This window comes from Eleutherodactylus coqui, chromosome 4 (genome assembly GCF_035609145.1).
Source record: "Eleutherodactylus coqui strain aEleCoq1 chromosome 4, aEleCoq1.hap1, whole genome shotgun sequence".
Lineage (NCBI taxonomy): Eukaryota > Metazoa > Chordata > Amphibia > Anura > Eleutherodactylidae > Eleutherodactylus > Eleutherodactylus coqui.
In genome coordinates, this window is record NC_089840.1 from 215,604,079 (window position 1) to 215,676,167 (window position 72,089).

General features: G+C 46.5%; 1 protein-coding gene across 1 annotated transcript; it reads left to right on the forward strand.

Annotated features, from left to right (window-relative positions):
• The first annotated feature begins 9,912 nt into the window (after positions 1-9,912).
• LOC136626033 (actin, aortic smooth muscle) lies at positions 9,913-19,327 on the forward strand. The gene is made up of 9 exons (XM_066600739.1): positions 9,913-10,032; positions 13,087-13,257; positions 14,187-14,315; positions 14,491-14,601; positions 15,357-15,441; positions 15,690-15,851; positions 15,932-16,123; positions 17,425-17,606; positions 19,027-19,327. The coding sequence occupies exons 2-9, from the start codon at positions 13,129-13,131 to the stop codon at positions 19,168-19,170; spliced, it is 1,134 nt and encodes a 377-aa protein (XP_066456836.1). The 5' UTR covers positions 9,913-10,032; positions 13,087-13,128; the 3' UTR covers positions 19,171-19,327.
• Positions 19,328-72,089: the final 52,762 nt, after the last annotated feature.

Sequence of the window (72,089 nt, forward strand, 5' to 3'; positions counted from 1 at the left end):
CCTCAGCTGTGTTGGGCAATGCAATGGGATATTTTTATGTACCGCCGGTGGGTTCCAGGGAGCCACCCATGCTGTAGGTGCACACGGAGTTTTTAATACATCTGTACACTTCTAAAGAACCCGTCTGACTGGGGCATGCAGTGTGGGCCGAAGCCCACCTGTATTACGCACGACATTACTACCTCAGCTGTGTTGGGCAATGCAATGGGATATTTCTATGTACCGCCGGTGGCTTCCTGGCACCCACCCATGCTGTAGGTGCACACGGAGTTTTTACTACATCTGTACACTTATAAAGAACCCCAGTCTGACTGGGGCATGCAGTGTGGGCCGAAGCCCACCTGCATTAAGCACGCCATTACTACCTCAGCTGTGTTGGGCAATGCAATGGGATATTTCTGTGTACCGCCGGTGGGTTCCAGGGAGCCACCCATGCTGTGGGTCGACAGGGACTTCACAATAGGGAGTTGTACCTGCCTGTGTCTATGAATTAAAAAGCCCGGTCTGACTGGGGCATGCAGACACCTTGACAGAATGAATAGTGTGTGGCACATAGGTTCCCCATTGCTATGCCCACGTGTGCAGCTCCTGATGGCGGTGGCACAGGATTCTATTTCTCATTGCTTCTGTACAGCATTGTGGGCTATCGCTCCGCCACTTTTAAAGAGGGTCGCTGCCTAGCCGTGCCAACCTCTGCAGTGTGTGCCTGCGGTCCCTCATCATGGCAGACGCAATTCTAAATAGACATGAGCGTGGTGTGGCATGAGGGCAGCTGAAGGCTGCCCAGGGACACTTTGGTGTGCGCTATGGGGGGGGAGGGGGGGCGGTTGGGCAGCATGTAACCCAGGAGAAGTGGCAGTGGAGTGTCATCCAGGCAGTGATTGTGCTTTGTTGTAGCTAGTGTGGTGCTTAGCAAAGGTATGCCATGCTAATGAGGGCTTTTCAGAAGTAAAAGTTGTTGGGAGGGGGGGGGGGCCCACTCTTGCCGGTATTGTGGCTTAATAGTGGGACCTGTGAACTTGAGATGCAGCCCAACATGTAGCCCCTCGCCTGACCTATCCGTTGCTGTGTCATTCCCATCACTTTGTTGAATTGCCCAGATTTTCACACATGAAAACCTTAGCGAGCATCGGCGAAATACAAAAATGCTCTGGTCGCCCATTGACTTCAATGGGGTTCGTTGTTCGAAACGAACCCTCGAGCATCGCGGGAAGTTCGTTCCGAATAACGAACACCCGAACATTTTGGTGTTCGCTCATCTCTAATGGACACCAATTAAGTTTATAGAAACATTGACTTATTAGGATCTTAGAGGACACTGTGCAGTAGTAGGGGTGTTCTCACATAAGTGCCCATGCACATTAGACTAAAATTAATGAAAATGAATGACTTCGTCTGGTGAATTTCAACAATGAACAATCATTTTAGCCAGCTAATGGTAGATAGTCATAATCTGGAAGGAAGTCGGTCGTGTTTGAAATTTTCATCCAATATCTGTTGGACAACAGAGCTTTTGTGCATAAGGGTTCAGTCAGACGAGCGCTGTTTACACGCTGCTACAGCAGCGTGTAAACCATGCTTCTATAGCAACCAATAGGTTGCCATGGAAGTGCTCACACGAACCCCTTTTAGAAGCAGAGAATCTGCGCTTCTAAAGAAGAATGGACAGAGACTTGCCTGTCAACTCCGTGGTGCGCGCTGTCCTGGGTGCTTACCATAGGCTCCTATGGGACCTGTGGAATCAGTCTGCCCACACCACGGATGTGTGACTGGGCTACTCCTTGGAGCTACAGACAGCCTGGTCACGCAATCTTTTTCCGGATGACAGGAACGTGGTTTACACGTTGCTTAGCAGAATGTAAACCACGCTTGTCTGACCAAGCCCTAAAAGACATTTCTGTGAAAGAATGACCCTCAATAAAGATTTTTCGTTGTCCATCACACAGTGTCATTGAACATGTATGGATGTAGAAGAGAAGATGGAGTGGAGCAAAACTCGTATGGTACGAGTGTCTCAAAATAGGCAAGGGCCATATGGGCTTTTGAATGTGCAAGATATTATGGAAATGCTGCCAACCATATACTGCTCTATCTAAGTGGGCATGGGTGAATGGAGAGACACAACAAAAAACAACTGGTGGTTCGGCGCAACGCTCCAGGAGAAATCAAATGCTTAGAATGATTTGGTTAAAATTTCTCCTTTATTTGATATTTTAAGCAACCAGTATTGGAAAACGCATTTTGGACCCCGGTATTCTTCCCAACAGTTGGGACCTCAAGCTCCTCAAGTCTCTGACAGTATATAATCCAGCTGACCTGATGAAGTGGTTTTGCCCTGAAACACGTTTTCCGATGCAAGTTGCTTATATAATCAAATAAAGGAAAAGTTTTGACCTAATCTTTTTAAGTGTTTGATTGCTCCTGGAGCGTTGCGCCGAGCCACCAGTAGTTTTTTTCTGCTGTGTCTCTGCATTGAATATGTATGGCCAGTTTGAACAACTGTAACTGCCAATATGGATTAAAATGTGTATGGCTGACTCTCCAAAACAATTGTCTACCAGATGATTACTTGTTCAACCATCAACCTACTTCTATCTAATGTGTATGGCCACCCTTATGTATTTATGCTATTTGGATGCTCCTTTCACAATATTTGCTTTCATGCATTGTATTAAGATAGTTATCTTTTTGCTTTACTTACTTACTCTGTACTTCTTCATTTTACAGTTGAGCTAGAGAAAACCAATAAAGTAAAACTAGTATAAAGAAATGACCAGAGAGTTTATTACTTGTGGAGAACATTACTAGCATACCTACATGGTGAGAACAGAGCATCAGAGATGAGATCTTTTCAGTAAACAGCAGTAGATCCATCATGTCCTTCGTATTATCGTCATAGTTTAGAGAACAGAGCATATAATGCTGCAGCCAGATTTAACTTTTTGCCCAATCGCTGCACTAATGTCTCCGCCCTGAGCCAGTCACTGAACTGGTTGCCCGTCCATTATAGAATACTATTCAAACTCCTTGCTCTCATCCATAAAGGTCTCCACAATGCTGTCCCTCCCTATATCTCTTCCCTGATCGCTCGATCGAGCATTGTCCTTAGCGAGTACCTGCCTGCTCAGAAGAAAAGGTTCAGCTGTCAGCGTGGGTGAGCGGTGAGTTGCGGCAGTGAGCAGGGGGGAGGGGGGAGAGATCTCCCCTCCGTTCCTCCCCGCTCTCCCCCGCCGCTCCCTGCCCACCGCCGACACCCGAATTTTTTCTTCCGATGGGGCAGGTACTCGCTAAGGGCAATGCTCGATCGAGTAATTGCCCTTAGCGAGTATGCTCGCTCATCTCTACTGTCTATCACCTTATCTGTGCTCTGCACTTTGCTAATGACCTTAGTCTAAATTTCTCCTTAATCCTAACTTCACACTGTCCTGGGTGGTGGTGCAACGCAAGATTCAGGATACAATGCAGCAGATGGAGTAATCAAAGTTTACAATGTTTATTGATAAACACAGAAATAGTAATGAACAGTAATAGTATAGTAATAATGGTTGCACAATTAAAACATTTTACTTAGCATCACCTGTCACTAACTACGGCTAACTAGATCCTAAGAATTATCCTTTGTGCACAATAGAAAAATAATTCCAGAAGTACAATATTAATAGCACTCAACTATTATCAGCACCATGTTCAGTTATGGAATATATGGCACATTGACACGGCTTTCCCTTAGGAGTTAACACTCCAATACAGTCTCTTAAAAGAGATGCTTCCTGTATTCACATCTAATGTCCCTTTAACACAGTCCATAGCCCAGGTTTGAGCATCAGAAACTTGTACAATGTTAGTGTCCAACCGATCGCTTCATTCCACTGTATGTCTCACACCCCTTACACCATAATGCACTTTACATCTATACATATATACTATAGATACTAGCTTGATTAGCTCATACAGCTGTATGTATGGTACTTTGTTTATATAAAACATGGCTGGACCTTTAAACAGAACAAGCCCTTGTACTTCTTGTGTTACCCCTACTTTCTCATAGATTGTAAGCTCTTGTGAGCAGGATCCTCACTCCTATTAATCAAATTGTTCATTAGTCTAATAATGTCCGATCTTGTGTGTTCATGTTCCTTCTGATTTGTAAAGTGCTGCAGAATATCTTGGTGCTATAGAAATAAAGAATACTATTATATAATGTACTTACTTCAGCATTTTAGCAGATAATTGAGGCTTTTAGGGATGCATCACAGAAGGGGAAATATTAAAAAAAATTAAAAACAATCACAGAAAACGGCCATTACTTACTGAGTGAGGAGTGCATATAGATGCATCCTCTCACCATGCAGGTAGCAAACTACCAAATGGAGGAGCGAATTACACCTGTGCAGAACACCGATGAGACAGCCACTCACACTGCCTCCTGATAATGAGGGGGGTGGATGCTTGGCGTATACTCCCACACATAGTGGATACAGGGTGCCAGACCATTCTGATATATGTAGTTCACCATGCAGACCAGCAACTTATTAATGACGCCATGATAATTCGGCGGGTTGCCCTGCATATCCATTAGTGAACCACATTGTCCCAGGCCTCTCACTAGCAAAAGCCAGACTCCTACTGTACACTGATGATGGGCAATAACCCGGAAACAGCTGTATGTACATGGAGTCTGGCTTTGCTTTTGATTCCCAGTCATTGTAACAAGACTTGTATAAAAAGTCCCACTTTGACTCGAAGGAATGCTGCCTTTCAATAGGTGGCACTGTGGAGGATTTATTCCATCTCCCTTATTTGAACCACATTGGTACTGCCACCCTGGGCTCCCCCTGGAGTCTTAAAGCCACACTGCATGTGAATGATAGATAATAAATGCAAGGCATTGGTTGGATTTTGGCCAAGATACATGAGCCCACTAACCACTTCACGGTTCCTTGCGTTGTAGTAGGTCCCTACACTAATATAAATGCATCACAGAAGGGGAAATATTAAAAAAAAATAAAAAGAATCACAGAAAACGGCCATTACGTGCTGAATGAGGAGTGCATATAGATGCATCCTCTCACCATGCAGGTAGCTGACTACCAAGTGGAGGAGCGAATTACACCTGTGCAGGACACCGATGAGACAGCCACTCACACTGCCTCAGGCTTTTAGGGACGAGATGACATAGGCATCGCCAAGACTATAAAAATCAATTACTATATTAGAGTCCAGCAGTATAGGTATATCTGTAAAGGAGCCTGTCACCTACTACTTGCTACTTATAATACTGATTAACTACTTATGTAACAAAGGGCTCTTTTGTCCCCTACAGTTACCTGGTCTCAGGTGAGATGGTTACCTCTACACCCCCTATAGCTATACCCCGCTAATGTAGAAGCTGCTGTTATCTATCTGCAAGAAAAGCACTATGCAAAATAAAAGGGTTGCAGCCCTCCTGCTGTCCTTGGGGAGCGGATCTAGAGTGCTAACTATAATTTTATTAGGGTTATGTGTTACAGAGTTGACAAACTCCTTCCTCAGGCAACATGTTGACAAAGCAGTCTGTTCAACTCTGTAACACATAGCACTAATTAATTTAATTAACTTTACCATTCTGGATCCACCCCTCAAGGACAGCAGCACCATGCCTCCTTTTTCTTCACATATCCACTATATAGGACATATGGTACTGAGTTGCAAGAAGCTTTATGATAACTGGTGATCAGGGCCTTGTGAGGACAAGTCCCATGTAAGTGAAATGTTGTGCATGTACCTGAAGATGCCAGTAAATGCCCAACTGTCATATTGGGGACGCCATAAAAAGGTGAAAGAGGCAAAGATATGAGACAGACACTCTACGCTAAGTTTGTTGTGACCAACAAAAAGTACAACTACCTGAATAACCTTGTCAAGGAGATAGGAAGCTCTAAGAGGCAGAGGCGTAGCTTCAAGCTCCAAGGCAGGAAAAATTGTGTGGTCATTGGCCACCATGGATGGGTGCAGTTTTGACCTCATGCAGTGCCGGACTATATGTACTTACCCTTAGACCGCTTTCACATGGGCTACAATATCTCGCTACAAAATCATCGCTACAAAACGCCTGTATGTGAAGCTCATGGTTTCCAGTGAGTTCCTTCAGGCTACCAATCATCTCTCATGTGAAAGAACCCATTGGAAACCCAAGGCTTCACATACATGCACTTTGTAGCCATGATTTTGTAGCCAGTATGAAAGAGGCCTTAGGGAAAAATCAACCAACCACAAGTCCACCACGAAAGCTGCATGTCTTATATGCAGATTGATGTGCATTTGCTACAAATTTGCAGCAGATTTTCTCCTTTGCAAATCTACATCAAAATCCACATTTGCGACATGCAGATTTTGCGCTGAATTTGCCCATGGCAGATTATTGCTGCCGTGTGTGAGTTCACCCTTAAAATTTACAATAATACATATAAATTACAATGTATATACAATGTATATTATATGATATACATAAAGGTAAACACTGTCTTTTCAGTCCTATTACATGAGCACTAGCGGCCGCCGCTAGCATTTCCACTGCCTCCATGAATGCCGGGCTGAACCTGGAAGTCCAAGGACAGCTTGGCAATGGCGCTCATGTAATAGCACCCTTACTCTGAAATGTATATTAGCTGCAGGTGTTTGGGACCACAGGGCCCGTTCCATTAAGCCAGTCATGACCCCCTTTTCTCCTTTTGTGGACAGAGGGGTCAACAAGGCCTCATGGTTCTGGCCAGAACATTCCTAGGAAGGGTCATAGACTGAACTGGCCCATCTACTGGGAGAGCACCAGAGAGTATGCGGGTAACTTCCAACTCCAGAGGCGGTGCCATCTATGCAGAATTTGACGCCTTTTACATTTGAAACAGCAGAATAGCCAATTTATGTTGAAGTATCTTTGCCTGTAGCAACTGGACCGCTGGAAACAGGAAGGGGAATGAAGAAAGCGGTTTGTTATAGCAGAGTTTTATACTAGAGTCCATTTGCACCGGAACATCCACAACACTGTTCATGTGGTCAAACTGTCTAGGAACTTCTCGGGGGCCTTGCAGTCTGTAGGACTATTGCAGTTCACAGGCACCGCATTTTAGGAGACGCTCCTGCGCCACTCCCATCTACAGCTCACTGATTCTGAATCTACTTCCTGTAGCTTTCCCACTAATGGTTGGTTGCTTTGGTCTGCCCCAACTTAAAGGTACAGTAAAGGCTCCTTCACACATTGAGCATGTGCACATATTTGCAGAATGAACAATGCTTTTTAGTGCATTGGAGTATTTTACTGTACTTTTCCTGCCTATAAGGTATGATCATTTGCATGTGGAAAAAAAAGATGCACCAATTGAAATGGCTACGTCGTCCAATGTAGACCAGATGTGTTCCATTTGTGCACCTCAATTGACGTCTATGGGGACCTTTGGTGTACAAAATGTACAGAAAAGGGGAGTACGCTGCATTTTCTTTTGCACAACTGAAATACACATGTAAAATACAGAAATGTTAATGAACCCACTGAAATGAATGGGTTCTATATCTGTGTATTGCGCCAATTTTGCATGCGCAAATACACCCGTGTGAAGGAGCCCTAAAGAATTAAAAAAAAAAAAAAATGATATTTAACATAAAACCATAATAACCTTCTCCCCCTTACAGCTGCACACTATACGGTATATGAAGCTACCTTCTGTCCTACGTGTGTGTGTAATATGTGCAAAAAGCCAAATATCGGTTCAAAATGACCTTTCACACGGGACAGAGTGAGCTGCACAATGCTCTACAAGACTTGATAAATTCCACAGCAAAATCCGCTGGCTACCTGTGGATTTTGCTTTGGAATTGAAAAAGGCTTAAAACCTGCCTGCAATTCCGCATCAAAATGCGCAGTTAGACCTGTGGATCTTGGTGTGGAATTCCACAACTGCAGATTTTGTCATAAAGACCTGCACTCATAGGGTTCACCAGTTCATTGTAGATGTTTCTTTCCATAGACGTTTCTGCCAAACAAATGAAACTTACTTTGGAGGAGGGGGATATGATGTCCACAGAACCCCCTCCTATTCCAGATACCTCAAGTGATTTTCCAATCAGCCGGAATACTGTATAAACGTCCTCTTCTTTATTCAGCAATCATAAAATGTAAGGCAACGCGCTTCGGTGCTACATGCACCTTTTTCAAGTCATACAATGGTATATAACATATGTTATATACATATGTCATTTACCTATTTCTCTTGCCACGGCGTTCTCCGCTTGTCCCGATGGTACGGGGGGGGGGGGGGCGGCCCTGCGCGCGTTATTGTAATGTCATCATGCCTAAACGTGCCTCATCAGCTGACCGAGTCAGTCCTATCACCTGATCGAGTCAGCTCGTGTGTGCGTTCCACCTCCACTATACCAAAGGTGAGGCAGCTGGTACCTTAGGGTACTGAGCTGTCCACACCAGGTGAGACTACGCAAAGAACTTTTTACATTTATCTCTGGCGCTTTCTGGTTATAGAATATTATTGCAACTGCAGATTTAGCTGCATCCTGCGGCCTAATTCCGTCCTGTGTTAAAAGTCCCTTTAAAATTTGGGCGTTGCGATATCCCGCAATAGATCTATGCTGTGGGAGTCGCTGCCCGGGAGCAGGAGCCGGCAGATGGATCTCAGCAGTGAGATCCAGCAGTGAGCTATGATTCTCCGCTCTGGGACAGGGGGGCTGCGTTCCCCGCGGCCGGATTATCGCAGTAGGAAACGCAACGTAAAAACGTCCGTGGACAGGCAGCCTTATTTGTCTCATTATTGTGACGTTTTAACTATTTCCTTTTCAGAGCACACAGTTTAGATAGGACACTGTACCAATCCCCAAATGCTGATAAATGAGATAAAAACTGCATTCAACCTGCATCCTAAGGCGGGTCGCGCATGACCAGATTTCAATTGTGGAATCCACGATTGTCACCCATGCGGACGATCCGCTATATTCCACACCCATTGAAATAATAGAACATTCGCATGTCCACTCAGATGAGCGAATAGCAATTGCGATTTCTGCGAGTGGCTTTAAAATCGCAGAATGTTCTATGTTTGTGCAGAAGCCGCACAGATGGCTTCCATTGAAGTCAATGAAAGCTATCCTACCTGCAGCCCATCCGCAATTAACATTGTGGATAGGCCACAGGTACCCATGTCATTGGTGCATGACCAACGGCGATCATCCAAGGCGACGGTACGCAAAGTCGCCGTCTAAGGTCAGAACCGGATTCCGCTGCAGGCTTCCGCATGCGGAATCCAACTTGTTTGTGTGAGACTGGCCTAAGTCAAAAAGTAGGGAGAAGCTAACACAAAAATTAGCACTTGTGAATGGGTTAAAGGCCGCATTGACTATTGGGTGAGAGATCTCTAAATAATGTGCCCTACAGAGTTGGTGCTATTAGGTAGTTGCAACTGTCTTTAGCTGGATTATATGGAATTAAAGGCTTCCATAGGTAAAAGTGGAAATGTGCACAATAAGAGCCTCCAGAAGAGCTGTAGCTATGTATTGTTGGCATGCTTGATGCAACCACTGCTGGGATTTCTGTGTCACTCCCTTTTTGGAGATCGGATTCCTATATTAACTCCTACATTCACAGTGCATGCAATACCTTTCTGCCATCAGCCGTACACTATATCTGCCCTGTATGGAAGAAGGTTTCCTAGATGCCAGGGGTGGCCTGTCGGTAGTGCAATATTTTACCAGCTGTCCTGAATTGTTACATTTTGTTTATATTCCACAGCTGAAATCTCCTCCTGTTTCTTGAGTACTATAATGGAATGTAATGGAAGAGACCCAGGGTCCTCATCCACCCAGATTAGAGGTTTTTGTCTTGAGGTCCCTATATGGATGTGTTAGAGTGAGAGATGGAGTTGAAGTCTGTCTGTGCTCCTTCTTTGGGAAGCTGGTGGGAGGGGAACAGGCCAACAGACTATATAGTCAAACATGTTCCAGATTTCCACTGCACCATCCCGGAGCAGCTAACCCCAGCAAAGCACCGTCAGGGTAAGTGCTACCCAGTCCCTGATGTGCTGAGCCTTGATTACCTCTGCAATGGGTTTGGCTCTATAGTGTAGCTACAAGGCTGACTGCATTACTTCTTTAAACAGTAGTTTTACTTTGTTGCTTTTATAAACTTTTATATGCATTAAAAGTTATGGAATGGCTAAGAAAACGATGTAGCAGAGCTGAGTTTGTCACAAAGTGCTATTAATAATGACTTCACAAACTGATGAGATGGAAACAATTCACCCCAAATGACAATCTCAGCACTGCTACATCTGTCTGCTTAGTCAGTGCATGCATTTTGGAGGTATGGTTAAACTTTGGGAACTCATCTCCAAAGAGAACTGGAATCAGATGCTTAACTATTTGTTGCCTGGAAATGACTGACTGTGCAGCAAAGCAGATGTGTGTTAAGGTGTAACAACTGCTGTAAATAAGGGTTATGTGATATAAGGAGCACAGCTCTAAAAGCTGGTGGTTATGTTCTTGGTTATGGTCTGTTGATTGCTAGAAGAGAGGCCTGGACTTTAGATGAGTCTAACAGGAGGTGTAACTTTTTATTAGCAACATCATAAGTTTAGATGCAGCAGAGCTGAACTTGATTGTGCGGCTACTGTTGTGGATAGTCAAAGTTCTGGTAACGCAACAGGTTTTACCTGCATTCCTCTGCTGATATCTTGATTTATGTGAAACAGCAACTCAACTCATAGGTTTGGTGGTCTATGACTAAATATGGCTTGCGCTTGTAGTAGTTCTCTAAATTCTACAACATTTTTTTTTCTATGCTCCTCCCCTGTTGACTTTTTTTTTCATTTGGCTGGCAGCAAGTCTTGGATGTGAGTTTGAACGAGCAAAACCCCTGACCTGGAATTCTGCTCCCAAAACAGACGTTTGACAGACTATTTCCTAATTAGGAAATGGATGTTTTGCGCAGTCACTTCATTCATGTCGGGCATCTAGGAAAGCAATGCCTGCAGAGTGTCTTACAAGTTCTGCATTCTCATACTTTACTTTAAGCACTCTTTTTTTTTTCTTTTGGATTTTTTTTTTAACATCAAGTGGGAAAACAAGATAGAGTAACAGACGGTTTATAAGGGGTTTTCACATGACTCATTTCTACTGTGAAATACACGCTAACTTGTTGAAGCACTTCAGTATGTTACACATTAATTTTTTTTCTTGTTTCTAAATGTCCACATTGATTTTGTGCCTAAACACACAGGCTTCCTACATATTTCACGCAGATTTATGCATGCCCATTGATGTCAATGGGCTTCTATGGTCTGTAATATGCACCAAGATAGGAGTGCTGTTTGTTTATTTATTTCATGTGATTATACATAGTGTGAAAAGATATATGCTCAAGTGAACTTATTCAGATCAGTGGGTCCTAACTGTTGCATTACGCACGCAAAAGTTGTGCACTTCATGTGCTGCACAACTGTGCTCATGTAAATGAGCCCTTAAAGTGTTAAATTGCAATATAGCCATGTGATATCATTGTAGGGTGTGGTTAGTGCAGGTGATGGGAATTTCCCACAGGGAATTTCTTGCACAGTGTTGTGGGACTATAAAGTAAGTCACACCTTTTCGAGGAAATGTAAGGTTGTTATACTTGCTTTTCCCTGCACTGGAACAGTGGTATTAGCAAAGACCTGATATAGTTATAAAATAAAATGCATTGAGTTACCCCAAAATAAAAATATTAAAGTTTTGGCCTATATTTTACCTAACAGCTTAGAATGATCAAACCAAAAATTCCTTTATAGGCTTCCTCCATATACGGGGTTTTTGGGGCATTTTTCTGTAGCTTGAATTTCATGCACTTACTTGTAAATACTATAAATAAAGATGCCATGGATCAAAAAAAAGTTCAATATGAGGGAATGCTGCAAACGAATGCACTACTTGTTAGATGTAGGGAATTATTAAGCACACTTCATCTGGCAGCAATGTTTTCCGTGAAACCACCCTTTAAATAAAGGGGTAGTCCCAATCTCTGACCTCTATGGCATATCCAGAGAATATGCCATAAATGGCTAATAGGTGTAGGTCCACCTCCAGGAGCCGCACCCATTTCTGTAATTGCCCCTCCCCCCACTCCTGACCTCGCCTCCTCCTGCCTGGATTATGGAAACTGTTGAAGTGACTGTCTTATGATGTTTCCATAGAAGGGAATGGGAGTTGCATAAGCAGGAGGCAGCACAGCAAGCAATACTGTTTCCACCTCTCCGGAGCAGCACTTGCCACAGTTTCTAGAACTCCCATTCATTTCTATGGTAGTTATTGCCTATTTCCATAATCCCAGCCACCGGTGGCTGCATAGAGCACCTTTATATTAGCATCTCAGAAATGTTTGTCTGAGATAAGAATACCCTTTTAACTTTTGAATAAATTAGAATTGTTAGGAGTCTGCTTAGCTGAGAATAAGCCATTCCAGTTCATAGAAATGAATGGGAAGCCCAATTCTGCCCAAATAGTTGATGAGCCTTAGTACCTTTTTAGAAAACAGTCTACAATTGACTTGGTAGAACAAGTGAGGGTTCCAGTTGCTCAACCCAACTTGTATGACTTAGTGTTTGCCGTTTTCAAAGCGTAAATACGTAGTGTATTCATGGACTGAAATGTAACTGCATTTTTCCCTTGCGCAAAAAAACTGTAAGCAGGTCCCATTTGCCTTTATGTGCAAATACGAATGTCGCTTGTGTATTCACCACCTATTGCCTTTTCTCCACACAGGCCTGAATGCCCCAATGCAAATGGCTATTCAATGCTCCATATTACGCATGTGATAAATACACGCATAATATGGAGCATATCTACACCCCTGTGAATGAGGCCTTAAAGGTTTCTGGGACAACACCTTCAACTTAAGCTCATGGCTGATACCTCAGCATTATAGGTCAAAGACTGATAAGTGATATGGGATCTGCTGCATATATTTTTAGTATGTAGATAGTCGGCCATTAATGTCTAGATTTGCTTCCTTAGTATACAATACAATGTCCTGAGATGTTTCTAAATGTATTTATATCCTGTATTTTCCCTCCACAGGTTTCTTGTTTGAGAGTCTTGAGTAAGTTATAACAAAACAAAATGTGCGACGAAGAAGATACTACTGCATTGGTGTGCGACAATGGTTCTGGACTTTGTAAGGCTGGCTTCGCTGGGGATGATGCTCCGAGAGCTGTATTCCCTTCCATCGTGGGTCGCCCCAGGCATCAGGTATAAAGGAATCCTTTAATGATGGCATTCTGTTCCATTCCTCTGCAGAGTATTTAGTATAACCTTATTGCAGTACTCTTACTGCCCACCATCCAATTTCTAATAGCACTTATAAAACGTTGCATATGACTTTTTCCTATAGTATTTGCGATCCTTCTCTACACTTTCATTCTGAATCCCACTATTGATCTTATGACACTAGACTATTAAAAAGTGTACCGTACTCTTCCTAGGATCTCATCTTGACTAGCAGAGCAACAAACAGATGTAGATTGATGTTCATCTATGCACACAAATCATAGCAGTAAGTCAGTTCTACTGGCTGAAGTTGGGTACATTAGATCAGGGTTGCACAACTCCAGTCCTCCAAAGGACCCCAACAAGTCATGTTTTTAGGAGATCATACAGTAACACCACCTGAGGCACTGACAATAATTATAGCACCTGTGCAATACTGAGGAAATCCAGAAAACCTAACCTGTTGGGCTGCCTTGAGGATTGGAGTTGTGTATCACTGCATTAGATGAACTACAAGATATCCCTGGTCATGTTTTAAGGGTTTTTAATTGGTTAGATGGTGACCTACATTGTAGCTACCTGTAAGTGGCACTAGAGACCATTTTCATCCTTCTGAAAGAAAGCTAATCTGCATACTGTTTCCCAGGGAGCTTTGCCTGTAAAGGTTCCCTACACTTATTGGATATACACAAGAATACGTAGTGCCTTCTAAGAGATTATCCAAATTTCTTGCAGTCTATCTACAATGGGTATCATACGAAGAGTTCCATAAACACTAATAGCAGATCATAGTTTTATGCCCCTGGAATAGTGCAAATTTTTGGGACTAGACCACCAATTATTACTACCCTTTTAATGACTCTACTGCATTGTACAAACAGTTTGTCTGATCTGTTCTCCTCCTTACACAGGGTGTGATGGTAGGTATGGGTCAGAAGGACAGCTATGTTGGTGATGAAGCTCAGAGCAAGAGAGGTATCCTCACACTGAAGTACCCTATTGAACATGGCATCATCACAAACTGGGACGACATGGAGAAGGTACCTTTTACCAGCAATGATATCCTATAGTTTAATTACTATGTTTATTATAATAAGCCTATAATGTCTGGGCCTTTATAAATAGTATGTAGACTGCAGGCCTTAGGCAGTGTTGGATGGACAGGTTATTTCTAATACACTTTTATATTCAATGAATCTTTCATTTATTTTAAAGATCTGGCATCACAGTTTCTACAATGAATTGCGTGTGGCCCCAGAGGAACACCCAACCCTTCTCACAGAGGCTCCATTGAATCCCAAAGCTAACCGTGAAAAAATGACCCAGGTAAAATAACGATGTACAGTTTTCAAATATGCATTTTCTAAATCTATCACTGACCAGGTAATATCATATACATCCTCAATTTTCCATCTACAACTTGATTTGTACAATTAGATGAATATCAAAATAAGTACAAAAGTAGAAGCGTAGCTAGGCCATAGGTCACCTGGAGCAAAGATTTAGCCTTATCCCTGAATCTTTATATCATTGCCAAAACACAATGGCTTGTTAACGTGCCAACACCTAGGGTACGTGCCCTGCTGGCCCTCTATGGCTACACTCTGTGAGGACCAGTGACTCTAATAGAGTTGCTGTTGAGTCAGTGTATATGTAACTTATTTTGTAAGTTTAAGGTCCCCTGCACACGGGCGGAAATTCTGCAGCTGGATTTCCCACAGAATTTCCGCCCGTACCCGCTGCCAAAAGGATTGCATTAAAAAAACACAATCCTATGCACACAGCTGCGATTTGTCTGCATGAAAACACACGCGGGTAAAAAAAAACAAATTTAAAAAAAATCGCAGCATGCCACTTCAAAAACGTCAGTAGTGATGGGCCAGCTCTGCAGCCAGCGCATAGCAGAGATGGGATCAGGGGAGCCACCGGTCTCCGCATCCTGCGAGAATTCTCACAGCGGGATCTGATCCGGCCGTCTGCAGGCGGCCTATCTCTATGACTTTAGGGGTCTTCTAGGCATGTTTGGGTTTTCTTGCCAAGTTGTTGTAGGCATAATCTCACAAGATGTGCTCTCTTTGCAGATTATGTTTGAGACCTTCAACGTACCAGCAATGTATGTTGCTATCCAGGCGGTGCTATCCCTATATGCTTCTGGCCGTACAACTGGTAAGTAAAAGCCAGAACTGGAATCAAAGTTAATTCAATTGTAGACAAACTGCTTCTGACAACATCTATGTACCTCTTTTTTTTATCTGGAAGTGTCAGCTGAAGGGTCCAATCTAATCAGTAAAACTATTTTTTTGGGGTATCATTGATTCATGAATAGCTTGAAAGATGTGATGTATTATGAACATGACCATTAAACATATACAGCTTCTCCTAGACATCAGTTGACTAATATGCCCTCTTTCTAGGTATCGTACTTGACTCTGGTGATGGTGTCACCCACAATGTACCAATTTATGAAGGTTATGCCCTCCCTCATGCCATAATGCGTCTTGATCTGGCTGGTCGTGACCTAACAGACTACCTCATGAAGATCTTGACAGAACGCGGTTATTCTTTTGTAACTACTGGTAAGACTAACCTTTCATGACTGACCATTTGCAATTGGGAATTGAAACAAGAGAATAATCATTGCTTCTTCTGTGTATAGCTGAGCGTGAAATTGTTCGTGACATCAAGGAGAAATTGTGCTACGTGGCTCTTGACTTTGAAAATGAAATGGCCACTGCTGCCTCTTCTTCCTCCCTTGAAAAAAGTTATGAACTTCCGGACGGTCAGGTCATCACCATTGGCAATGAGAGGTTCCGCTGCCCTGAAACTCTCTTCCAGCCCTCTTTCATTGGTGAGCTCAAAGGATGTGTCTTCATTATGTAATGAGGAATTTGTGACTAGTGACAAGGGACAAATGACCCCCCCTACAGTTAGTATTCCTCAAAAAAAAACAAAAACCTTTCAAGAACCATCAAACTACCGCTGCATTAAGGTTTCAGAAGACATTTGTTTATCTACAGTTCAACATATTTAAGATGTATGAACATATCAGATGTCCTGGAAACTTTCCATTCCTGTGTTGCCAATGGACATAACTGGGGTTTAGCCAACAGTTCTTTCCCCAACTCTCCCATATAATGAATACTTTGATTGTGAGCACATATCTCCCTGTAGAACGGTGGAGAAACTTGCAGTCACACCTGTAGGGGTAGTCTAATACCTGGGACCTAAAGGATCGGACATCAAAATGCAACTTGCTCAATACAACAGGGTGAGTCAACACATGTGACCCAGACATTCAATGTAACTCATACCACATGTTATTGTTGACTGTGTTGCAAAACTCTCTCAAAAGGTCAAGAAGATGGGGATGCGTAATTTGCATTGGATGTGACCATTGAGTGTCTTGGTCATGTGACATGTTGACCACACATTCCTGCCAACAGTATTGCATTGCTCGTGGACCTACAAAACACAGCTGCATGGAGACTTTTGACTTGCCTTGTACTTTCCCTGACATTTCCCAACACATAGTATAGCCCTGCTAAAACTGGTGGGTTTGGAAAACAATTGTCTAATATGTAGGAGGCCTTCAAGGGGTTCCCTGGTAACTAGACCACATCCATTCAATAGCGCTCACTGTAATGAAAGAACAAACTGAGCAGTACTTGGTCTCCTCCACCGCCTGGATCCATCGCTGTGGTCCCAGTGTCTCTTGTGATGACACCATAAGTCAGGTGACCGCTGCAGCATCACCGCTCATTCTCCGGGCAGCAGCACTCACATCCTTGGCGCCAGGACAGCCTACAGATGACCATACAGTGGTCACCTGACTTCCGGTGACATCAGCTGTCACAACAGACATCGGGAGAACTGTAAGGCTGCAGTGCTAGATCCTGGTGGCTGAGAGGTAAGTACTGCTCAGTCTTACTACAGTGAGCATTATTTAAGGGATTTGTGGTAACAAGACAACCCCTTTAAAACTAAGACACTGGTTAAATGACTAGTATAAACAAAATGTGTAATATCCTGATAGTCGCACATCTGCAAATTCTCATACTTCTCATTTTATTACGGGGTTTTCAAAGTGTTAGGGCCACTTATATCTTGGTGATGTCATATGCTAACCTGTAAAACCTCTGTAATCCACAGGAATGGAATCTGCTGGTATCCATGAAACCACTTACAACAGCATCATGAAATGTGACATTGATATCAGGAAGGATCTGTATGCCAACAATGTACTTTCAGGAGGTACCACCATGTACCCTGGCATTGCCGACAGAATGCAAAAAGAAATCACTGCTTTGGCTCCCAGCACAATGAAAATCAAGGTAAAAGTTGCACATTACTGAACTTCTATAGTATTTGGCCACAGATGGCAAACTCCAAGCTAGATACCCTATATAGATATATGACACTAAGTAACGGCTTTATATAAACTGTGTAAATGTATAACCCACCACATGGTCATCTATAGACTATGAAGCAATGTGGAGGAGTCAATCTTTGTTGCAAGAGCCTTTTGCTTTTAAAGGGGCATTTTCTATCAAAGACCACTGGACCGCACCCTGATTTCCTCTTCTGAATGGAGAGGCATTATGCATGTGTGACCCAGCTTCATTCATGGTCTATGGAGATGCCATAGCGCACTGTTCTCCCTTAGAAGTGAATGGCTCGGTGGTCATTCATGCTCAATTCACAAGTATTGTTTAGGGTGTGCCATTCTAATGATCACTGCGGGTTCTAGCAATCTATCACCTATCCTGTGGATAAGTGCTAAATGTCTTTAGTCTAGAAAGCTCCTTTAATAAAAGTACCTATGAGCGGTTATGAACATGAAATTATAATATGGAAACAATCCTAATCTAATCACCTGGATGATGGACACTACTGTCTAATGCCGTGGCATCTCTATAGAGTGCAGTCATACCCAGGTCCTGAAACCTTAAAGGAGATGTCCCGCGCCGAAACGGGTTTTTTTTTTTTTAAACCCCCCCCCCCGTTCGGCGCGAGACAACCCCGATGCAGGGGTTAAAAAAACCACCCGCACAGCGCTTACCTGAATCCCGGCGCTCCGGTGACTTCTCTACTCACCGCTGAAGATGGCCTCTTCCTCCGTGGACCGCAGCTCTTCTGTGCGGTCCACTGCCGATTCCAGCCTCCTGATTGGCTGGAATCGGCACGTGACGGGGCGGAGCTACACGGAGCTACACGGAGCCCCATAGAGAACAGCAGAAGACCCGGACTGCGCAAGCGCGGCTAATTTGGCCATCGGAGGCCAAAAATTAGTCGGCACCATGGAGACCAGGACGCTAGCAACGGAGCAGGTAAGTAAAAAACTTTTTATAACTTCTGTATGGCTCATAATTAATGCACAATGTATATTACAAAGTGCATTATTATGGCCATACAGAAGTGTATAACCCCACTTGCTGCCTCGGGACATCTCCTTTAAGGGGTCATTAAGGTTCTGAACAATATAAAACTGTGCTATAAATAAAGCCGTATAGTAACATAGTATGTAAGTTTGAAAAGACATGTCCATCTAGCTCAGCCTATTATCCTGCAATGTTGATCCAGAGGAAGGCCAAAAAAACCAATGTGGTATAAGCCAACTTTCCTCATTTTAGGAAACTCCCTCAAGAAATGCCTCTATTCTTGGGTCTGGATTTTATTAAAATTTTTTTTACACTACTGAAATTCATGAAAACTGACAACCTTGAGTTACTGACATTGTTCTATTGTCTCCAGATCATAGCTCCTCCAGAACGCAAGTACTCTGTCTGGATTGGTGGATCCATCCTGGCTTCCCTGTCTACCTTCCAGCAGATGTGGATCAGCAAACCAGAATACGATGAAGCTGGACCCTCCATTGTGCACCGCAAATGCTTTTAAATGTTCTTTTCCTTTTTATACTGTCTTCAATTCAAAGATATATCTTCAAGTGTACTCCAAGTACATGGCCACCATTTCATTCCAAAATACGTCTTAGGCAAAAATTCGATAAAGTATTTTTTTTTGTTTATGAATAAAGCTTAATCTATTCTATAAATTCCTTGAGTGGCTTATATTACAGATGTGCGTATACTGTAAGGGTATAAATGCAGTCAGAGGGACACCTACTGGATCATCTACAAATTACAAACTGCCAAAGTATGAATGTGGAGTGATCAACGTAGTGCAGTTTTGATTTGGTTGCCCATTAAACACTGCCTAGACATTGTCCGTAGCTGAGGGCTGGAGACTCAAACGCTGAGATAAGATCTGATATTCTAAACCTAGAGGTTTTAGTAACCCAGCTGCTGCAGAACCTCTTAGAGTTGGGAGGGGGGTGGATGGGACATCTGTTTCTAAACTGTAAACACTGAATTTCTGTAGCAATTCAGCTAGTGTAAACTATACAGCATTTCTGCTATATAATATGTCCTCATGCTTCCAGAGTTTTGCAAGGGGGAGATTATCACTTAAGAGGGGGTGAATTATTACTTTATGGGGCTGCACAGAGGGTTTACTGAGAGGATTTGCTGAGGTTCATTTGGGAGTACCGTAGCAGGAGGACAGGAAAAGTGTGCAGAGACTATTCATGACTGCAGGACTTCATGGTGGTCTGGGCTGAGAGAGAAGAAAAATGAAAACTGACGACTCTTGAGAGAATGCCACATGTGATCAGTGGAGGTAGCTGTACTGTAATCACTATCAGTGTGTAGCGCGGGTATCTGACTGCATCATTTATAGGTATACTAGGGCTGAGCTGCTGGATTATAAAAGTTGTCTTTATGGGGGGTGGAATTTTATATTATAAAAACTTGGGTGAGGGGGTTAGTGCAATCGATCTAGGTGAAGGATAAAATTAAATGCGTTCAGCCACATCCCCCCAAACCATGCCCCCTTTTACGTTGGCTGGTATGTGAGAAAGATGGCAACGCGAACTGGTACTCTAAGAGACTACATGCTGCCCTCACGTTCCAATGCTGTGGCTCGCATGGGCAGCACTGATCAATCAAAGCAGCAAGTGATGTCTTGTGACTAATAATGCATTCTAGCATATAGTGCATCAGGCAGTCAGAAGCAGCTCGGCCATATTTGTTTGTCCAGGCTCGGAGAGTCGTCGTTTTTAAATTCATTGAAGTGTTTATATGCACGGCCCCCCACTTTATATAAGTTAAACTTATTACTTTGCGGGCCGCACTTGAGGGGTGCGGTTTAGTGTTACAGATATTAGCTCAGGACCTACAAGTTTTAGATTAACTAGTAGAAGCCATTTATAATCATGGTCTACTATGAGCTCCAGTCCGCCTACAGTTATGTCCCTACTAGTTCATATATTCCTCAGAAAACCAGTAATTGGTTGCTATGGGGAGTCTGTGCTTCCATTATGAGGCCCATGTGTTTGCTTTAAACTCGAAAGCATCGTACATTTTAATGTAGGCGTACGCACAGCTTGGAACATTCACATTTCATTGTCTGAGTTTTACTTAACAACTATAATTCAATGGGGGAGGGAGGATAAAACAAACATCCACTAATACAGAACAGGGCATCGTAGGGCAGTCAGTGTTGCCGGGCAGAAATTGTCCTATTCATCATACCATGTGTCTCTTGTGGTGACATGATGGATGAGGCAGTGCTCTTCACTGTAGTCATAGTGTTTAGGGAGTTTGAGATGATTCTTAATAAAATTAGCCCCCTAGTGACCAAGCCGATTTGCGCCTTAATGACCAGGCCCAATTTTGTAAATCTGACATGTGTCACTTTAACATGGATTAACACCGTAAAGGTTTTACATATCCAAGTGATTCTGACACAGTTTTTTCGCCACATGTTGTACTTCATTTAGACAGAAAAAATGTGTATATTTATTAAAAGTGACAAAAATGGGAAAACTTTGAAAAAAAATCGTCTTTTTTTAAACACATTTTCAACTGCAATATCTCAAATATGTGCAAAGGCTCATAGGTGTCAGAATGATAGATACCCCCACAAATGACCCCATTTTAAAAACGGCACCCCTTAGGCCTCATGTCCACGGGGAATATCAGGCCTGCCGCGGATTGTTCATGGAGAATCCCGCAGCGGGTCCCTCCTGCCCCGCGAATATGAGGCTAAAAATAAGAATAAACTCACCTGTTCGCACGCTGCGGATCTTCACTCCGCTGTGGCTGGATCTTCTTTCCTCGGCCCAGCGGATGTGCTCGGCCTGCCGGCAGCGTGCCGCGCGCATGCGCCGGGCACATCCGCTGGGCCAAGGAAAGAAGATCCGGCCGCGATGGAGGGAAGATCCGCAGCGTTCGGACAGGTGAGTTTTAATTCTGGTACAGGTGTTCCGCGGATCCAGATGGCCTTCATAGGCTTCAATAGAAGCCTGCGGGAGCCGTCCCTGCGGGAGACCCGCACGAAAATGGAGCATGTCGCTTTTTTTTCCCGCCTGCGGATCCGCGCCTGAAGGGAAAAATGACATCCGCAGGTATTTAACTACCTGTGGGTGTCCAATGCATTCCTATGGGGCGCGGATCCGCGTGCAGGAAAAACGCTGCGGATTTTAAATCATCTTTTCCCCGTGGACATGAGGCCTTAATGTATTCACTGAGGGGGGTCAGGAGTATTTTGACCCCACAGTTTCTTTTCAGGAATTAATGCAATTTAAAACTAGAAAAAAGAATTTCATATTTTTGCAAATATGTAATTTTAAACGCAGGATTTTTTTCTATAGTGAACATGAAGATGAGGATTTGCACACAAAAATGGATACCGCCATTTGTCCTGTATTCAGAAACATACCCATTGTGGCCCTAATCTCCTGTCCGTATGCACAACGGGACCCAAATCGAAAGGAGCAGCGGGTGGTTTTCAGAACAGGCGTTTTGCTTGAAGGCGTTTTAGGCCCCATTGCTCACTTGTAGAGCCCTCGAGCGGCCAAAACTATAGAGAACCCCCACAAATGACCCAATTTTGGAAATTAGACCACTTAACTAATTCATCTAGGGGTGTACGGCGCATTTTGACCTCATAGTTTTTGAATGAATCTAAGCAAAGCAGAAGGAAAAAAAATTACGATTTTTTTTTTTTTAGCAATTATGTATTTTTAAAAATAGTTTTTTTTGCACAGCACACACATGAATGAAGAATTTCACCCCAAACATCGATCCCCCTGTTTGTCCCGTGTTCAGAGACATACCCATTGTGGCCCTAATCTTATGTCTGGATGCACAACGGGGTCCTAACCGAAAGAAGAAGCCGGTGGTTTTCAGAACCGAGATTTTGGTTGAAGGTGTTTTAGCCCCCATTGCCCACTTGTAGAGCCTTTGAGAGGTCAAAACGACAGAGAACCCCCACAAATGACCCCATTTTGAAAACTAGACCCCTTAAAGGGGTGGTCTCGCGAAACCAAGTGGGGTTATACACTTCCGTATGGCCATATTAATGCACTTTGTAATGTACATTGTGCATTAAATATGAGCCATACAGAAGTTATTCCACTTACCTGCTCCGTTGCTAGCGTCCTCGTCTCCATGGTTCCGTCTAAATTCGCTGGCAGCTTGCTTTTTTAGACGCGCTTGCGCAGTCCGGTCTTCTCCATTCAGCACGAGCCGCTTCAGTGTGCTCCCCGCTACAGCTCTTCTGCGCATGCGCAGACGAGCTGTCACTGCTCGGGAGCGCGCTGAAGCGGCCATTCTGCACCATCCTCTGTTAGAGGAAGGTGCAGAAACTGGAGCTGCCCAGCGGAGAAGACCAGCCCAGCCCAGCCCAGCAGCCCCGAGAAGCGTCCCAGGTAAGTGATGGGTCGGGGGGGGCTGCCGCTGCGCCGGGGGGGCTGCCGCTGCGCCGGGGGGGCTGCCGCTGCGGCGGGGGAGCTAGCGCTAGGCCGGGGGGGCTGTCGCTAGGCCGGGGGGGCTGTCGCTGCGCCGGGGGAGCTAGCGCTAGGCCGGGGGGGCTGTCGCTGCGCCGGGGGAGCTAGCGCTAGGCCGGGGGGGCTGTCGCTGCGATGGGGGGGGCTGTCGCTAGGCCGGGGGGGCTGTCGCTAGGCCGGGGGGGCTGTCGCTAGGCCGGGGGGGCTGTCGCTAGGCCGGGGGAGCTAGCGCTAGGCCGGGGGGGCTGTCGCTGCGCCGGGGGAGCTGGCGCTAGGCCGGGGGGGCTGTCGCTGCGCCGGGGGAGCTGGCGCTAGGCCGGGGGGGCTGTCGCTGCGCCGGGGGAGCTGGCGCTAGGCCGGGGGGGCTGTCGCTGCGCCGGGGGAGCTAGCGCTAGGCCGGGGGGGCTGTCGCTGCGATGGGGGGGGCTGTCGCTAGGCCGGGGGGGCTGTCGCTAGGCCGGGGGGGCTGTCGCTAGGCCGGGGGAGCTAGCGCTAGGCCGGGGGGGCTGTCGCTGCGCCGGGGGAGCTAGCGCTGGGGAGCCGGGGGCTAGCGCCGGTTACCTGCTGTCTGGTCGGCGGCTGCGGGGCGTCTGGTCGGCGGCTGCGATGCGTCCGGTTGCCATGGAGACACAGCTGGCGGCGTCTCGGGAGCGCGCACGTCGGGCTGCAGCGAGCGACGGGGAAAGAGCCGGCGGCCATCTTGAGGAAACTTTTATAACTTGCTGAAACGCTGGAACGGTAAGTACGAACCAGCTAGAAATGTCATTTACAGGGGGGCTTAGTAATGTGTGTTTAATGGGGGGGACTGGGCAAAAAAAAAAATTAACTGCTTCCTCGAGACATCTCCTTTAAGGCATTCATCTAGGGGGCTACTTAGTATTTTGACCCCACTGTTTTTGAATGAATCAAAGCTAAGCAGAAGGAAAAAAATACGATTTTTGTTTTTTTGGCAATTGTGTCATTTTAAAAATACTTTTTTGTACAGCACACATAGGAATGAAGACTTTCACCCCAAAATGGATACCCCCGTTTGTCCCGTGTTCAGAGACATACCCATTGTGGCCCTAATCTTCTGTCTGGATGCACAACGGGGCCTAAACTGAAAGGCACTTCAAACTTTAACTCTCTTTTTACGTGATTGCCATTATCCATGGATAATGGCAATCAAGTGACCAAGGAACACTCACCACGGCCCCCCGTGACATCTCCAAGCTCTGGGCTACCTTTAGTAGCCAGGAGCAAGGAGATTTTAAATTTCCCCTTGCCCTCCCCAGCTTCTGCGCTTGCGTCCGCCATTCTGGCGACGGGCGCATGCGCCAAAGCTGGGTAGAGGTCCACGGATAAGGATCCTATCGGGGGACCTCGCCGGTGGCCTAAATTCAGTAATTTTACCTCGTCTCACGGATCGGAACCGTGACGGGGAGTGAAAATTTAGCTTTTTTTTTAACTTTTACGTGACTGGGAACCACATACTGTAGCCCCCCCATGAAATCTCCAGGCTCTTGGCTAAATTTAGTAGCCAGGGGCGGGAGATTTTAAATCACCCCGGCAATCTGCAGCTTTTGCGCCTGCGTCCACCGTTTTGGCGACTGATGCGTGCGCAGAAGCTGGGGTAAGGTCTGCAGATAAATCCGGGGCCCTTAGGTACCTAATTTCATCTCCCCTCACGGATCTGATCCATGAGGGGAGATGAAACAAACTTTTTTTTTTAACACTTTTTAAAAACTTTTTAAAGCTTTTACATGATCGCTGTTATCCATTGGAAAGCAGTGATCATGTGACCGGGAACCGCATACAGCGGCTCCCAGTGACAGCTCTTTGCTCTCGGCTACTCATACTAGCTGGGAGCAGGGAGTTTTTAAATTTGATGTAATGCGTCTGGCGCGCAGACGCCGCCGGCCGGTCCTGGGAGGAGAAGGAAGACGCCGGACGGCACGGAGGACGGGGGGTGAGTATTCTCAGCTCCCCTTACAGATCCGATCCGTAAGAGGAGCTGAAAGTTTGCTTTTTTTTTTTTTAAATGCCCATAGACTTTAACGCGATCGCGTGACTGGGAGTGGGACCCCGCAGCTCGGGATGACAGTTCCATGCTGTCGGCTACCTCCGGTAACCGGCAGCATGGAGCGGTCACGTCCTGAGCCTGCTGGGCTGTTATTCCCAGAAGATGCATGTTTTTACGTCCTCTGGGAATTAAGCCCAGCAGGCCAGGATGTAAAAAGGCAATGGGCACTAAGGGGTTAAGTTTGTGTTTTTTTGTTTTTTTTAAAGGAGATTTCTGGGCAAAAACTACTGACTTATTCTCAGGATAGGTTAATATGTGCCTCGATATGGTAATAGTCAACTTATGTGGACCTTGTCTAGTTTACACCCGTACTTTGCAGTTTTTTGGTTTTTTTTACATTGCCACTTTTTGGGTTCTGGTTTCCTGCTGTGTTGTGTATGAAGCAAGGAAACGGCATTGGGCACTGAGCAGACCTTACTGACTACAATGGGATCTGTTTGACTTCCGGCATTTTACGGGACAAAGTAACACGGCTTGCTGAACTACTTTTTTAGTTTGTTTTTTTAATGGAATTCAGTGATTGAGGTTTCTAATGAGCCCTTACTGATTTAGGGCCAATGTTTTCTCAGATTGATTATGAATCTCATCTTCCCTATTGCCATGGGTACATATGTTTCTCCAGTGAATGACTCTCCCACCTGGATAAATCCATTCATGTTGTGCGGAGGGCATAAAGGTTCTTGGAGACCCAAAACCAAGTGCATGGAAGGGGTCGTCTTATAGGTAAATGAACTGACGGGCCATTGGGGGTGCATTTACATGGACGTTTGTCATGAGATGAACAGTAATCACGTGGGAAAAGAACCCATTGATTTTATGATTGCATTTACATATACAATTTTTCTCTCAGCGCTGCAATGTGAGGAAAAATTGCTCAAATGGGCCACCTACACACAGGGAAGCGCGATATCAGGCCGTGAAACTTGGCATCAGAGGATCGACAAGTGTTTTAAATGGGAAACCTTAAACTGCATGCCATGCAATATTGTTTTCAGTGGAACAGAAAAACATGGGCAATTCAGTCCAAGGAGCGTGAAGAGACCATTCTGCGAGAAAAAAAAAAACGCTCATGTATAGGACTCCATTCAAAAGAATGGGGTTCGTATCCATGTGGGATTTGTGCGTCTCGCAACGCACAAGGCTCTTGCACGCTTTTCTCAGCTGTGTGAAAGTGGCAAGTGCAGTGAGTAAAAATTGCAGGAGTTTCTCAAGCAGATATTACACTCGCCTATATAAATGATCCCTGAAGTGAATGGGATCTTTGCCTGTAACACCAAATCTTACCACTGCAGTGGAAACGGAGTTGTCTGCTTCCTGCAGAAATAAGCTCAATGCAGGACCACATCGTCCCAGCAAACTGTTGATCAGTGGAGATCCTAGGCAGCAGACCCCAACCAATTTACTATTGATGGTCTATAACAGAGGCCATCAATAGTTAACAAGGGGAAGACCCCTTTAGGCTACTCTCACGCATGTGCTTTTTAAACAGCATTTTGAACGCTGCTGTAATTGCGGCACAGCACTTCCATTGATTTCAATGGGGCCTCGCAGACTTGCGCTCAAACGCTTTCCAAGCGCGGTCTGCTCTATATTGGCGCTTTTTAACGCATCTCATTACCCATCACAATAATGGGGTGTGTTAAAAAGCACTGTCGTAGGAAGCAACCTGCATTCCAAAATGGCGGTAAAAATTGCGGCAAAACGCTACGATTGCGACCAAAATCGCTGCATTTTACCGACACTGTGAGAGTGGCCTTACATCCAAGCCAGTATTAGAAAAAAAAAAAGATTTATTTCCTTATTTGACTTTTACCCTCATATTGCTAGCCCTTGCATGATAAATGCAGACTGCTTAGCTTTTGGTGGCTTGGAGAGTTTAGGACAGAATCCTCATTGCACCCGCATGGCCTGAATCTATGTATGCATGCTCCTGACGAGTAATATGTTTGCATCAGATCACTTCTGAGTACATATTGCTTGTTGCGGGAAGGATAGCAAAATCTAAGACAAAGGTTTGACAATATTAAATGATACAGCGTATTAAAGGGATTTTCTTTTTTAAATGAAGCCAGTTGACCAGGGGTGTCAAACTCATTTTCACCAAAGGCCACATTAGCCTTATGGTTGCCTTAAAAGGGTCAATTGTAAGACTGTATAGTAATATTGGTCCCAGTAGTAATACGATCCCCAACAGAGTCCCCCTGTAGTAATATTAACCCCCCCCCCGGTCCCCCTCAAAGTTTCTCCAGTAGCAATAGGGTCCTCCATAGTGAACCCATTAGTAATAACTGACCCCCGTAGTAGTTCCAGTAGTAATAGCGACTTCCCTATTGGCCTCTGTCCGGGCAGCATTCCACTCACCCAGCCCGCAGTTCTGGTCCAGTGCCGACCGCTTACCTTTCCCCTTCGGCGTGTGCGCTGCTTACAGGACGGCACATGTAGACACCGGGGAGGAGAAATCAGTGATAACAGACTCTGCACTGCTGCCAGGGCTGCAAGCTGGGGGAGTATAATGCCTGTTAGGTTGCTGCATGGCCGGTGGGACACCCAAACGAGATGGTGGGCCGTAAGTGTGACATGTGTGCAGTAGACAATTATCTATTATTTTCATGTATCAAAACATACATGATTAAAAGTAATGACAAGTAAAAGGGATTCCGCGCCAAGCATGTCGTTTTTCCTGCCGCAACCATATATATTATAGGCTGCTACCCTGGCTATAGATATCAGGTGACAAAAAAATCATAGAACAGAACAATATACAAAACACTGATCATAAAGCTCTACACAACAGAACAAATGGGGATTAATGTGAGGTTTCAACATCTCATCTAGTAATGCAGAAATATGAAATGTTATTTTATCATCTTTTCTAAATTGCATTAATTCTTGAAAATAAACTGTGGGGTCAAAATACTCCTGACACCCCTCAGTGAATACATTAAAATGTGTATTTTTTTTTTAAATGGGGTCATTTGTGAGGGCATCTATCATCCTGACACCTATGAGCCTCTGCAATCTAGGCTTGGTGTAGGAAAAGAAAGTGTTCCTCAAAATGTTAATAATTAATGTTAAATTTGTACGGCTCTTAAATGGTTAAAAATAAAAAAAACAACTAAAGAGGCACAAGATCTGATTTTCAGGGGTGTCTTATACTCAGCTAGCAGGTGTTGTCCGGGTCCCACCCGCTGGGCTTTGGCACTCCGAAAGGCTTCTGTGCAGTCCTCAATGCCGACAGAGCATCTCTTGCTGGTGACGGGGCTTGAATACTCCGCCTTCGAGGTTTTCCCAATGTGCATCCAAAATAAAGTAAGCAGATGAAAATATTTATCTTATCGAAAATCTGTACAGTATGTTTGCAGATATTTGAAATATTGCAGTTGAAAATGTAAATTTCTACCACCTAAATGAAGTACAATATGTGGCAAAAAAAAAATGTCAGAATCGCTTGGATTTGACTCCGTCACTAAGGCGCAAACAGGCTTCGTCACTAACGGGCTAAGATTTTTCATCCATTTTTTTTCTTAAATTTACACAATTCCTATCAGTCTACTGTAAGTACAAAGTCTGAATTACTTGATAACATTTAGGCTGGGTTCACACGGGCGTAATTGCCGTGGAATTTCTGCACGGAAATTCCGCCTGCGGCTTTAGTCCCGGGATTAGCCAACAAAGGGGACGAGATTTGCAAAAATCTCGTCCATACGCTGCGGCCGATCTGCTGCAGACAAGCCGCACTGAATTCAAATCCGCAGCATGTTAATTCTTTCCACAGCGGCCTCTCTATGGGGAGAGACGGATGCAGCGGAATACTGGCGGCGAAGCCACTCCAAAACTTGCGGCAAAAGGCCACGGGTTTTGAAGCTGCGTTTCTCCCGCGGGAATCTTGCGGAATTTCCGTGCAGTCATTCCACAAGACTTCCTTGGGATTTTAGTCCTGTGTGAACCCAGCCTTACAGGGTTATTCTCTAATAAAATGACACATGCCAGATTTCTGCATCACAATCTCATTCCTATGGGACAGCGGCATTTAAATCCCACGAACATTGTTCGGGAGTCCCGCGCGGGGAACCATGTGGGTGTCAAGGCCACACGGCTGTCTTAGCAGACTGCCTATCAAGTCATCCCCGTGGGGTGGCTTCATAGACTGCTTGCCTAATCGCAGTATGATGTAAGGCTATACCATTACATCATACTGCAGGAGTTATCAAAGCATTGCTAGTTGTTGTGCCCTGTGGGGACTTAAAAAAAAAAAGAAAAAGAAAAATCAGAGCAATAAAGTTTTACGAATTGTAAAAAAAAAAGTTAAAAGTTAAAAAAGTTAAAAAAAAAGTTTAAATCACCCCCCTTATGCCATATCTATAATAAAAGAATCTGAATCCTAAAACAAAAATACATATTTGATATAGCCGTATCCATAAAAGTCAGATCTATCAAAGTAATCCATTATTTAGCCCGCATGGTGAACGCCCTTCAGAAATAGAAAAAAATGCAATAAAAACCGATCAGAAAGTCATATGTATTCCAAAATGGTACCAGCGCAAATTACAGAAGGTCTCACAAAAATGAGCCCTTCGTCAACCATGCCGATGGAAAAATAAAAATATTGCGCGCACAAGATGGCGACAGAAACCCATAAAAAAATTAAATGTCATTGAAAAAAATAGTACAGCAAAAAAACCCCAAAACTATAAATTTGGTATCGTAGTAATCGTACCATGTAATCATTTTCATGCCATTTTTGTTGCAGTTTGTGCGCTGTAGAAATAAGACGCACCGAAAGATGAAGGAATGTCGGGTTTTTTTGCATTTCATTTTTTTCATTTTAAAAAACAACTAATTCCGCAAAAAACAAGCCCTCATACAGCGACGTCGATGGACAAATAAAAGGGGTTACTATTTTTTAAAAGGGAGGAAAAAACAAAAATGGGGGGGGGGGGGGGGAGGCGGCATAATAACGGGTTGAATTCCGCAAATGTTAAAATCCGCACATCTTTATTTCAAAACCACAGGATTAAACTTCACAGCAGAAAAGCTTTCTGTTGTGGAATATTGGATGTCTTGCGGATATGGTCGTTTAGGGTAACATACAGAAGATGTCATTTCAAAAAGTAGGCATAAAAGTCAGAAATTCCACAACACGTTCCACAGTAAAAGTGCAACAAACCCCACATTTGCGCTGCATCCTGCGGACAATCCTGTTCCGTGTAAAAGGTCCTTCTGTTTCCCTATACATCCCAATCAGTGAAGAAATCATTGTTAGACCGGCTTCACAGGGGCGTATTACTGACCCAACTTGGGCTTGTTCAAAGGACCGTATGCGATTTCACGTTGTCTTTGCAGCGATCAAGTCCTTGGGATGCCTTCTAATGCCTTAATAGAGGCACCTGTAACCTTTTCGCCGCGTTGGACACAGCAGAAACGCCTCCCCCTTCCTTCTTTTCCCTGTTCCCATAGGAGGCTATGGGAGCCGCTGTATCTCAGTCAAAAGATAGTTTTAGGCTGGGCTCACACACGCCGCGATCCCGGCGGAAATCCCGCGGTTTAGCCGCACCAAAAAAAAACCGTGAGATTTTCGCCGGGAAAAGCGCTGCTTCAAATCCCCTGGCACTTAGCTGCAGGTTTTGAAGTAGCCTGGCCGCATGAGGAGAGCGTGGCTGCGGAAGAAGAAAAATGAACATGCTGCAGCCGGCGAATCCACGCCGCAGCGCCGGCTTTGCCGCAGTGGATTCGCTGTCCCGTGTGGACGAGATTTCTGAGAAATCTCGTCCACATGGCTGGCTAATCTCGGGATTAGCGGCCGCAGGCAGATTTGCCGTGGCAAAATTCCGGACGGAACTTCTGCGGCAAATCCGCCTAGTGTAAAGCCAGCCTTAGAACTATCTTATTTACGTCGCATATATTCCTTTTCGCGGTGCGATGCTTTTATGTGCCGTATTATCGCCTGTGGGAACGAATGCCTTGGTAACCAAAGCCTTGGATGGTCGTGTATATCGGTCAGCTGTAATAACGCGGCGTATATACGCTCGTGTGAATAAAGCCTTAGGGCAGCTTCACACCACTGTAGTTGCGTTTGTTTTTGGATGCGTAAAATATACACGCAGAAAACAGAGAGAATAGAATCCACTGATATCAATGGGTTAATTCCCAAGAACGTGGTTTGTGCGTGCATTTTGCGCGTGAAAAAACGTAGGACCTGCTTTATTTTTTCTGCGTTTTGTGCAGCAAAGGCTCCCATAGACGTCTATGAGAGGTGCGCCAATCCTCAAGTCCTTAGCTGTATCATAGATGAGAACAGGACATGTGACGTGCGCTGTCCCCGCAGATTGTGCCCATGGGCTGTCCGATGTGAGCTGCACCAAGATTCTTGGGCACAACTTGCGTACCCATCCTTGCTGCTAGAGTATGCCTCCTTGTAAAGTCCATCAACTCAGCAGAGGGCAAGATTGTTGGGGGAGTGGCCTGGAAGATGAGTTTGGGCGTGGCCTGGACGAGTTGGGGGCGTGGCCTGGAAGAGCAGTTGAATGGCGGCAGTTTACCTCAGCTCCCTTCCTAACCGGTGAAGCCACTTTAGAAGGACAGTTTAGTCCAAACAAACAAACTTATTCCCCGTCCTAGGGGACACCTCTCTTCCCCAACATGCCAAAGCAGCAAAAAGGGCTTCCTGCAAGAAGCTTACAGACTGCTATGCTGCACGAGGGAGGGGGGAAGAAGTTACCAAAGATGGCCGCCCTGCGTCCCTCTGCTCCACATGTGAGAGGAGCAAGCAATGTGCCTGCCTTCTTACCTCATACTGCTCCCGAGGTGCTCACTGCCAGCAGCTCAGAGCAGACGCCTCAGCAGGCTCCTCACACGCCGGCTCCCCTGCTGGCATCCTGCCAAGCCTCTCTGCTCAGCCTGCTGTAGGCAGCCATAGCTGCAGAGATCAGAGGGCTCTCCCTGCAGCTCCTCCACCTGTAAGAGCCCCTAGGAAGCCAGAACCTGGGCTCCACAGGGATTAACTGCCCTACAACCAGCTCCCACATTATTGTACCTCCAGTTACTGAAATGCCTGCACCTAGGGGTGGAGGTATGTGCCACGCCCTGGCACTAATGTGCCTCCACTATCAGCACCCGCCATCTTTACCTCGGGTGAAACCTGCGCCAAAAACGCAGAAAGACCAATATTTCCAGCACCCATCTTTGGCTGCTCACACACAGGTGTAATTGCATTGTGGAGTCCACGGCGCGCGTCCATCTCCGGACCCCGCAGCGAATACAGCCCCATAGTATTCAATGGCAAAACACATTTCATCTCCACGAGCGGAAACTGATTGCGGCATTCTGTAATTTTTTTTGTGCGGGTTACGCACGGACGGTTTCCATTGAAGTCAATGGAAGCTGTCTGTCCCACGGCACTTCCCCAGTGAGCACTGTGGAAGTATCACAAGATACACGTCACACCGCAGCGCCGGCGGCTACTGCACATGTGTGACGGAGTGCCGGCAGGCACATCCGCAGCGTGCGCAGAAGTCGCCGTACAGATAAGGGGGGGGGGGGACAAGCCAGGTCGAACTCCGCTGTGGGATCCGACCCGCCGTGTGCAGGAGGCCTTACTGTGGAGAAAAGAAGGCTACAAGCAATAAAGAAACCAGATTGTTTGTCGGGGCTGTTTTGTGAATCCTTTATTGATAGAAGATAAATGTCCTACAACACTATAGTGCTGCAATCAAGCTTAGCAAAGAGATGAATTGCAGGTACATTACCATGAGATCACTAAAAAGGTTTTAGCTTTAATTCTAACTAAGGGGAGGGGGACGCTGAGGTTCTGGGGCTAGATTCCACACGGAGGGAATAGTGGCACACATATGTGCGTAACTATGTCACAAGTGGCAGCTGCTATAATCGCAGTAGAGAAAATCACATGTATTGATATTCACATGTATTAATGCGAAGGGACTCTAATCAAACCTATTATATAGTATCAGTGAGTCCAGAACAGGTCTGCCATGTCTAACACAAGGAGCTAAATTTTGGCCCGATATTGCGCTCACCAAAGTGCGTTTTCACTGCGATGCAAGGAGTTTTTCAGGCAAAACCGCCTCCCATCACTTCAGTAAAGCAGTAATCGCCAAGTGCTTCCCATTGTTTTCAGTGGGGAACATCGCATCCATACCGCACGCCATGCAATGTGTTCTAGTGTCCCATTGAAAACAATGTGCGGGCGACACGTTCCGAGGAATGCGAAAAGTCAAGACATGCAGTGATTGTTTCTTGCATCGCAAAACATCGCTCATGTGTATGGCTTCATTCAAAAGAATGGGGTATATATCCGTGTGCCTTGCAACGCACAAATCTCGTGCAAATTTTTTGGCCGTGTAAAAACTGCCTTAACCCATTAATGACATTGCCTAGTTTGGGCTTCAGGATGCAATGATTTTCGGGGGATTTTCATTAACACTTTTCAAGAGCCATAACTTTTTTATTTTTCCGTCGATATGGCCATATTAGGGCTTGTGTTTTACATGGTGAAATATAGTTTTTATTTGTACCATTTGTGGGTGCATATAATGTATTGTAAAACCTATTTTTATTTTGAGGGCAGGGACAGAAAACATCAATTCTGCCATTGATTTTTTTCTTGTTTTCTTTTTTTTTTTTTTTTTTAAATTCTTTATTTTTACAAATTATAATTGGAATACAGTTTACATAGTGAAGTCATTGCGCACCGTCATGCAAACAACATAAGCATTATCATATTAAAGAATTGGAACGGTTTTTCTTTGTTGTGGGAAAAAAAAAAAGACATAACCTATTACAACAGTCAAGACTCGTCTTTCTATTCGTCAACTGTACTACTTTTCTTTCTATACAGTATAAACTAACATAACCAGTTGTACAGACTTGACACAAGGGGGGTTGACCGGGGGGACACATTTGGGGGGGGTGAATATAACTCAGTCGTTACGTTGCGTCGCCTTAAGCTGTATGGTCAGGTTTCGCTACCATCTTTTAGTGCTCCATTAGCGTGCGATATTCCTCGGAATCCTGGAACACTATCCAATGATACCATATTTTCCTGAACCTTTCCTGTGTGCCCTTTAGTGCCGCAGTAAGGTCCTCCATCTCCATTATCCTACTTACTGTGTTGAGCCATATAGCCATTGTTGGTGAGGTTGTCTGCCTCCAAAGTTTAGGAATGCACGATCTTGCCGCACTCACTAGGAAACGTACTACCGATTTTTTTGTAGGTTGCCAGTGGTATGTTGCTGTGATGCAGGAGGAAGAACGCTGGGGATTTTGGTAGCGGATAGTGGGTAAATCTAGATGTTATCTGCCACACCTCCGTCCAGAAACTCGCCAGGGCCGGGCAGTCCCAAAAAATGTGTAGCATTGTTTCTTGCTCCGCCCCGCATCTCCAACATGCGGGGGGAACGGTCGGGAATATTCTATGCAAGTGGGAGGGCACCCTGTACCACCTGGTAAGAACCTTGTATCCGGATTCTTGTATTTTGCTAGATATTGAGACTGAGTGTGTGATGGTGAAAATTCTATCTCTATCTTCCGGTGTAAATGTGACACCCATCTCTTCTTCCCATCTATTTATGTACTTAGGTGGTGAGGCCTCCGATTGTGTGTTTAGTATGTTGTACATTTTAGATAATGTATGCCTGAGGGGTCCCTGTTCACTACAGATATTCTCAAATTGTGTTTTGGGGCGGGCGAAGGTGGCGGGGTGGGGCAGCGAGGATAAAAAATGTCTTAGTTGCAGTGCCTGCCATAGTGATAGTTGGGTAGAGTCCGTATTCCCTCTGAGCGTTTCCAGTGGGAGCTACTGGCCGTCTTTCAGAAAATGCTCTGCCCGAAATCTGCCTTCAGTGATCCTTGCACGGAGCACTTTGTTCTCATTGCCCGGGGGAAATCTCGGGTTACCCAGGACCGGGAACATAGGTGAGGGCCTGGGGGAGATGTCTTTCCTGGCTAGTACTTTGGTGGCGATCGCCAACGTGGGGCCGATTGTAGGATGGGATGTTAATTCTGTAGGGACTTGTCCCTCAGACCATGGGAGGGCTGCCAACGGCGCCGGGGCTGCTGCTTGTTCTGTTGCTATCCACTGTTTAAGGGCTGCGTGTCGATGCCAGTCCACAATGCGTACTAAATGTGCTGCCTGGTGGTATTTTATGTAATCTGGTAGTCCCATGCCTCCCTCACTTTTTGGCTGAGATAGTGTGTTTCTTGCTATCCGCGGGGCCTTTCCTGCCCATATGAATGTGGACGTGAGTGATTGTAAGTGTTGAAAGAAGTGTCTTGGTATTTGTATGGGAAGGGCCTGGAGTAAGTATAGTACTCTGGGGAATATATTCATTTTGATTATTGCTCCCCTGCCGAACCAAGAGAAAGTCCCTTTGGTCCAGGAGTTGAGGTCTTGTCGGATTTTGCTTAAGAGTGCTGGAAAGTTGGCAGGGTATAGGTCCTCGGTGTTTGGCGTTAGCTTGGTCCCCAAGTACTGAATATGATTCCTTTCCCATTGAAATGAGAACGAGTCCTTCAGCTCCTCCATTAATTGTTGTGGGGGAGAAATATTAAGGGCTGCTGACTTGTGGTAATTTATTTTGAAGTTTGATATTTTGGAGTAGCGGTTAATTTCTGCTAGTAGGTTTGGTAGGGTGACACGTGGGTTGGAGACAAAGAACAGGAGGTCGTCCGCATATGCGGCAATCTTATATTCTTCCTCCCCCACCATGATCCCTTTAATGTTTGGGTTGTTGCGTATTTGTGACAGCAGTGGCTCCAGGCATATTATGAAGATCAGTGGCGATTGGGGGCAGCCCTGCCTAGTACCGTTTGATATGGAGAACGATTTTGAGAGCTGGCCATTTACTCTCACATACGCGGATGGGCTGGAGTATAGACTTGTGATCCAGTGTATCATGTTAGGGCCCATACCCATGTGGGTGATGGTTGCAAATAGAAAGTCCCACTCCACCCTGTCAAAAGCCTTTTCCGCGTCTGTGGACAAAAGGCATATTGATTTGGAGAGTCTGTGCGCTAGGTGTACTAGATTGATAGCTTTGGTTATGTTGTCCCTTGCCTCTCTAGTTGGGACGAAGCCGACTTGATCTTTATGGATTATGTCATTTAAGTAAGGGGAGATCCTATTTGCCAGAATTTTAGAGAACAATTTCAAGTCTGCGTTAAGTAAAGAGATGGGACGGTAGCTCTGGCATTGCGCTGGGTCCTTCCCTTCTTTGGGGATGACCGCTATGTGTGCTGTTAGAGTGTCTCTGGGTATTTTTTTTCCTGATGTTATGGAATTGAAGGCCTGGATAAAGTGGGGTGTGAGCGTTTCTGCGAATTTCTTGTAATATGATAGGGTTAGCCCATCCGGTCCTGGTGCTTTCCCTGTCTGGGAGTCTGTCAGCGCTTCCGCTAGCTCAGTCGGGGATATTGGAGCCTCCATCAGATCGATGGCCTCCTGGGGGAATCTGCGAGTGTTTGATTGTTGCAAGTATTCGTGGATCGTAGCTTTCTTGTGTCCTCTGGCCTGTTCGGACTGTGATGGGGATAAGTTATATAAAGAATGGTAATATTCCCGAAACGCTTCTGAAATTTGTTCGGGGAGGTGTAGTATGCGGCCCTCGGAGTTGTTAATGTGTGGTACATAAGCCCTAGCTCTTGCTGCACGGAGGGCCCGGGCCAGTGTGCGGCTAGGTTTGTCTCCGAACTCAAAGAAATGACGTCTGCATTTCGTTAGGCTCGCTTTTGCCTTCCCCAGGCAATGGGAGCGGACCTGCTCCCTTAGCTGTAGCAATTTTGTTCCCTTCTCGCTATCTAGTGTCAATTTGTGGGAGGACTCTAGTGCCTGGATCTGGTCTAGGAGTCCCCTGAGGTGTGCACTACGTTCCTTCTTGATGCGTGAGCCCAGGCCTACACAGAAACCTCGTATCACGCACTTGTGAGCTTCCCAAACTGTTAGTGGGTCTACCTCTGGGGTGACATTATGTTGGAAGTATTCCCTTAGTGTTGTGTGGATTTCATCTGAGTACGCCGTGTCGTGGAGGAACGATTCATTGAATCTCCAATGCCATGTTCTATTGTGCAGGGTAGGTAGCCTCAGCGCTAATGTGATCATTGCGTGGTCTGAGAATGTGATGGTGTCTATTGTGGCTGCGACTAGATTCGCTAGGGATGAGTGTTGGAGGAGGAAAAAAAATCGATTCTGGAGTATGTGTTGTGTGGTCGGGAGAAGAATGTGTAGTCCTTTGTGGTGGGGTGTAGGGCTCTCCAGGCATCTACTAACTGGTACTTGTGGAGTGTGTTTTTGATCCTGCGATACGCTGACCCGGGGAGGTAACCGCTACCTTTAGATGTGTCTATTCTTGGGTCCAGCGGCACGTTAAAATCTCCTCCTAGGATCAGGGTACCCTCTTGGAATTCCTCCAGCTCCTCCAGGGTCTCTTCTAAGAAGGACACCTGATTGGAGTTGGGTGAATAGATGGCCGCAAGTGTGATTTGTGTGCCGGCGAGCTTCCCCTTGAGGAAAATATATCTACCTCCTGGATCACAGCGGACCTCTGCCTGTTCCCATGGGACGGAGTCGGCGACAAGGATGGAGACGCCCTTGGATTTGGATTCCGCGTTTGTGCTGTGGTAGGCGTTTGGAAATCTGTCATTTGCAAATCTGGGGCATTTGTTCGTGCGGAAGTGGATCTCCTGGATAAAAGCCACATGCACTCTTCTTTTCCAGAGGAGGTGGAGGATGGAGGACCTCTTCTCCGGCACGTTCTGGCCCTGCGCATTAATGGAAATTATGGAAAGATTAGCAGCGCCCGACATTACAAATGAAAGAAGATATGGCTGTCAGTAGATTAAACGATGGTAGCACCAAGATGAGAATGAAAAGAGAGCGAGGAGAGAGTAAGTGAGAGAGAAAAGAAGCAGAAGAGAAGAAAAAAAAAAAAGGGAGGGGGGGAGGGCACTTACACGACACACAAGGGGGACAAATCAGGAACAAACAAAACTAAGGCTAGCCCAGAGGCTACCTACTATATTTTAGTCAGGGTGCCCGTTTCCCCTCCAAACAAGAGGGGCAAAGCCGGGTCCCCTGATTCCCTACTGGGGGTAACGTAGAAGTGCACTTAGGCTGTTGAGGCCGCTGTCTAACTTGAAGATTGGAGAACGAGGAGAACAACCTCTGGTTCCTTATCTGCTCCTCTATAGCGTTCTTGCTCGGAGCTTCCGGGATGCCACTATCATGAGAAGTAGTGCTGTGGGAAAAAAGAAGAACAAGGAGAAGAAGAGAAACAAAACTAGATGACTTTTGGCCCGTCTGGTGGGTAGGAGGCTGGGGAACGTGCCGCCGCCCTTCGTGTCTGCTAGCAGGACACAAGTCTCGGTTCGTTTAATTGGCCATGAGTCTCGGTCTTTGCTGCCTTGTCAGTTGGTGAAGTTCCCTGGAACCTCCGCTGATCACGGGTTGGTCTGTGCCATGTCCATGGGCATGGTCCAGTCTGGGATGGGTACCGCCGGGACCTCTAGGAACCTGAATGCTCCGTCCAGGTCAGTGGGTGATCTGACGGTGTATAGACGGCCTCTCTTACGTAGTATTAAGTGAAAGGGATGGCCCCACTTGTAGGTCGCGTCCGCCTGGCGTGCTGCGTCCAGCAGTGGTCGTATCAATCGCCGACTGTTAAGGGTCAATCTGGAGACGTCTGGTAAGATAGTAATTTCAGCTCCGTTAAAGTTCACTGGGCCACTTTCCCATGCCATGCGCTAGATTTCCTCCTTTTGTTTATAAAAGTGCACTCGACAGATGACATCCCTTGGCAGATTGGGGTTCCGTGTTCTCCCGCCCATCATTCTGTGGACCCTGTCCAGTTCTATCGTCCTGTCTTCTGGACGACGTAGTAGCTTGTTAAAGATGTTTGTTGCGCACTTGTAGAGCGCATCTGGTGGTATGTCCTCTGGGAGACCTCTCAGCTTTAAGTTATTGCGCCGGCCTCTATTTTCGACATCGTCAAGGTGGAAAGTTAGCTCGCTGAGCTGTTTCTGCTGTTGTTCTATGATGCTTGTTAGTTGTTGAAAGTCCGTATAGGAGACCTCGGGGTTCTCTTCTAGCGCCGTCACCCGTTCTGAAAGGGCCTGTACAGAGTGGTTGACTGTCGCGATGGCCCTCTCGTGTTTCTCTTCTATTCGTCGTATTTGCATCTCTAAATCTGTTTTGGTGGGTAGGGCGCGTATCATCACCCAGAGGGCTTGTAGTGTTTGGGAATCATCCGCAGGAGGCGCTGTTTGCTTGCCAAGGGCTTCTGCTTCAGTAACTTGCTGGGAGTTGTGGTCCTGAAAGGTATTTATGTCTCTGTTGTCTCTCTGTGGGGGTTGGGCGTCAGGGGTTAAATTGTCTCCCTGCATTAACCCGTTCTGGCTTGGGTTGTCCTTCCAGGGAGGGGTGGGGTCTGCCTCCAGGTCCCTTCTGCTGCCCTTTGCGTTGGGGCTGTGTTCCTGGCTGGGGGTCTCATGGGGTTTATTGCCCATTTTGTAGAGTGTAGGGTCAGTGGGATAACTCATTGGTGACCCTGGGGCCACTGCCCTATTCCCCCTCCCGCCCAGATCAGGTTGTTGGGCTCTGCTTGGTGGTGGGGTACCTGTACTCCCGGTCCGCAGCTCCTTCCGTCCTGCTCGCTGCTCCATGTCAGTGTTGTGCTGCTCTGCTGCTCTGGTGTTTGTCGCTGGTGCTTCTGCACCTTGTGCCTGCTGCTCGCTCCTTTCTGCCTGCAGCCCCTGGATCTGATCGGGAGGAGGTTTTCCCGCTCCACCCAGGTATTTCTGCAGCGCTCCCGTTTCTCCAGCTGGTCGCACTGCTGTCTTCCCCCTCGGTCCCTGCGCTGTGTCTGGGAGGGACCTCACTGTACCAGCGGTGTCTGCCGGCAGAACCTCCGATGCTCTGTTCCGCTGCTGTGAGGGCTTTTCTCTCTGCCCTGGCGGTGTGCCAGCCTGGGGCTCTCCTGCTGTCTCCCGGCTTGTGGGTGAAGTTACTGTGCTGCTGCTCTGCTTCAGCGCGGGCTTCTTGCGCTGACCCGGCGCCATATTGGACAGCCGTCTTCCCTCTCCGGCGGCGTTTGTTCCGTGCAGGAACCGGCTCAAAGGGGAACCATGGGTCTGCGGCTGGTCTGCCTTCTTCTTCCCCACTCTGGTCATCATCGGGTTTGGGTTATTTTGGCGCTTTTCCGGCTATCTGGACGTCGGTGGCTGCGGAGCTCCGAGATGTGCGGCTTTACCCTCTCATGCCTAGCCACACCCCTTGTTTTCTTTTTTTTACAGCGCCAATCATATAGTATAAATGACAATACATTTTTTCTGCGATTCGGTACAATTACAATGATACCAAAAACATAGTTTTGTTGTTTTTTTTCCCACTTTTGCACAATAAAAACCCCTTTTTGGAAGCTATAATTATTTTGCATCATTCCTATATCACATACACAAATAGGCAGATGCATATATTAAACCTATATAGGGTATCACTCAATCTCATCAGTCAGTCCATACATTTTACTTTTGATATATTACATGACGCCATCCCTACAGATCTCAAGCCCAAAAGTACCTTTTACCCTACTGACAAGAAGGGCCCCTTTCTCTAAATCTTCTACAAGAAAGTCCTGGATGATTTTCATGAACTTTCCACAAGAGGAAGACTCGCCTCGGCAACCAACCTCACCCAATCCCAAAGATCCACCCTCCATTCATTATCCAAGAACAACGATATCATCATCAAAAGTGCCGATAAAGGGGGAGCCATAGTCATCCTGGACAGAGACTATTATGAAACAGAAGCCAACAATATATTGGGAGATTGCAATACTATACAAAATTGAGGGTGGACCCCACGAAGGAGATAAAGAGCACTCTGTTTAAGTTCGTGTAAGAAGCTTTTATCAATAATTATTTATCTAAAGAAGAAAAACAATATATCTGCATCAAGAATCCAGAGGTTCCATACTTTTTTTTTCTTCCCAAGGTTCATAAAAACATAACCCACCCGCCCGGCTGCCCAATAATTTCAGGCATCAACTCCATAATGAGTGGCCTTCCAGCATATATTGATCAACATCTGCGGAGATACGTGGCACACTTGCCAGCCTATCTGAAAGACACCAGCCATCTCCTGAACATCTTAGAGAACTTCATCTGGAAGGATTCATACCTTCTGGTCACCCTGGATGTCACTGCTTTATATACCAACATCCCCCACATGCAGGGAATAGAAGCTGTAAAATTCTTTTTGGACACAGATCTCTTAATGCCATTTCATCAGAAGCTCTATTAAATAACTTCTTCACCCACAATAAAGGATTTTTCCTGCAAACCCAGGGGACCACAATGGGGGCGAAGTTCACCCCTGCATATGCTAATCTGTATATGAGGGCCTTAGAGTCAGGCGTCTGCGATCCCTGCATAGTACTATATCGGTGCTTCATTGACTGTATCCTCATTATATGGGATGGTCTTGAAACAGAACTAAATCATGTTTACTGAAAATCTTAATAAAAATAACTGGGGATTACATTTCACTGCAAACCTCAGCAAAGATAAAATCGTCTTCCTAGACCTGGAACTATTCATTAAGAACACTGGAACATCCTGAAGGGAGATCATTTCCTTACAGAAGTAATTACCAACAGACCCACGATCATTTTTCATAGGGGGTTGAACCTGAAAAATATTCTAGCTCCTTTACGCCCCAGATTTCAAACCCCATCTATTCCAGCCACTCCTCACATATCCACCCTCAGGGGAGTCTATAAATGCGGGATTAATAAATGTAAGTGCTGCTTAAACATCCAATCCGGCAAAAGAGATATACCGTATATACCGGCGTATAAGACGACTTTTGAACCCCGAAAAATCTGCTCTGCAGTCGGGGGTCGTCTTATGCGCCGGGATTACAAAAAAAAAAAAGTGTAAAAAAAAAAATTCATTACTCACCTCCCACGGCGTTCTGTCGCGCTCCGGCAGGACGTCGCTCGCTCCGGCAGGCTGTCGCTCGCTCCTCGTCCCCGGCGCAGCATAGCTTTCTGAATGCGGGGCTTGAAATCCCCGCTTCCAGAAAGCTAATACACACGCCGGCAGCCATGACAGCATTGAATGGCTGTGATTGGCTGAAGGCGCACGTGTTAGCAATCACACCCATTCAATGATGTCGTTGAATAGTGTGATTGGCTGAAGCCACGTGTGCTTTAGCCAATCACAGCCATTCAATGATGTCATGGCTGCCGGCGTGTGTATTAGCTTTCTGGAAGCGGGGATTTCAAGCCCCGCATTCAGAAAGCTATGCTGCGCCGGGGACGAGGAGCGAGCGACAGCCTGCCGGAGCGAGCGACATCCTGCCGGAGCGCGACAGAACGCCGTGGGAGGTGAGTAATGAATTTTTTTTTTTCTCCACTGTATACCGGCGTATAAGGTGACAGTTGGGGGGTCGTCTTATACGCCGGTATATACGGTAGATCTAGGTAAAAGGAAAAAATTCAGCATCAACCAATTTCTAAACTGTGGCATTACATTTCTCATTTATCTTATAGATTGCCCATATGACCTCAAGCATATGGGCCGTACAACTAATGCCCTCTGCATTCAGGCAAATCAGCATAGATCAAATATCAAAAGAGGTTACTTACTACATAGTGTATCCAAACAATTCCTTCACCACCATGACAAAGACGCAACGGGTATGCGCATTACCCCACTGGAAAAAATTCCATCAGGCAATTTCTCTAAGCTAAAAATGAAAGAGATGTTTTGGATTTTTCGTTTGAATACCCTGAAACCAGGCGGCTTAAATGAAGTCTTAGAAAAAAATTAGACTAAATAACACGATTATAAAAGCAACATCCAAACATTATCTACACAGTAATTGTATCTTTCAATCCTCTCGTCATCCATCCACCTTAAACTAATTTTACAGCCTCTGCCTGGTTATTAACAGAAGATACATATAAAATATAAAATTAGGTTTATTGTATTTATTTTCCCTAATGCCTTATTAGGGTAACCAATATATAGTATGAGCAGCTGATTCAATCTATATGTACACATATATTGCCACTTTGTGCTTTTCGAACGCACGGCCATTACGTTTGGACCGCATGCTGACGTCACTTTCCGATATCGTAGAAACATGAATTTTGGCACGAGCATAGATTATCTCCAAAATAGGAAAAGTAATTGGGTCCCAACTCAATTATTCAATTCTAGCGCAAAAGAATTGGCGTCGAAATTTTACGTACATAATCTAAATCTGTCACTTCCCAATGTCATAGAAACGGGAAATTTGGCAAGGGCATTGATTATGACATAAATAGGAAAAGCTAATGGGTCCCAACTCGATTATTCAATAATATGCGCAAAAGAATTAGCGTCCAAATTTTACATGCGGAATGTAATTTTCTCACTTTCCCGGTGTCATAGAAACAGGAAATTTGGCACGAGCATTGATTATGTCATAAATAGGAAAAGCTAATGGGTCCCAACTCGATTATTCAATTCTAGCGCAAAAGAATTGGCGTCAAAATTTTACGTGCGGAATGTAATTTTTTCACTTTCCGGTGTCCTAGAAACAGGAAATTTGGCACAAGCATTGATTTTGTCATAAATAGGAAAAGCTAATGGGTCCCAACTCCATTATTCAATTCTATGCGCAAAAGAATTAGCGTCCAAATTTTACATACGGAATGTAATTTTTTCACTTTCCGGTGTCATAGAAACGTGAAATTTGGCACAAGCATTGATTATGTCATAAATAGGAAACGTTAATGGGTCCCAACTCGATTATTTAATTCTAGCGCAAAAGAATTGGCGTCAAGATTTTACGTGCGGAATGTAATTTTTTCACTTTCCGGTGTCATAGAAACGGGAATTTTGGCACGAGCATTGATTATGTCATAAATAGGAAACGCTAATGGGTCCCAACTCGATTATTCAATTCTAAGCGCAAAAGAATTAGTGTCCAAGTTTTACGTATGTAATCTAATTCTCTCACTTCCTGATGTCATTTTATATAAAGGAAACGTCGCATGGTTGCCTCCACGTGGTGTTTCCTGGGTAACGCAGAGAACCATGCAAAATGGTGAACATATTTTTTTTCCTCAGTATCTCTAACATAACCACGACTTCGTAAGATTTTCCGTGTGAACACCAGATAAACACCAGTACCAAATTAACTCGGGCGAAGCCGGGTATATCAGCTAGTAGCACATATAGAGGATCTGGCCAGTGTATATTTTACACTAGAGCGACACAGACCTCGGTGAGTAACTCAAGCATCTTAGCGCTGCTTCCATTTGCAGACAGGCATCATGTTTCTTCCTTTCTCTGTGTAATCCATCCCCATAGCATACCAGCACTCATGTCTATGCTAATACCTGCACTGTACATGATCTCAAAAGGACTTCAGTGCCGCATATATGCCTCTAACAGGAATATATCATTTCACCTTTTGAGAAGAGTCGTGTCTTGTATATATGTCTTTCACAGTAATAGCATTACTGAATATAACCCCTTTATGTTTGTTGCCCTTTCCCCCCCCCCCCTCTTTTTAGCCTACCAGGACATAATTTTATTTAATGATTGCAGTGATTGATTTTATTCTATATGAACTTTTATCCATGATTTTTTTTTCTCATTTTTTTCCCTTCAATATTTCTATTGTATATTCTTTACATGTTGACTATATTGTTATTACATCAGTCACTTTGTGCTTGAGAAAGGAGCGTGCCAGCTCCGAAATGCGTTGCATCAAACTGATGTCTGGAGCTCTGTATAAATAAAAATTCCTTTATTTTACTACAGAGAGCTCCTCCTTTTTTCTTTTATGCTCTATGGACTTCATTGGGTCACACCCTCACACGTTATATTCTTAAGCAGTCACAGACGATACTACACGGGTCACCCTGAGCGCAGGAGTTCATTTTTTTCTTACCTTCATTTAGCATGGTATAGTAAGTAAATACGCGATTATCAGTACAATCAGGAGAGGAAGACCAGAGGAAGAAGAACATTATGTATGTTGGACATCACGATGACAGGTGGCCGGAATGACAGGTGGCCGGAGCATTGGAGGACCAGTGAATGTGATCTCAGATGACATGGAGAGCAGACAGGGTAAATGTACATCTAGATTACATGCAGATGACCAGAACTAGAATAATGGTTTGCTTATACAGTGCAGCAAGCAGAGTGTGGAAAACCAGGGAGGAAACACAAATATCTGCAGTGTGAAAAGCAGCTGATGAATATTACGCTGTATTCATATGAGATATTTTTGATGAGGTAAAAACCACATTTGATAAACATGCACTTCAGTCGTACTATGCAGTAAAGGAAAAGCATGGCACAAAAGCACTAGTTTTTTACCGCATCAAAAACACCCTGCGTGAATCCAGCCTTGTAACGCCTTTGGGCTGTAGAGTGGAAGAGAATGAGGCGTCTGGTAAAAATTTGCCTGGGTGACAACCTGAAGCTAAATGCAAAGGAAGAAGAACCATGGTTGGTCGGCTGGTAAATGTGCTCTCAGATGGACTTGTAGTTGGACAGAGACAAGCGGACTTTAACCCCTTAGTGACCAAGCCTGTTTGCGACTTAATGACCAGGCCAAATTTTGGAAATCTAACGTGTCACTTTAACATGAAATAACACTGTAAGGGTTTTGCAAATCCAAGTGATTCTGACATTGCACTTCATTCAGGTGAAAAAAACCAGACTAGAGATGAGCGAACGTACTCATCCAAGCTTGATGCTCGCTCGAGTGTTAGGGTACTCGAGAGGCTCTTTACTCGAGAAGAGCACCACGCGGTACTCGAGTCAATTCCATTTCCTTCCCTGCATGTTTTGCGCCATTTTCTGGCCAATAGACATGCAGGGAAGGAATTACAACTTCCTCCTGTGACGTTCCAGCCCTATCCCACCCCCCTGCAGTGAGTGGCTCGCAAGATCAAGTGACCGCCGAGTATATAAAGCAGTCTTGCCCGCTGCTTGCCTCAGACACACGCTGGCAGAGATTAGGGAGACTGCCACTGGTGCTATAGGGAGAGTGTTAGCGTCTTCAGGAACCCTAACGGTCCTTCTTAGGGCCACATCTGACCGTGTGCATTACTGTTGTGGCTGGCTGGGAGCAGTTTTGCACAAATTTTTTTTTTCATCTTGGGCTCTGCAGGCCATTACAGCTATAGCGTTCTCAGTCTGCAGTCTATTATACAGAGTATAGGGAAGGTGCTGCTGAGATACGGAAAGTGGTAGTGTAGGATCCTGTCTACAAGAACCCAAACGGTCCTAATTTGGGCTACCTCTGACCGTGTGCATTACTGTTGTGGCAGCTGGGAGCAGTTTTGCACTTATTTTTTTTTTCCATCTTGGGCTCTGCAGACTATTGAGTTGTCAGTCTGCAGCCAATTATACAGAGTATAGGGGCAGTAGTGGTCAGGCAGGGACAGTGGTAGTGTAGAATCCGGTCAACAAGTACCCCAAAAAAGCTCCTCCTTATGGATACCTGTAAGCGTGTGCATTACTATTGTAGTGGCTCACTATTAGCCAGCTAGGCCTTTCTGCAGACCAGTTTATTTTTTTTTTTTCGGCCCACAGTGTGCGTTACATAACCGCTGCCAGCCTCCAAGTGCAGGCCAATAATTGCCTATTTTTTTACACCGCTCTGTGCGTCCCATCAACTTCACGCACAGCGTACGGCCACAGCCGCTGATAGAGGGAAAGACATATGCATGCTATCCAGGCTCCTGTTTTTTTCAAAAACATCTGAAAAAAAAAATCCTCCTTAGGGCTACCTGTGCAAGTTACTGCATAGCTGCTAGGAGTTGTAGTGGCTCACTATTAGCCAGCTAGGCCTTTCTGCAGACTAGCGTATAATTTTTTTGGTCTACAGTGTGTGTAACATAACCGCTGTCAGCCTCCAAGTGCAGGCAAATAATTGCCTAATTTTTTACAACGCTCTGTGTCTGCTGTATTCGAAATACACCATGCTGAGGAGTAGGGGTAGGCCTAGTGGACGTGGACGTGGACGGGGGCGAGGATGCGGAGGTCCAAGTGAGGGTGTGGGCACAGGCCGAGTTCCTGGTCCAGGTGAATCGCAGCCGGCTGCTGTGGGATTAGGAGAGAGGCAAGTTTCTGGGGTCCCCAGCTTCATATCACAATTTATGGGTCCACGTGGTAGACCTTTATTACAAAATGAGCAGTGTGAGCAGGTCCTGTTGTGGATAGCAGAAAATGCATCCAGCAATGTATCGACCACTCAGTCTTCTACGCCGTCCACTGCTGCAACTCTGAATCCTCTGGCTGCTGCTCCTCCTTCCTCCCAGCCTCCTCACTCCATGAAAATGACACATTCTCATGAGCAGGCAGACTCCCAGGAACTGTTCTCGGGCCCCTGCCTTGGTTGGGAAAAAATGGTTCCTCTCCCACCTGAGAAGTTTGTCGTGACCGATGCCCAACCTTTGGAAAGTTCCCGGGGGCCGGGTGATGAGGCTGGGGACTTCCGGCAACTGTCTCAAGAGCTTTCAGTGGGTGAGGTCGATGATGATGAGACACAGTTGTCTATCTGTGAGGTAGTGGTGAGGGCAGCAAGTCTGAGGGAGGAGCGCACAGAGGATTCAGAGGAAGAGCCGCTGAACGATGAGGTGACTGACCCCACCTGGTTCGCTAACCCAACTGAGGAGAGGTCTTCAGAGGAGGAGGCAAGAGCAGCAGCAGGACAGGTTGGAAGAGGCAGTGGGGTGGGCAGGGGTAGAGGCAGGGCCAGAGCGAAGACTCCCCCAACTGTTTCCCAAAGCACCCCCTCTCGCCAAGCCACCCTGCAGAGGCCTAGGTCTTCAAAGGTATGGATGTTTTTCAGTGAGAGCGCGGACGACCGACGAACAGTGGTATGCAACCTGTGTCGCGCCAAGATCAGCCGGGGATCAGTACCAGCCTCACCACCACCAGCATGCGCAGGCATATGATGGCCAAGCACGCCACGAGGTGGGACGAAGGCCGTTCACCGCCTCCGGGTCGCACCACTGCCTCTCCCCCTGTGCCCCAACCTGCCACTCAGATCCAACCCCCCTCTCAGGACACAGGCACGAGCGCCTCCCGGCCTGCACCCACACCCTCACCTCCGCTGTCTTCGGCCCCATTCAGCAGTGTCTCTCAGCGCAGCATCCAGCTGTCGCTAGCGCAAGCACAAATACGCCGCCACGCACCCGCACGCTCAAGCTTTAAACGTGTACATTGCCAAATTGATCAGCCTGGAGATGCTGCCGTACAGGCTTGCGGAAACGAAGGCTTTCAAAAACATGATGGCGGCAGCGGTCCCACGCTACTCGGTCCCCAGTCGCCACTATTTTCCCCAGTGTGGCGTCCCAGCCCTACACCAGCACGTCTCTCGCAACATCAATCGTGCCCTCACCAACGCGGTTACAGGGAAGGTCCACTTAACCACGGACACGTGACAAGTACTGGCGGTCAGGGCCACTATATCTCCCTGACGGCACATTGGGTGAATTTGGTGGAGGCTGGGACCGAGTCAGAGCCTGGCACCGCACACGTCCTACCCACACCCAGAATTGCGGGTACTTCCTCGGTTCTGGTATCTGCGGCGGTCTATGCCACCTCCTTTAAACCCTCCCCCTCCTCCTATGCAACCTGTACCTCTCAATTAAGAAATGTGAGCAGCACATCGCCAGCAGTCGGCAGCACAGCATCGGGCAAGCGTCAGCAGGCCGTGCTGAAAATACTCAGCCTAGGGGACAAGAGGCACACTGCCCCCAAGCTGTTGCAGGGTCTGACTGAGCAGACCGACATCTGGTTTTCGCCACTGAGCCTCCAACCGGGCATGGTCGTGTGTGACAACGGCCATAACCTGGTGGCGGCTCTGCAGCTCGGCAGCCTCACACACGTGCCATGCCTAGCCCACGTCTTCAATCTGGTGGTTCAGCGGTTTTTGAAAAACTACCCGCACTTGTCAGACCTGCTCGGCAAGGTGCGCCAGGTCTGCCACCCTGCGGACCCTGAAACATCGGTTTAATCTGCCAGAGCACCGTCTGCTGTGCGACATGTCCACACGGTGGAATTCTACGCTCCACATGTTGGACAGGCTCTATGAGCAGCGTAGAGCAATAGTGGAATACCAACTTCAACATGGGCGGCGTAGTGGGAGTCAGCCTCCCCAATTCTTTACCGAGGAGTGGGCCTGGATGGCAGACATCTGCCAGGTCCTCGGAAACTTTTAGGAGTCTACCCAGATGGTGAGCCGCGATGCTGCAATCATTAGCATCACCATTCCTCTGCTATGCCTGCTGAGAATTTCGCTGCAAAGCATAAAGGCTGACGCTTTGCGGTCGGAACAAGAGACTGGGGAAGAGAGTATGTCGCTTGATAGTCAGAGCACCCTCATGTCTATATCTCAGTGCGTTTTGGAGGAGGAGGGGGAGGAGCAGAAGTAGGAGGGGAAGAGACAGCTCAGCCCACTGCAGAGGGTACCCATGCCGCTTGCCTCCTATCTGTTCAGCGTGTATGGCCTGTGGACGAGGAGGAGGATCCTGAAAGTGATCTTCCTAGTGAGGACAGCCATGTCTTGCGTACTGGCACCCTGGCACACATGGCTGACTTCATGTTAGGCTGCCTTTCTCGTGACCCTCGCGTTAGACGCATTCTGGCCACTCCGGATTACTGGGTGTACACCCTTCTCGACCCCCGGTATAAGGAGAACCTTTCCACTCTCATACCCGAAGAGGAAAGGGGTTTGAGAGTGATGCAATACCACAGGGCCCTGGTGGACAAACTGATGGTAAACTTCCCATCTGACAGCGCTAGCGGCAGAAGGTGCAGTTCCGAGGGCCAAGTAGCAGGGGAGGCGCGGAGATCAGACAGGGGAACACTGTCGAAGGTCTTTGCCAGCTTTATGGCTCCCCAGCAAGACTTAGTCACCACTTCCCAGTCAAGGCTGAGTCGGAGGGAGTACTGTAAAAAGACGGTGAGGGAGTACGCAGCCGATCATACCACCGTTCTCCGTAATGCCTCTGCTCCATACAACTATTGGGTGTCAAAGCTGGACACATGGCACGAACTTGCGCTGTATGCCCTGGAGGTGCTGGCTTGTCCTGACGCTAGCGTCTTGTCAGAGAGGGTGTTTAGTGCAGCTGGAGGAATCATCATGGACAAGCGTACCAGCCTGTCAATTAACAGTGCCGACATGCTTACATTCATAAAGATGAACAAATCTTGGATTTCCCCAGACTTCTTTTCACTACCGGCGGAGAGCAGCGGAACCTAAAGATTCTTTTCGCTGCAACCGCAGATAAAAGCACTCCTCTGTCACCGGTAAAACGGGGCATTTAGCTTTGTCAATCTGTCTCTGACATTAGTCCTCCTCCTGCTGAGAAGGTACAGGTCCATAATAAATAAAGACTCTGTCTCAAAATGGCCACTAGATACAAAATGCAGCATTATTATATGTAAATAAGCTTGTGCGTAGTAAAATAATAATTCAACCAGAAATAACTTTAGAGCATGAGATACGGTACAGTGTTTCCTGACATCTGTTTCTATTCTTCCGAGAAACCAAGTCTGGGTGCCTGGTACAAATCGTTATCAAAAGAAACTCCCCCACGCCATGAGGTTTGGAAAAAGAACGAATCGTGCTAATAAGACGCTGCGACCATCCAAACACACAAGGGAGGACTAGATAACGTCGGGAGAAACAAACATTTGAAGGACATTTCATATATATTCTCACGCTATGCTGCTGCTAAACAATGCATAATTCTTAATGTTTGTCTAAGCCAATGAGATTAACATTGTGACTAATAACCCATTCCTTTCCTGTATTAGAACGATACCAACTGCCTTATGCAGAGTGAGCTGTATACTTGCCATGGCTCCACTCTACGTATCTGAGGAGAACTGAAAACTGACTCTTTGTATCTAGTTCTTGGCCTCCCTTGTGCACTCAGATACGAACTAATTTGGAACCCAAGACCTGAAAGGTTATGTGACCATGCAGCCGTCCTTAACACTGCTACTCCTCCTCCAGAAACAACATGTCATTGCGCTGAACGGCCAATTGTTCTCCGGCCCAAAAGGCTCATCTACATCTACCAATGTTTTTACAATTTTTCAAAAGTATTGAGACTGTAACATGAACCAATTTTTTCAACAGGGCTACCTACAGGCTCTGTTACAAATTAAGCAACAGTGAGCTGTATCTTTAAAAAAAATGTTTATGGGTTTCATCTGCCCTCTCGGTTGATAAATTCTTGGAACACTAATTTTTGGGGCCCACGCCTACACTCTTATCCAACTAATTTTTCCGACCTTCGCCTACGCTCATGGTATCCCAATGTTTCAGAGGTTGGCCTATACTATTACTACAGAAATTTTACTGGGGTCTGCCTGCCTATACGTCTGCTACAAGAAAGTTACAGGGGTCTTCCTATACTGCTGCCACAAGGATGTTACTGGGGTCTGCCTATACTGCTGCCACGTTAATTTTACAGGGGTTTGCCTATACTGCTGGCACGTAAATGTTACAGGGGTCTACCTATACTTCTCCTACAGAAATGTTACTGGGATCTGCCTATACTGTTACTACAGAAATGTTACTCGGCTCTGTCTATACCGTTACCAAAGAAATGTTAGTGGGGTCTGTCTATACTTCCGCCACGTTAATGTTACTGGGGTCTGCGTATACTTCTGCTTCAAAAATGGTACTGGGGTCTGCCTATGCTTCTGCTACATAAATGTTACAGGGGTCTGCTTTTACTTCTACAGAAATGGTACTGGGGTCTGCTTATACTGCTGCTACAAAAATGTTACAGGGGTCTGCCAATACTGCTGCTACATAAATGTTATAGGGGTCTGTCTATACTTCTGCTAATGAAATGTTACTGCGGTCTGTCTATACTGTTATTACAGAAATGTTACTGGGGTCTCCCTAGACTTCTGCCACATAACTGTTACTGGGTTCAGCTTACACCTTTACTACAGGAATATTACAGGGGTCTGTGTATACTATGATCTTCCCATTGCGGTGTTCTACCTATCTGGCCCGAAAAACAACCCAGACTGACTAGGGCATGGCGTGTGGGCCGCAGCCAACATGTATTTCCTCTCACGTAACCGCAGCTATCCGGGGCACTGCAATGGGATTTCTTTCTGTACCGTCTGTGTGTTCCTGCTTGCCACCCATGCTGCGGGTGCGCACAGACTTGCCATAGCGGAGTTGTACCTGCCTGGCACTTTTAAAAAAATCCAGAATGTCTAGGGCATGGCGCGTGGGCCACAGCCAACATGTATTTCCTCTCACGTAACCGCAGCTATCTAGGGCACTGCAATGGGATTTCTTTCTGTACCGCCTGTGTGTTCCTGCTAGCCACCCATGCTGCGGGTGCACACAGACTCCCCATTGAGGTGTTTTACCTGTCTGTCCCCAAAACACTGACAGACTTGGGTAGGGTTCAGAGTGCAGATGGTTTACCCCTTGCGTTGTTGAGGAGGTATCCAACACCCAAACAGAATGAGTAGTGTGTGGACACATGGAGTCCCCATTGCTATGTCACTCGCAGCACCTTGGGCCACTCAGGGTGTTTGCTGGGACAGAGGTTGACCCAGGGCCCGCTCACATACTTCCCACACAGAGTATTGCTGCATTTTCGAGATGTGTAGAAGTGCTGGGCTGACAGCAGAGTCCCCTTTATGCCCACGTTTGCAGCTCCTGACGGAGGTGGCAACGGATTGGAATGAAGATGGAACGTCAATCTATTAATTCTCAAGAGCATTGTGGGCTATCGCCCACACTTTCAAAGAGGGTCGCTGCCTGGCCCTGCCAACCCTCTGCAGTGTGTGCCTCCGGTTCCTCCTCATGGCAGACGCACTTATAAATAGACATGAGGGTGGTGTGGCTATGAGACCAGCGTGTGGCATGAGGGCAGCTGAGGGCTGCGCAGGGGCACTATTGTATGCGCTGCGGACGCAGGGTCATGCAGGGGCGTTGGGCAGCATGTAACCGAGGAGAAGAGGCAGCGGTATGTCCCGCAGGCAGTGATTGTGCTTGGTTGGAGGTAGTGTGGTGCTTGGCTAAGGTATGCCTTGCTAATGAGGGTTTGTCCGAAGTAAAAATTGTTGGGGGGGGGGGGGCAGTCTTGCCGCTATTGTGGCTTAATAGTGAGACCTGGGAACCTGAGATGCAAGCCCTGAATGTTGCCCCCTGCCTGACCTATCCGTTTCTGTGTCGTTTCCATCACTTTCGTAGGTTTTGCAGATTTGCACAAATGAAAACCTTAGTGAGCATCAGTCATATACAAAAATGCTCGAGTCGCCCATTGACTTCAGTGGGGTTCGTTACTCGAAACGAACCCTGGAGCATCGTGGAAAGCTCGACTCGAGCAACGAGCACCCAAGCATTTTGGTGCTCGCTCATCTCTAAACCAGACTGATAGAATTTGTCTATTTATTAAAAGCGCCAAAATTTAAAAAAAACGTAATTTTTTCACATTTCCAACTGCAATATCTCAAATATGTGCAAACATAATATAGAAATTTTTAATAAGATATATATTTCCATCTATTTATTTTGGGTGCACATTGGAAAAACTTTTTTCTTTTTTTTTTTTTTTAAACCATTTCGGAGACGAACGAATTTAACATTACTTATTAACATTTTGAGGAACACTATTTTTCTGTACCAAGCCAAGATTGCAAAGGCTTATAGGTGTCAAAATGATAGCCCCCACAAATGACCCCTTTTTAAAAACTACACCCTTAATGTATTAAATGAGGGGTGCCAGGAGTATTTTGACCCCACAATTTCTCTGCAGGAATTAATGCAATTTAGACCAAAAAAATTAAATTTCATATTTTTGCAAATATGTAATTTAAATACAGGATTTTTTTGTATAGTGCACATGAAAACGAGCATTTTCACCCCAAAATGTATACCCCCGTTTGTCCAGTGTTCAGAAATATACCCATTGTGGCCTCAATCTTCTGTCCGCATGCACAACAGGGTCCAGACGAAAGGAGCAGCTGGTTGCTTTCAGATCCGACATTTTATTTAAAGGCGTTTTACACCCCATTGCACACTCATAGACCCCTTGAGCAGCCAAAATGACAGAGGACCCCCACAAGTGACCCCGTTTTGGAAACGACCCCTGAACGAATTCATCGAGGGGTGTACTGTGTATTTTGATCCGACAGTTTTTGAATTAATCTGTAACCGTGCGGCTACGGGTCCTCCTGGGGCGGCGCTGGGTCCCGCGGTCGGGCAGCGTCCCCCCGGCTTGTTGTTTGGCTGCCGGGTGCGCGGTTGACTGGTCGGCTCAGTGCGCGCTCTCACGCGTCTGGGCGGTGCCATGCGCACCTGTAGTCAGCCCCGTGCATGAGCACCTTTTAAATTGGTGCTGTGGGAGTGTCTCCCTCTCTCCGCCCCTGGGCGGAAGCTTGTGTTTCCAAGGCTGGCAGTGACCTGCATTCACTGCCAGTTATTTGGTTTCCTTTAGCGTGCTAGCATCCTGCCCCTGTTGGTCTCCAGCGTTGTCAGCTTGTTCTGTCATATCTGCCAGGTTCTCCCATCTGCCTTGGACTGCTAGTATTTTTCTGTTGGTTGTATCATCTGCCCATCCTGTCTGTTTTCTACCTTGATACATCTTTGTACGCCAGTTTCCTCTCAGTCCCTAGTGAGAGTAGGGACCGCTGCCCAGTTGCCCGCCTGGGGTTAGCCAGGAGTGGAGGCAAGTAGGCAGGGACAGGGGGTTCCGGGTAAGTTCTAGGGCAACCTGGGCTGGTGCAACAGTGGGTAGGTGACCGTAACATAATAACTGGCCCTTAAATTACCCTGTGGGTTTTGTTTGGCAATCCAGTGGAGACTAGGAGTGCCCTTGCTAGTCAATCGCATGATATAGTGGGCGTGATCCAAGACCTGCTTGGTAGTGTGGTGGCCCAGGAGCAGCGAGCGTTGGCACAGGTTTCTGCCGCCCTGTCTATCCCTGAGCCCAAGTGTCCTCTCCCCGAGGTATTTTCAGGGGAGAGAAGCAAGTTTTTTGTTTTTCAGCAGGCATGTAGACTGTATTTTCGGATGCGGCCCTGTTCCTCTGGCTCAGTCTTCCAGAAAGTGGGATTAATTATGTCCTTACTGCGGGGTCCCCTCCAGACATGGGCCTACTCCTTAACCGAGAGTCTGGCTTGCCTGAAGTCAGTGGATTCGTTTTTTCGGAAACTAGGAGGTATTTTTGATGAACCAGATCGGCGGGGTTGGCAGTGTCACAGCTCATGTCTTTATGTCAGGGGCAGCAGTGAGTAGAGGACTATTGCTCTAAGTTTAGACAGTATGCAGGTGAAACCTCCTGGAACTATGTGTTTTTGTTGGGTCTTTATGATGATGTGAAGGATCTACTTATTTCTCATCCCGCTCCCGTAACGCTCAATGAGGCAATGCAATTGGCAGTAAAAGCTGACAGGAGGCTGAGATCTAGAACAGAGGAATGTCAGGCCTGTAAAACTAGGGAATCTTCCAGACCCGCTTCCACTTCTTCCAAGCCATCTCCTGCTACCGAGCCTATGAAAGTGGACCAGCTAAGGCCCGAGGAACGGCGACGGTTGCAGATGACTCACCGTCTTTGCTTCTGCTGTGGGAAAGCCGGACATCGTGTAGCGACCTGTCCTCAGAGACAACTGCAACAGCAGTCTGGACCGGCGGAAAACTACAGATCCTAGGCGATTGTCGGAGGATCGCCTAGGATCACAGGTACTCCCTAAGTTGTTGGTGCCTTGTCAAGTTGCCTTCCACAATTTTAGTCGATCTGGACAAAGCCTTCATTGATTCAGGCATTGCCCCCAATTTGATTAACTTAAATTTTGTCAGACCTCTAGTGACTGAATTCTTTTTGCTAAAGTGCGCCATACACTTCACTAGTATTGACTCTACCCCTCTGTCAGCAGGAGTTGTCCAATGGAGGATTCCCATTCTGCAGTTCACTGTGGATGTTCTCCACTCTGAGAATCTGTCCTTTCTGGGGATGGGAAAGGATGTCTGTAGATGTGGTGCTTGGTATGCCCTGGTTGGCACTGCACAACCCCCAAATTGATTGGTCCACCCGGGAATTGACACGTTGGGGGTTGTCCTGTCATAATCACGTAACTACTTCTCCATGTGTTCAGCAGATACCGTACTTATCCCAAAATATTTGTCTGATTTTCAGGACGTATTCTCCAAGAAACTGTCTGAGACTTTGCCTCCCCATAGGGAGTGGGACTGTGGTATTGATTTGATAGTCCTATCCCTAAGGGAGCCATTTTCGATTTGTCTGGGCGTGAGCACGAAGCCCTTAAGTCCTATATCTCAGAGTCTCAGGCCGTCCTGTGGAGAAGGATGGGGCATTGAGGCTTTGTGTGGATTATCGAGCTTTGAATAAAATTACAGTGAAGAACCTGATTCCTGACTTATTGAGTCAGGTAGTAGGGGCCCACTGGTTTTCCAAAGGGGCGCTTTCCAAAGGGACTTAAGGGGCGCTTACAATTTAATTCGCATTCAAGAGGGAGATGAGTGGAAGACCGCTTTCAACACCTGGTCATGCCCTTTGGACTTTTTAACGCCCCCATTGTGTTTCGGGTATTTATAAATCCAACTTATTCGGCAGCGCTTTCAAGTAATCTACATGGGTTTCCTGAGAACATTGTATCGGATTGCGGGGTTCAGTTTGTTGGCAGGTTTTGGCGAGCCTTCTGCAAAAACCTGGGAACGTCGCTGTCCTCATCAGCCTTCCACCCACAAACTAATGGTCAGACGGAGCGGTAGAACCAGGATTTAGTGCAATATTTACGGTTGTTTGCTAGTGAAAAAGCTCATCAGTGGGCAGAATTTTTGCTGTTGGCAGAGTTTGCGCTAAACAATCGCACTTGTTCTTCTATTGGGGTGTCTCCATTCTTTTGTGTATATGGGCAGCATCCTCGCTTCCTTACGGCTATTTCTTCTCCGTTGGCCTGTCCTGCAGCTGATGTTGCCACAGATGCGCTGCAGGGGGTATGGAAAGAAATACAGAAGAACCTGGAAGCAACGGGGGCTCGTATGCAGTTGCGTAGTGGGAGGAGTCTGTCAGTATCTGAACCTTACAGGATGGGACAGAAGGTATATTTGTCTTCTAGAAATCTCAAATTGAAGGTTCCACCTTTGAAATTGGCACCTCGTTACGTGGGTCCCTTTGTCATCATGCGGGTAGTAAATCCGCTTGCTTATGAACTTGATTTGCCAGCTACATGGAGGGTCCATAGGGTTTTTCATAAGTCATTATTGAAACCGTGTGTTCCTTCGGTTGTCTCCTTCTCTCTGACCCTGGGCGGGGGCTTTTGTTTTAAGGTCGGGCAGAGAGTTGAAATCACTGCCAGTTATTGGTTTCCCTCAGTGTGCTAGCTAGTCTGCCTCTGTTGGTCTCCTGCCTCTGTCATCTTGTCTGTTATTGTCCGTCAGGTTTTTCCATCTGCCTCGGTTCTGCTTACTATTATTCGTGTTGGTTATTTACATCTGCCTTTTCGGTTGGTATTCTACCCTTTCCATCCAGGTACGCCAGCGTCCCTTTTCGGACCCTAGTGAGAGTAGGGACCGCTGCCCAGTTGCCCGCCTGGTGTTAGCCAGAAGTGGAGGCAAGCAGGCAGGGACAGGGGTGGTGGGTGAGTTCTAGGGCACCCGGGCTGGCGTTTCAAGGATAGTATACCGTAACATTTCGACTTCACATCTTTGAGGAAGACTATTCAAAAACGGATTGTAGAATTTGTCTGGAAACGCCGCTATCCATTTGAGTAAAATCAGTTCCCATTCTTGAATTTTCTTTTGACTATGACTTCTTTATCCCAGATGAGGTCAATAATGCTGGTAAAATAGACGTAGATACCATTGTGTTCTCCAAGAAAAATAGTTTCTGGGAAATCTAAATGTCCTTCGGGTGAACCCTGAAGCTTGGATTTGGTACCTGGCTACGTGTGGATAAGGGTGACCCAACAAATATGGTGTTATATGCTCTGGTGTTATTGGGACCCGGAAGTGAAAGGTTATTCTTCACCCGCACTATTCCTCCATATCTGAAAAATGCCTTGGTAGCGCAGCCCAGCCCATAATTGCCCCTGGGGTTGAAATTTCCCCTTTTTTTGAAAGAACAATGTGATATCACACTGAGCCATGATGTGTATTGGAATATGTGAAATCTTTGTGAATGTGAATAAGCTTGGATGACGGCACTAAATACACTTTAGGGTGTCTTCTGACCAGATATACTACTATACTTCTATAACTGAATTAATAATAAGTATTTTACAAAAGAGTACGTTGGATACCTATGGATCACTTACAGTTATAGATTCACTGGAATGATTGATATCCAGCATGTCACATGACCAATACCACCAATGACAGAGGGTACATCAGGGCTGGATTGGCACATTCATGTGTGTCGCATTTAGATTGTCTTCTGACCATGGAATATTCCCATATGTCCATGACACAACCCATCACCCCACCTGAAGAAACTGCGTCCCTATATAATGGCGCGCCGGTATCCCCAAGCCTTACAATGGTTGCTATTTAATAGCAACATGGTTACCATGGCCTGGTGATTAAGGTCTATGCCATGCGGGGCTTCCTGCCAGTCTTAGAGAAGTGCGCTCATTAACCGGGACCGGGGTGTACTCGCGCATGCCTGTGTCCTATGGATCATGTATCGCAATTGCCCGGGTGATGCATCATGCTTGTGTCTCCTTGACAGACTGGGCGGGGGGGGGGGAGAGAGAGTGCTGAGCGCTGCAGACTGAGGTCGCCAGTGCGCATCTGCAATCTGGCCATCCATCCTGAGATTTGGCAAGAGGGGGTTGACGTGGCTGAACACTCATTGAAGCGGTGGGGGTGATCGGACAGGTGAGAGGGGCGGAGATATGGGTATTTAAGCCCCATTGTGGGCCGTACCTACCATCTCTGACAGTTCTATCATAGCCGCACAGGCTACTATCACAGTCGTGCAGGCTGCATGACATCTCTATGTTCTCCGAATCAGTTATTCCGGCCGCAAAGGCTTTCTCACATATGATTTGATCCTCCATCCTGATGAAACTGTCTTACCTAGTTAGACTGTGGAAACTCGTAGATGGGAGTAAGGGGCACCAGGGAATGAGACATCAAGTTCCTAGGCGACAGGCTTTAAACTCCTAAGTGAAGAGCTATTAGCATAGTTACTAATGATATCAAACTCCTAATTGTGAGCTACCATAAGAGCTACTATGAGATTCAATAGATGTTATCGTATGTGGTATGTCAATTACTGGCTCTGAGCATGAGAGATATGGTGATATACTGACTATATGACGGGGTTAGCTCGTTTAAGGGCAGATTGTGTTTAACTATAGCAAGCCATTTTGTATAATCCACTATTGGATTGTATATGTGGCGGTGCTTATGTGATCACAGGGTAACTCCAAGTGCGACGTAGGATCCCAGGGTTAATCATTTTCCCTGGCATAATACAATAAATCTTGATCCCTGATTTTGAGTAACTGGGATAATTCTCGATCAATAAATATAGGTGCCTTCAGAGACGTGGTGGTGTCACTTAGGGGATAACCATCATATCCACGGGGAAATGCCATCATTCCTTGTGGATTGGTCACAATATTGACCTCCTGAGATATATTTATCCTGTGGTCTTTATAGTTCACAGGTAGAAGGCATAAATATTTATATGTAGAAGGTGCTTTTTACCATCAGCAATATATTTTCAGTCGCACTTTAGTCAAAAGATTGCCTTTGAGAGACACAAGTGGTTTCATGTATCTATAAAGAAAAGAGCAATAGAGCTACCCGGGCAGTGATGAGATATTTATATGTCAGGGAGAAGAAATTGGGCATCTGTTGGTAGAGAGAGGTTAAACTGCAAGAGTGATGTCCCTTTGAATTACAATGTATGAACTGACTGATGAGATTGAGTGGTACCCTATACAGGTTTAATATATCCATCTGCCTTTTTGTCTATGTAATATAGGAATGATGCAAAATAATTATAGCTTCCAAAAATGGGTTTTTATTGTGCAAAAGTTAAAAATAACCCCCCCCCCCCAAAAAAAACCTGTTTTTGGTATAATTTTAATCGTACCGAATCGCAAAAAAATGTATTGTCATTTATACTATATGATTTACGCAGTGAAAAAAAAAAAAAATTTAAAAAACAATGGCAGAATTGATGTCTTCGGTAACTGCCCTCAAAATAAAAATAAAAGTTTTACAATACATTATATGCACCCACGAATGGTAACAATAAAAACTATATTTCACCATGCAAAAAAACAAGCCCTAATATGGCCATATGGACGGAAAAATAAAAAAGTTATGGCTCTTGAAAAGTGGAAATGAAATTCCCCCCAAATCATTGCATCCTTAAGCCCAATATAGGCCAAGCACTTAAGGGGTTAGGGCTGTTTCACACGGCCAAGAAATTTGCACGAGATTTGTGCGTTGCAAGGCGCACGAATATGAAGCCATACATATGAGCAATGTTTTGCAGTGCAGGAAAAAATTGTTGCGTGTCTTGTCTTTTCGCTTTCCTCAGAACGTGTCGCCCGCACATTGTTTTCAATGGGACACTAGAACACATTGCATGGTGTGCAATATAGATGCAAGGTTCCTCACTGAAAACAATGGGAAGCACTTGGCGATTACTACTTTACTGAAGTGATGGGAGGTGGTTTTGCCTGAAAAACTCCTTGCATCGCAGTGAAAACGCACTTTGGCGAGAGCGATATCGGGCCAAAATTTAGATCCTTGTGTTAGACATAGCAGACATGTTCTAGACTCATTGATACTAGATAATAAGTTTGATTAGAGTCCAGTTGTGGGAAGGAAGGGAGGGGATAGAGAGGGGGAAGGTGTGTCCGCCCAGACTCTCTTCTAATACCTCAGTTGATTCCAGGTACTCTCCTCACGGTCATATATCTCTCCTCCCCACTCGAGCTCGATCACCAACCCATTGCTAATTGAAACTGTGACGAGTCACGGTACGTATTCCACGTTACCCGAGCTTGGGTGCCCCGTTTCGGTTCCGGCTCCTTCACCTCTCATTTCTTCCATGTACATCAGTTGGTTTAATTCCTGGACAAATTCCAGGGTGGTGGTGGTGGTGGTGGGGTTAATGTAGCGTGCCAATGGCGTGGAATGACCACCCTCGCTACAGTAAGAAAGTGCCGTGGTAACCCTTTTTTAATAGGCGCGTAGGGATCGGGGATAACTGACAGCAGCGCCATCTGCGGGGTGGCCTCGACGGTGGAGTGCGATGCGCTCTCGTAGAGTTCGAAGACTTTATTCCAAAAGGGCTTGATGAGTGGGCACCACGTCCGGATCCGCATCTCCAACAATCCTCAGGGACCGAGGGGAATATGCGGTGAATCATGTCTGGGCATCTGTACCACCTCGAGAGGTGTTTGAAGTTTTTCTCCTGTGCTGCACAGGCTAAGGGTAGTTTATGTGCGAATGTGAAGGCCCTTTCCCAATCGGAGTCCCGCAGGCTCTCGGACAGATCCCTCTCCCAGCTCTCCGTGTACTTCGGCAGTCCTGGTGTGTGCCTATCCAATATAATTCTATACAGTCGGTATAGGGCCCGGGTCGGGGGCTCGGATCTCAGGAATAGCTCCTCAATGGGTTCAGGGGGGTCCCCGTATGTGCGTGAGTCTAGTTGGGTTCTCCAAAATGAGGCCAACTGTAGGTATTCCATCCAGAGTAATTTCTGGTTGGGACAAGCTGTTTGGAGGTCATTAAAGGACGGGAGGCCCCCTGCCCCCATTATTTGACAGCACCTGGTGTCTTCCTCCTCCCTCCACCCCAGAAATTGTTGTCTTTCACATCCTGGCGGGGATGCAGGGTTGTGGAATATCGGGGTCATGGCTCCTTTGCGGACTATTATTTCCCCTTTTGTTGTTTGTTTGTCCCACGTTTCTATGCAGTTTAATGTCATGGGAGTGTGTGGCGGGGTCATAGGCCTGGCTTCCTTTTTTATCCAGGGTAGTAGCCGCAAATGGGGCCATATCAGTGTTGCTTCCAAGTCGACCCACTGTTTTGAACCCGCATGGTGGTGCCAATCTATCAGTCTTGTGAGAACCGCGGCTGAGTGGTACACTTTAAGATCTGGGAGCCCCACCCCTCCCCTGAGCTTGGGACGCAACATAGTTCTGTGGCTGATACGGCTACATTTTTCACCCCACACGAATCTACGGAAAGTTTGGTGTATCTGTTTGAAGTATTGGGCCGGTATCTTAATTGGCAGTGTCTGGAATAGATATAGGAATTTTAGAGTCACGTCCATTTTCAAAACATTTATTCGTCCGAACCAACTTAGTTGTTTAGTGGCGTATCCCTTTAGGTCTTTTGTTACTTTTTCCAGTAGGGGAATGTAATTAAGGTTATATAGTTCCGAGGTGTCCGCTGCTAATTGTACCCCTAAGTAGCGGATGGAGGTTGAGCGTCACTTAAAGTTGAATTGGTCTGCTAGGTGGGCTACTTCGCTGGGGGAAAGTGTTATGTTCATGGCTTCGGATTTATGCAGATTGACCTTAAAATGGCTTATATGGCCGAATTGTGCAAATTCTTGCAAGATTGCTGGGAAAGTGGTACGTGGCTGTGATACGAATAGGAGGAGGTCATCTGCATATAAAACTGTCTTGCAGGTCTGGTTTCCGAACTGCAGTACACGCACGTTTGGGTTATTCCGCAGTGCCACTGCCAAATGTTCCATCACAATAGCATATAGGAGGGGGGGGCAGGGTGATCCCTGTTTTGTCCCGTTTGATATGTACTGGGTCGGACAGTAAGCCATTTACTCGGACCTGTGCTGATGGGTTATCATATAGTGCCAGGATCCAGTTTAAAAATTTCGGTCCTTGGTCCATGTGTGAGTGATGCACTTAAGAATTCCCAATTGACGCGATCGAAGGCCTTCTTTGCGTCTATTGAGAGAAGGCAGAATGGTTGTGGTATACGGTGGGCTTGGCTTATCAGGAGGAGGGTCATATTGGTATTATCCCTCGCCTCCCATCCTTTTATGAATCTCACCTGGTCGTTGTGAATTTGGGATGGTAGTAAGGGGGCCAATCTGCCTGCCAGTACTTTGGAGAATAGTTTGATGTCGATGTTGAGAAGTGATATTGGCCGATAGCTGGAGCATGCACCGATATCTTTACTGGGTTTGGGAAGCACTGTAATGTGTGCCATGAGTGCTTGGGGGGGAAAAGGGGCTGAGGTAGAAACCTGGTTGAACTTTTCCAGCAGCACAGGGGTGAGAATTTCCCTGAATTGCTTGAAGAATCAGGGGGTAAATCCGTCAGGACATGGGGCCTTCCCAGACGGAGAGGTTTTGATGGCTTCGCTAATTTCGTCTGGCGTGAATTCTGCGTCCAAGATTTCTTTTGTTTCCCCTGGGATGCCTGGTAGGGCCGTTTTTTGTACGTAGGCTTCTATTTTGGCTTTTCGGCCGGAAGGGGGACATATTTGCCAGCTGCCCCTGTATATTATAAAGGTCTTGGTAATAGGATCTGAAGGCTTTTGTGATCTCCCTGGGGTCGTGTTTCTTTGGACCTGTGCCCTCGGTTATATAGGGGACATGTGTGGAGTTCACTTGGCTACGGATGAAGCGCGCCAGCGATCGACCACTTTTATTAGCGTGTTCGTAAGAGTAGAGTTTTAGTCTATCTCTAAATCTCAGATATTTCTGGTCCAGAAGGTACTTCAACTCTTCTCTTGTATTTAATAGTTCGTTTTGAGTGGGTGCGTTTCTAGTGCGTCAGAATTCGCTCTCCAAGTTGGCTATTTTATCTAATAGGTGTATGACTTTTACTGCTTTTTCCCGTTATAAATGCGCCCCATGCTTAATGATGACCCCCCTCAGCACGCACTTAAGCGCTTCCCATTGTGTTGGTTTGGGGGTTGTATCGGCGGCGTGATCCAAGAGGAAGTTTTCGATTGATTTGCGTATGTCGTCGCAGCATAATGGGTCTTTCAGGAGGTTATCATTTAGCCTCCACGTCCAGGGTCTCTCCATGGCTCCTGGGACCGTCAGGGAGAGGAGAATCGGGGCATGGTCCAACCAAATTGCCGACCCGATGGAAGCCTCAGGGTTCCATGTCAGAGCGTGTTGGCTTACAATTATGAGGTCTATTCTGCTGTGTGATTGGTGGGCGGGAGAAAAGTATGAGTAGTCTCTGTCCGCGGGGTGTGTCACTCGCCATATGTCTACTAATTGGAGTTGTGTGAGTGATTTGTGGAATCTATGGAGTTGGGACGTCGGGACTGAGGCTCGCTTGGACGAGCAGTCGCGTTCAGGGTCTAGGGGGAAGTTAAAGTCACCTCCTAGTATTATCATTCCCTCTGCGAAGTTTGCTAGTCTTTAGTATATTTCTCCCTGCCTGAATGGGACTCCGATTGGGAAGGTACCATGTCGCTAAGGTGAAGAGCTTACCCCACATACGGACCTTTAAGATGGCGAAACGTCCCTCTGGGTCCAGGTCAGAGTCCAAGATTTCCTGAGGAACCGCTTTGTGTATTGCTATTGATACTCCTCTCGATTTGGTAGTGGGATTCGTGCTGTGGTACCATGCTACGTAGCGTCTGTCTTTTATCGTCGGGACATACCCAGCACGGAAATGCATTTCCTGTAGGAATAAAACGTGATTTTAGTTTGTGCAGCTAGTATAAGACTTGGCTTCCCTTTTGTGCCACATTAAGCCCCCTGACTTTTAGGGAACAAAAATTCAATTTGGTCATGATTGTTGGCGGTGTGCACCGTGTCCGGTACTAGGCCCTGGGAGCTCTCCGAGGCTGTAGAGTCTGGGGTTGACAGGCCCGTGGGGGCGGTGGAGGGGAGTAGGAAAGGGATAGGAGAGGTGAGGGGGGGGGGGTTACAGGGGAGGACGAAGAATGAGGGTAGGGGGTGGTACAGGTAAGTACTCAACAGGTTTGAGAGAAACTTACAACGTTGGGAGTTAAATCTCCCTAGGGCTAGGGGTGAGGTATTCTTTCTGAGGTGTGTGATCCACCTAGCTGTTGGGGCGCACCCGTCTCCCCCCACAAGTGGGGGAGGCGCCTGCGCTTTCGGGTTATTAGCAAGTGCTGAAAAGATAAAACGGAAAACAATATGATGCAATAACAATGGGGGAGGATGAGGTCAATAATCGCCCTTATGACAACCAACGGTTTGTCTAGGGCCCTTCAATCTGGGACGCGCTTTCCACCGGCAGAGAGACCGTTCCGGGGAGCGCCTCCAGCCCGCCACGCGGCAACATCAATCGCTATGCTACTTTTTCAAGAAGCCAGTACTTAAATTTGCAATGAAAATAAACTTGCTTGCAGCTTAGGAGTTCTACCAGTTGTGTATACGGCCAGAAGCCCCGAGATGTAATCAGTCACGTGGGGAGCCAGGTGGGGTGTGCTCTCTGTCTCGTCTGTCGCGGCGTCTTCTTCTTCTTCTGGGGCCCCTGTATGGCTGTTGGTGTTGCTCATTTCTGGGGAGTGTTGGGAGGACTGGCCACCCTATTATATCTGGTACTGGGATGTTAAGCGATTCACAGAAGGCTGGTATCTCTTCTATATCTGACCTGGAGGCGAAAGGGGAATCCCCAGCTGTATGTAATGTCCCGATTATGTAATTCTTCCAGTAGGGGGCGTAGGGCCCTTCTTTTAGCGAGCGTGAATCTGGACAGATCTGGGAGTATCTGAAGCCGGCCCCCTTCAAATTGTATGTCTCTTTTTTCCCGTGCCCCTCTCATTATGGCCTCTTTTAGTTGAAATTTATGTACTCTGCAGACCACATCACGCGGTTTGTCGGGATCTGTGGGGTGAGGGCCTAGAGCTCTGTGACATCTGTCTAGTTCCAAGGTGGCGTCAGGGGGGGCGTCCCTTAGGTTGTTAAAGATGAGGCGTATGGTCTTGTCCAGGTTGGCTGGTTCAATCTCCTCGGGGAGGCCTCTGACCCGTATATTATTTCTACGGCCTCTGTTCTCGATATCATCGAGTGAGTCCACGAGGAAGTGTAGTTAATGTGAGACCGTGGCTAGAGCGTCGTCATGGTTTTCCACTCTATCTGTGAGGGTCGCTACGTCACCTTCGGTTACAGAGGCGCTCTCTCCCAAGTGATGGACTTCTTGGCGAACAGCGCAAATTATAGTAGGAATAGATTGTAACTGCGCTCTCAGCTCACGGAATTCTGTTATCGTATAATCTTGTCCCACTTGTTGTGGATATGGTGAGTTGTTAGTGTGCATATTGTCTACGATGTTCTTTGCGCTTTGCCGTTTCCCGTAGTAATCGGGTGCTAACTGTTTGGAGTGGGCATGTCGTGTCTGCAGCTTGGTTCTGTGCCTGTGTTTAGGAATAGGTCTCTTGCATTGGAGGTCAGGGCATAAGTCGCAGTTTTGGCTCCGCTGTTTTGTGGGGTTGTTGGGGGCCATTCTCTGAGATTTGCACTGCAGTGTGTCTCCAGCTGGAGTGGCTGGCTGGATTTCGGGCTATTGCCCTTGTTATTTGTGTTCCCCTGGTCGAGCCCTAGGCGTCCCATGTTACTGGGGGATCTGTCTCTGTCTGTTGAGTCGCAGTTTGTCAAGGGGCGGTCGGGTACCTGAGAGGGAGGTCGCTGCAGGGTAGAGCCACCATTTTGAGTGCTCGGATGTGCCAGTGCCGGCTGCCCCTTATTGATGGTGGGGTGTGAGGGGGATCCCAGCGGTGTGCCGCTGCTGTTATATGTTGTGGCTGTACTTGTCAGCGGTGGCCCTTGCTTTGTGGAGGTGGTGGTTTGTGAGGGGGGCTGCTGTGAGATGTAGCCGCCATTTTGTGGGGTCCCACTGAGTTGTGGGGGTCTTTGTGTGGTGGGGGGAGCGGTCAGTGCCCCTTGCTGCTGCTCTGATGGTCCCTCTGTGTCCAGGGGTAGTGGTAGCCCCCCTCCTGTCTCCTGCACCATACCTCCATTGTAGTTCTGGTCCTCTGTGCCCGCTGTGTCTCCCCTCAAAATGGCCGCCGCCTGCCACATGTGCCTGCTCGTGCAGGGAACCGGGGAGACACTGCCGGTCTCTCTGTCCTCCTGTGGGTTCAGGCTGCCTTTGTGAGGGTGCCCGGGCTCTGTGTGGGAGAGGGGAGAAGTCCCTTTCTCCGTTGGCTGCTGCGGGATTTCGCTCCTCCTCCGCTCTGCTGCCGGCGCCATCTTGGGGCTCCCTCCGCTGACCTCCGCGCATGAAGGCTTCCAAACTGCTGCCCGTAGGGATACGGGAGTGTGATATCGGGCGTCACTGGGTTCTGCCCTTCTTGCTGCTTCCCATCCTGGCTTCTTCTGTGAGGTTTGTGGCTGCGCTGCGGGCTATTGGCGTCTCCGGTATCAGGAGCGCTCATTGTCTGCTGCCGCTCTCTGCCATGGCCAGGCCACGCCCCCCAAGTTAAAAACTTTTTAAGCGATCTCATGGAAATGTACCTGCAATTTGTCTCTTTGCTAAGCTTGATTGCAGCACTATAGTGTTGTATGACATTTATCTTCTATCAATAAAGGATTTACAAAACAGCCTCGACAAACAATCTGGTTTCTTTATTGCTTGTAGCCTTCTTTTCTCCACAGTAAGGCCTCCTGCACACGACGGGTTGGACCCCGCATGCGGGATTCCCACAGCGGAGTTTGACCTGCTGCCCGGCTGCTGACCTCAGCTTACCTGTCTGGTGGCTTCTGCACACACTGCGGATGTGCCTGTCGGCACTCTATCTTGCATGTGCAGTAGCTGCCGGCACTGGGGGGGGGGGGGGGGGGGGGGGGGCGTGTGTGACGCGTATCTTGTGATACTTCCACAGTGCTCACTGCGCCGATTTTGAAGTATTTTTAATAAAAGTAATATTTTAGTTTGTGTTCTCTTTGGTGAATTCTAGAGATTCTTTTGAGAATTAATCTGCCACGGTGACTAATTTTGCATCATTGCATTCAAAATCACATAGCTTTTTTATTTTTCCATGGACGGAGCTCTTTAAGTGCATGTTTTTTCCATCACGAGCTGTAGGTTTTATTTGTAGCATTTTGAGGTACATATGAATTTTATTACGCTTTTTGGGAGGATAATTAGTGTGCTCAAATTATAGCACAGGTCATTACGGACACGATGATACACATATGTATATACATTTTTAAAATTTTTCATACAAATAAAGAAAAATTAGCAAAACTTTTTTTTTTTAAATGTTCTGTTTTTACTATTTTATTTGTTCTTTTACACTTTTTATGTCCCTGAAGGGGACCTGATCCATAGCAGCTATCATCGCCTCCGTAAGACATTGCAGGACATCAGCACTACAATGCCTTATCGCTTGTAATAGCGATCACGGGCAATGGCAAATCAGGACACCTGTGTCTAGCGTCCTGTTGCCATGGCAACTCAACGGCCGTTGATTATATTGACGTCACAGAGGGAGCGTGTTGATTCCGATTCCCTTTTTATTGCGGGAATCTACATAATAATCGTTTGGTATAAAGTCCGCAGCGACTGAACGGATTCATTCAGCATTCAGTTCCAGCACACATAAAAATCAAACAATGATTGGCCTGTGTAAATATCTTGTCGCATCCAATCTGGACGGGCTGAATCTGTCACCCGCTAATCTCCAACAAATGCAAAAAATAATGGCAAAACAAGAATAGAACCAAAATATGAGAAACAATGCCCCTATATAACCAAACAAAGGGAAGGGGCCTGCCTGAAAGCAGGGTGATCGTCCCGATAAGGTCAGCCCTGATCGCGTGACTCAGCCCCTAGGTGACCCTTTGTAGGAAAGGGAAATAACACAAGAAAACCAAAACTAGAAATGAAAGCAAATGCAGTACTTAGCTTGAGATGCAGCAGGTAACTGAGTGATCCAGGACCAAGCTGTGACTGCTAGCCCAGCCAGAGAGAGACAGAAAATCAACAACAGTTTAGCTCAGTATCAGCCCAGGCTAAATAGCTCTGAGGATTACCCACAGGTGTGAATTAGCAATGTCACACCTAATACCACACCCACTGAGCCAGAAGATGTGGAAACATCTCCAAAACCAGCACCAGACTTATCAGCAAGGCAGCAATCCCAGCACCGCTTTAACAGTACTCCCCTTTCAGAATGGGCCCCAGGACCCTTAGGACCAGGTTGATTCGGATTCAGTGTGAAAATTTTACACAAGCTGATCCGCATGGGCATTTGCCATCGGTACCCATGTCCATTCTTCAGGACCATAGCCATGCCAATGCACTAAACACTGTAGTGGTCTCCTAACTAGAAGAGAGGCCACAATGTGACTTATCTCAGAATGAATATCCCCATCAACCATAACTGGGGCTGGCAGAGATGAACCATTTCCTGAATCAACAAACTTCTTTAACAGAGACTTATGAAACATGTTAGCTGTTCTCATCGAACGAGGAATCTCCAAATGAAAAGACACAGGATTCATTTTTTCAATGATTTTAAAAGGGCTGATAAACCGTGGACCTAACTTCAAGGACTGTTGTTTGATTTTAATGGTCTTAGTTGACAACCACACCAAGTCTCCCACCAAAAAAAATAGTCCCCTCGGAACATCTCTTATCTGCCACCCGCTTGAAATTTTTAGCTTTCCTCTGAAGATTCTTCTGGATATCTTCCTACACCATCTCGATGTTAGAACTCATTCTCCTCTGGTACCTCCGACACCTCTGTAGAAAAGGGACCAATGATCTACTGTTAAGTGCAAATTTGGCTAAAGGCAAAAACCCCAACCAACCTCCTTATTCTCTGAAACATACCACCACAAATATTGTTCCAGACTGGTTACATCTCTCAGTTTGTGCATTAGTCTTGATCATGTGATCAAGTCCTGAAAAGGTTGAAACGCGTCCTCAGGACGTCTGTATTTTTCTTGTTATAATGGGCACGTACTAAATAAAGACAGAAGAAAGTTTTATCTCTATGCATCCAAGCTCCTATCATTTAAATGCACTTGTGTCCTGGAAAGAGCATCTGCCTTAACATTTCTACTGCCAAGACGATATGTAAAAAGAAAGTCGAAACACAAAAAAATTTGTGACAAACGCGCCTGTCGGGTTAAGGTTTTGGCTGACTGGGTAAATCCAGATTTTTGTGGTCCTTAACAATTGTCACCTCATGCTGAGCCCCTTCTTAGGCCTCATTCCCACGGCCATGGTGAATTCTGCCTGCAAACTATTGCAGCGGAATCCGCCCCGGCACCCACCAGAGACCCTATACTCAACTCTCCGGATCTGCCCCGAGTGTCTCGCCCAGCTCGTATGCGCAGTGCAGCACATGATGCGCCCGTGCTGGGCTGTGACGCGTATTCCCATAATACTTCCGCATTGCTCACTGCGGAAATATCGCAGTACGGATGGCTTCCGTTGCAGTCAATGGAAGCCCCATGGCTTAAGAAGAATAAACATGATTTCTATGATGAATACCTCATGGTAAATATTTGAATTTACATACACTACTGATGCTGCTTCTATACATTGCAATTTGTGGATTTCTTTGGGACTTGAATCCTGTCCTATACAAGCATGCATCTACTGTGCCACTCCTTCCATGATTGGATAGCTGGTGAGTGCGGCTGACAAAATTGTATGTTTATGAGATATTACATAGACAAATGCATGCATACAGTTATGGAGGGACCCCGATTTTCTGGGCCACTACAGCAGCACACTGCCACGACTGCTGGTGTGATGGTTTGGGGGGGCCATTGTATACGAGTCGGTCAGCCCTAGTAGTGACAATGACCGCTCAGTGAAATGTTTAGGACATCCTTCAGCCACATGTGTTCCTCTCATGGGGGCTTCCAAGGTACTGGTGTATCTTGAGGCCACCAGAAGCTAGGGCTTTCACAGGGCTTCCATGGAGGAACGCCCCTGTCACGCCCCTAGCTCCTGATTAATGCAAGAATGGAAGGTCCTAGAATGAATTATTTCCCAGGCGTGTAACTCTCCTCCCTGACCTCAGTGTAAATTGCCTGTGCTGTACGTGTGGCGGCTGTCCCCTGCCGCTGTGGCCTCCCTGCAGCAGGGACTTGCTGTGCCCCCATTCTGTATGGGCTCCCTGCTGTGGTCCTCCTGCGGTACTCTGCCAGCACCAGCTGTCACTGTGTTTTGTGGCCCCCCCTGCTGTCCTCTGCCGATACTCAGCAGCTGCTGGCAGTGAGTCCCTGTACCCCCACGCTGTATGGCCTCCTAGCTCTCCTCCTACTGCGGAACGCTGCAGCTGCCGGCTGTGAGTCTCTGTCCCACGGTGCTCTGGCCTCCGTGCTGCAGCGTCGGCAGGGAAGGCGCTTCACACCACTGTGGTGTCCCTGCTGATGCCCACCCTCTCCAGTGAATGGGTCGGCCCAACAGGGAATGAGCTTAACAGCGCTGTGGTGTTCCTATTGCTTCAAGGAAGGCCCTTGCAGCTGGAGCTGCCTGCTTGCAGCGGGTGCCGCAGTATGTTTTCCAAAGCACGCATTATGGCTGCCTGGCAGGGAAGGACCTTGCAGCTGGGGCTAGCTGCTTGCATCGGGGGACGCTGTATGCTTTCCCCATACATCCTTAGTGGCCTGCCAGGACCTGCAGCCCGTCCACCTCTGCAGTCAATCACGTACAGGAGGCGTCACCCCCTGTCAATCTTCCTGGTGGCATCAAGATACACCAGTATCAGCTTCCAAGAGGAATCCAGCAGGATAATGCTCGGCCACACACATTAGGATGTCACAGGAATGTCTCCACAACATTGCCACACTTCCATGACTGCCTGTTCAACAGATTTATCACCAATAGAACATGTATGGGACCATCTTTGACATAAATTTTGATAGCCTACCAGTTTGCACAATTCAGAGACTCAGTTACAGCAAATGT

Excerpts from the sequence above, each read along its gene's own strand:
- LOC136626033 (XM_066600739.1), top strand. The coding sequence starts at position 13,129 with ATGTGCGACGAAGAAGATACTACTGCATTGGTGTGCGACAATGGTTCT. Across the intron at positions 14,602-15,356 it reads ACCGTGAAAAAATGACCCAG|ATTATGTTTGAGACCTTCAA; the intron begins GTAAAATAACGA and ends CTCTCTTTGCAG. Across the intron at positions 15,442-15,689 it reads TGCTTCTGGCCGTACAACTG|GTATCGTACTTGACTCTGGT; the intron begins GTAAGTAAAAGC and ends CCCTCTTTCTAG.